The 72,089-nt window shown below is 43.4% G+C and overlaps 1 protein-coding gene across 1 annotated transcript; it reads right to left on the minus strand.

The window, feature by feature from the left end:
- Positions 1 to 19,929: 19,929 nt before the first annotated feature.
- Positions 19,930 to 50,640, minus strand: LOC143785750 (cytochrome P450 2K1-like). The gene is made up of 9 exons (XM_077274842.1): positions 50,410 to 50,640; positions 46,213 to 46,375; positions 43,751 to 43,900; positions 36,339 to 36,499; positions 29,497 to 29,670; positions 25,183 to 25,324; positions 23,502 to 23,689; positions 23,177 to 23,318; positions 19,930 to 20,343 (listed from the first exon to the last, which is right to left on the minus strand). Exons 1-9 carry the CDS (start codon positions 50,602 to 50,604, stop codon positions 20,156 to 20,158), a joined length of 1,503 nt encoding a protein of 500 aa, XP_077130957.1. The 5' UTR covers positions 50,605 to 50,640; the 3' UTR covers positions 19,930 to 20,155.
- Positions 50,641 to 72,089: the final 21,449 nt, after the last annotated feature.

Genomic DNA, 72,089 nt, shown 5'->3' on the forward strand with positions numbered 1-72,089 from the left:
ATATTGATATACCGTATTTTCCGGCGTATAAGACGACTGGGCGTATAAGACGACCCCCCAACTTTACCAGTTAAAATATAAAATCTTCTTAAAAGTCGGGGGTCTTCTTATACACCCTATGTCGTCTTATAGGGCCGGTGAATATGTGCCTTTTGGGGGGGGGGGGGAGTGATCCTGATGACGAGGGGGCGTCTCACAGGAAAGTGAGTATCCCCCATTACCTTATCGTAGCGGTGCAGCGTGGGGGTCTCAGTGCTGGGAGTGGCGGCGGCGGCTGCTGTGCTCTGGTGCGGCGGCTGCTGTGCTCTGGTGCGGCGGCTCCTCTTCTGTGTGGGGCCTCTGTGCTGTGCGGTGGCGGTGGCGGCGGCATATCTTTATCCAGTTGGGGCTCCTCCGGCATCTCCTTAGCCCTGGAGGCCCCGCCGCAACTCCATGAGTGCAATGCAGCGGCCATTTTCCCGGAGGCAGCTCAATAGGTGCGATGCGGTGGCCTCCGGGAAAATGGCCGCTGCTCAGATTCAGATCTCGTCCCGAAATCTCGGGACACGAGATCTGAATCTGAGCAGCGGCCATTTTCCCGGAGGCCACCACATTGCACCGATGGAGTTGCGGCGGGGCCTCCAGGGCTAAGGAGATGCCGGAGGAGCCCCAACTGGATAAAGATACGCCGCTGCCGCCGCCACCTCACAGCACAGAGGCCCCACACAGAAGAGGAGCCGCCGCACCAGAACACAGCAGCCGCCGCCGCTCCCAGCACTGACACCCCCACGCTGCACCGCTAGGATAAGGTAATGGGGATTACTCACTTTCCTGTGAGACGCCCCCTCGTCATCAGGATCACTCCCCCTCCCCACCCACCATATACACCGGCGTACAAGTCGATTCCCGGCGTATAAGACGACCCCCGACTTTTAAGAAGATTTTCGGGGGTTAAAAAGTCGTCTTATACGCCGGAAAATACGGTACTCACCTCTCCGAAGCAGCCTGGACCTTACCGAGGGAACCGGCAGCGTTCTTTGCTTAAAATGCGCGCGTTTACTGCCTTCCATGACGTCACGGCTTGTGATTGGTTGCGTGCCGCCCATGTGGCCGTGACGCGACCAATCACAGCAAGCCGTGACGTAATTTTCAGGTCCTGAATGCCTAATTCTAGGCATTCAGGATTTTAAAATTACGTTACGGCTTGTGATTGGTCGCGTCGCGGTCACATGGGCGACGCGACCAATCACAAGCCGTGACGTCATGGGAGGCAGGAAATGCGTGCATTTTAAAATTACGTCACGGCTTGTGATTGGTTGCGTGCCGCCCATGTGACCGCGACGCGACCAATCACAGCAAGCCGTGACGTAATTTTCAGGTCCTGAATGCAGAATTAGGCATTCAGGACCTGAAATTACGTCACTGCTTGCTGTGATTGGTCGCGTCGCGGCCACATGGGCGGCACGCGACCAATCACAAGCCGTGACGTCACGGAAGGCAGTAAACGCGCGCATTTTAAGCAAAGAACGCTGCCGGTTCCCTCGGTGAGGTCCAAGCTGCGTCGGAGAGGTGAGTATAGCAATATTTTTTACTTTAATTCTTTATTTTACACATTAATGTTGTTTCGATACCGATACCCGATACCACAAAAGTATCGGATCTCGGTATCGGAATTCCGATACCCGCAAGTATTGGCCGATACCCGATACTTGCGGTATCGGAATGCTCAACACTAATTATAATACGTTTATGGGTTTTTTTGATCTCTCAGATCAGGTCCTCAAACCATACAGTTTCAGGGGAAAAACTAAAGTATGGTACAAAAATTTGTCTGTGCACATTGAACAGAGAGCACTGTACAATGTATTTGTGCTGTTTTTTTTTGGCAAATTACTTAAAATAACAGAGACAAAAAAAATAAGCAAAAATAAAAAAAACAGATCCATGAGGCAGAGGTCCAAGCAGAGGAGGGGGTGGAAGTGGGCGTGGTGGTGTAGGTGGAAGGGGCAAACACCTTTTTTTTGGACAAATAGCTTAAAATAAGAGAGACAAAAAAATAAAAAATAAATAAAAAATAGAGTCACGAGGCCAAAGGTGAAAGTGAAGAGGGTGAGGGGGCCAACAATGTTTTTTTGTTTAATTATTGTTCTAAATTTGCGGATGCACCAATATGAAACAAATGCAAAATAGAGTGGAACCGTGGCTGAGTGCGGCTGGTTTAATTGTCTAGTCCACCACAGGCATGGACAAGTCCTCTGTGATCCACCCCTGATTCATCTTTAGGAATGATAGCTTCCCCATGTTGTCATTGTCTGTGGACAGGCCGCCCTGTTTGTGATGACACCCCCTGTGGTGGTAAAGACACTCCCTAGCATGATGCTTGCTGTAGGGCATGCCAGCACCTCCAAGGCATACAGGGCAAATTTAGGCATGTGTCCAGTTTGGACACCCAATAGTTAAATGGGGCAGACCCATCAGCTATATGTGGGTTCCCAGCAGATTCAAGACCGTCTTGTGGTTGGCAGCTGGACATGCATGAATTGACCAAATTATGTGCTAAGTGTCTCTATTTTTTCTTATTATCTAGAGCAATAAAGCTATTCATATTTCATATATTACATATTTACATGCTTTCGCACTACAGAGTGCAACTTTGTTTGCTGTTTGTTTAACTTTGGATTTTGAGGTGATTGAGGTGCCCCTGCTGTGTTGGCGACTTCCTCCACAGCCTCTGCCTTGTTGTTCTACTGAGCTGCCGCTGTCCATTAGGAAAGGCATTAGTATTATATTCCAGCAGGCATATAAATGGTATTGTAGTGCTGATGATGGTGTCATCAGCGCTGGCCATGTTGCTGGTATATTCAAAGCAGCGCTACACGTCACACACATCCCGCATTGATGGTAAAGTGGGTTTGTTCCGCTGAGCAACTCACCTGTGTGTGCTGCACCTGAAAATCTATTATTTCTTAGAATCCAAGATTATGACCTCACATACAATAAAGTAACGATCCCTTCAATAAAAACCATAAGCTAATAGAGGTAATGAAGGAACTGTGTGATGCAATAAAATACAATTTTATTATTATATCAAGAATTCAAGATCTAAAATATACCATTACAAATACACTTAAATAAACAAATACGGTAAATGAAGAGTACATACAGGATAGTACTACCTATTCTAAAAAATCTAGAATGGTTGCAGATCATGGAAAGATATAGATCCAAACATCAATGATATATTAAAAGCTCTAATAGCACTCCGTATGGAATATGGGTGTATTAGATATTAATGGCAGTTTACCCTATACTGTATCATACTACCCACTACATACAGAGTAAAGCAAAGGTTATTTGATGATAATGACATGCAATTATACATCCATAATGGTAAGTTGGATAACACATATATGCCCAGTAAATGGAATGCACCAATAATGCAGGTATGGTACTCAACGATGTATTAAAGTGGAAATATAAACCTGCTCAGAAATAATGTACATCATTATAGAGCCCTCAATAGATATCATCATGGATTTCCTGTAGTCATATTGCCACCAGGATGTATGGTTCTAAGCCGCACCTTGACGCACGTTTCACTGCCTCTGCAATTTCATCATGAGGTAGGTAAGCACTGTGTCTGGCTGTGTTATATAGTGAGGGTAAGTTGTATAACTTCATACAGTTGTGCACATTGTGTCACCGCCATGTTGCGTTGTAAGAGGGTACAGAAACTGTTCCACGTCCCTACCCCTTTGAAGTATAGCATAATGTTATACTGCTGTGTGTATATGTCATTCTGCTATGTGTTATGTATGTAAGTAGAGATAGGGTGAGTGTAGTACCCCAAATCAGACACTAGACTGGGCACATTAGTGTACATAGTTATTTAGGAGGAGCTAGCCGTGGTTAAGAGAAGTCTTCCTGTTGTAAGGCAGAAGGGGCCCAGGTGCCCATGTATGGTTGATAGCTCCACAACTTTGAAGCAAAGCACCCAGCCATCCAGAGTCCAGATGGACAGAAGCTCAGCTGAAGCAGCCGTGTGACAGCAGTGTGGAGCAAAAGTGAGAGAAAATGTCCTAAACAGTACGGGGACACAGGTTGCTCATCATGTGGCAGATCATTGCATGGGCTGATGCCCTCAGACCCTGGCAAAACGGATGAGGGAACCACTAAGCATAGTGGGTCTTGACAGGGAGGATGCTCCGTTACTGCAAGAGGCGGTACGACCCAGGCACATGCTGAAAGACGTAGAAATAAGGTAACAGAAAGTGGAGAATTTGGACTGAATGGAATATGTGCTTATGCTATATCTGAAAAGGATGTGCTGCGAATAGAAGAAAGTAAATTTTACTTTATAAGTTTCAAATGGACTCTGTTTCTTTATATGCATCAATACCGGCAGCCGAACCTCAGCCAGCTCGATGGGACCCTGCAGATGGTAAAACAGAAGGTATGCTGCAGAGAGGACAATTATATTCATGTGATGGGAGACCAGGGCGCATTTAAGAACGTACTCTCAGCCACGACTACGACCCTGCCGCTCCCTCACAGTGTCACGAAGAGGAGAGGGGCACTCAAGGTACACGTCAGCAGGCCACATGATCTGGTCATGAGACCAGACATGTTACCAAAGCGACGCAATGCCTGTGTTGATCACCAGTCCCCGCATTGATAGGCAGCTCATGCACGGTACGTGCTCCAGCCATCTAGCCAGAAGTGAACGGTAACTAACAAAGAATGCATGTATTAATGAATGATTATGTGCCTATGCTATTAATGAGAAAGAATGAGCGCCCCCCAATCGCAATTAACTTTACGCTTCCCAAATAGACCTGATATTAATGTTTGAAAATAAAACATTTTATTTTCAAACATTAATATCGGGTGTATTTGGGACTTGGCTGTGCTCAAGTTGGTGGTACAGATCTTACTGTGAGAGGATGATTAGATGGTGGAGGAAGCTGAGTAGTAGGAAGAAACAGGACAGAGAAACATCCAGCAATCCTCGGTGGTGGTAGGACATGAGACCTTCCGCCTCTGGCCCAGCCGCAACTAGATTTACCCAGTGGGCAGTTAGGGAAATGTAACATCCCTGTGCGTGCTTATTGGTCCACGTATTAGTTGTTATGTGGACCTTACCACTGATGGTGTTGCGAAGGTGGCCGCAGGTATGCAATTCTTACAGGGGAATCGTGACAGCATGCACATTATATACTGACATGTCTTGTGAGTCTGGGGATGCAGGGTTCAGACTTTTCACAATATTCCTCATGCCTCTGTAGTGGCCATTTTGTGGATGAAGATGTGGTAATTATCTCAGAGACTGAAGCAGCGATAGCACAATGGAACATGTAAGGTATACTGACTAAACATTATAATTGCATAGTTACATTTAATATGAGAGGTGGAGGATCTCTTTAATCCTCTTTTCAGACCATATTTCAGTTTCAGTTCCTAATTTAGTTGAGGATTCCCTCTGAAGCCCAAAAAAATGGGATCCCAAAACATCAAACGTGCTACTCTGAGCAGCCTGTATGGAGTAAATGTGCTACCATTGCTTGTGGCATCTACAGACTTGTCTCCCATCGAGCACATCTGGGAATTCATTGGTTGGTAATTGCACAGGCAGCTGCCAGCAGTTGATCTTGATGATTTGCCCATTTGCATTCAGCGTGTCAGAATATAACTCAAACATCCATTAGTAGCCTCATTGATAGGAGCCAGGTGCAAGTGTGAGGATTTCTGTGTGTGGTGATCATACTTGATACTAAATAAATCAAGATATTTTAAAACATTTTCCGTCCATTTTTTTATCATTTACATGTCAGTAATGTGTCTATGCATACTGTGATTTAAAAAATTCCACAATTTTTCCTTCTTGGTTTTGAAATTTCAATGTTGAGGGGTAGTTACCTTATCTAGAATCAACATTACTGCTCCTCCAAAGGTGAAAAGAGGACCATCCCCAGAAAAGCTGCTGACTAGGGTTGAGCGAAACGGGTCGATCATTTTCAAAAGTCGCCGACTTTTGGCTAAGTCGGCGTCTCATGAAACCCGATCCGACCCCTGTGCTTGTCGGCCATGCGGTACGCGACTTTCGCGCCAAAGTCGCGTTTCAATGACGCGAAAAGCGCCATTTCTCAGCCAATGAAGGTGAACGCAGAGTGTGGGCAGCGTGATGACATAGATCCTGGTCCCCACCATCTTAGAGAAGGGCATTGCAGTGATTGGCTTGCTGTCTGCGGCGTCACAGGGGCTATAAAGGGGCGTTCCCGCCGACCGCCATCTTACTGCTGCTGATCTGAGCTTAGGGACAGGTTGCTGCCGCTTCATCAGAAGCAGGGAGAGCGTTAGGCAGGGTCCACTAACCACCAAACCGCTTGTGCTGCAGCGATTTCCACTGTCCAACACCACCTTCGGTGTGCAGGGACTGTGGAAGCTATTTTTTTTTTTTTTTCCCCTCAGCGCTGTAGCTCATTGGGCTGCCCTAGAAGGCTCCGTGATAGCTGTATTGCTGTGTGTACGCCACTGTGGAAACCAACTGCTTTTTTCAAAGCACATATCCTCTTGTTCCTTCCTTTCTGCACAGCTATCTTTTCTGTTTTTCCACACTTTTTATTTAATTTGTGCATCAGTCCACTCCTATTGCTGCCTGCCATACCTGGCTTACATTACTGCAGGGAGATAGTAATTGTAGGACAGTTTTTTTTTTTTTTTTGTTTTTTTTTTTTGTGGGAGATTAAGATTGGCATTTCTGCTACAGTGCCATCCCTGTGTGTGCCATCTCTCACTGAGTGGGCCATAGAAAGCCTATTTATTTTTTCCGTGATTTGTGTTCTAAAATCTACCTCAACACAAAAACAGTACATCAATCAGTGGGAGAAAAATATTGGCCTCAGTCAGGGCTTGTGTGCCACTGCTGTGTGTGCTATCTCTCATTCAGTGGGCTATAGCAAGCCTATTTTTTTTTTTTTTTTTTTAATATTATTTGGTTTCTAATTCTCCCTGAAAAAAAAAAAAAAAACCTAAAAAAACAGTGGGAGAATAATATTGCCCTTTCAGCTTGTGTGCCAGTCTTGACTCCTGGGTGTGCCACCTCTCTCCCTCTCATTCAGTGGGCCATAGAAAGCCTATTTATTTTTTTTTTTAAATATTATTGGGTTTCTAAAGTCTCCCTGAAAAAACAAAAAATACATAAAAAAACAGTGGGAGAGTAATATTGCCCTTTCAGCTTGTGTGCCAGTCTTGACTCCTGGGTGTGCCACCTCTCTCCCTTTCATTCAGTGGGCCATAGAAAGCCTATTTATTTTTTCCGTGATTTGTGTTCTAAAATCTACCTCAACACAAAAACACTACATCAATCAGTGGGAGAAAAATATTGGCCTCAGTCAGGGCTTGTGTGCCACTGCTGTGTGTGCTATCTCTCATTCAGTGGGCTATAGCAAGCCTATTTTTTTTTTTTTTTTTTTTTTTAATATTATTTGGTTTCTAAAGTCTCCCTGAAAAAAAAAAAAAAACATAAAAAAACAGTGGGAGAGTAATATTGCCCTTTCAGCTTGTGTGCCAGTCTTGACTCCTGGGTGTGCCACCTCTCTCCCTTTCATTCAGTGGGCCATAGAAAGCCTATTTATTTTTTGGTTTTTTTAATATTATTTGGTTTCTAAAGTCTCCCTGAAAATAAAAAAAAAAAATACATAAAAAAACAGTGGGAGAGTAATATTGCCATTTCAGCTTGTGTGCCAGTCTTGACTCCTGGGTGTGCCACCTCTCTCCCTCTCATTCAGTGGGCCATAGAAAGCCTTGTTTTTTTGTTTTTTTTTTAATATTATTTGGTTTCTAAAGTCTCCCTGAAAATAAAAAAAAAAAACATAAAAAAACAGTGGGAGAGTAATATTGCCATTTCAGCTTGTGTGCCAGTCTTGACTCCTGGGTGTGCCACCTCTCTCTCTAATTGTGGGCCATAGAAAGCCTATTTATTTTTTGGTTTTTTTAATATTATTTGGTTTCTAAAGTCTCCCTGAAAATAAAAAAAAAAAATACATAAAAAAACAGTGGGAGAGTAATATTGCCCTTTCAGCTTGTGTGCCAGTCTTGACTCCTGGGTGTGCCACCTCTCTCCCTTTCATTCAGTGGGCCATAGAAAGCCTATTTATTTTTTGGTTTTTTTAATATTATTTGGTTTCTAAAGTCTCCCTGAAAATAAAAAAAAAAAATACATAAAAAAACAGTGGGAGAGTAATATTGCCATTTCAGCTTGTGTGCCAGTCTTGACTCCTGGGTGTGCCACCTCTCTCCCTCTCATTCAGTGGGCCATAGAAAGCCTTGTTTTTTTTTTTTTTTTTAAATATTATTTGGTTTCTAAAGTCTCCCTGAAAATAAAAAAAAAATACATAAAAAAACAGTGGGAGAGTAATATTGCCATTTCAGCTTGTGTGCCAGTCTTGACTCCTGGGTGTGCCACCTCTCTCTCTAATTGTGGGCCATAGAAAGCCTTTTTATTTTTTTCCTTCATTTGTGTTTTAAAATCAACCTCAACACAAAAACACTACATCAATCAGTGGGAGAAAAATATTGGCCTCAGTCAGGGCTTGTGTGCCACTCCTGTGCGTGCCATCTCTCATTCAGTGGGCCATAGAAAGCCTTGTTTTTTTGTTTTTTTTTTAAATATTATTTGGTTTCTAAAGTCTCACAGAGAAAAAAAAAAAAATAAATTAGGTGGGAGATTAATATTGACATTAGTGCTTGAGTGACAGTCCTGCGTGTGTGTCATCTCTGTGATTTGGTGTCACAGAAAACAGAGTGTGTAACATTGTGCCTGATTTTCCTTGTGGTCTCACCAACCTGTTAAGGGATATTGAAATCATACTGAAGTTATAGCTCACCGTGTAAGTTGTTTGACAGCAACAAATAAAGTTAGTTTGGTTACGATTTTTAAACAATGAGGAAGTCTGGTGCAAGAGGTCGTCGTGGGCGTTCATTGTCAGCTGGTAATGATGGTAGTGGTAGTGGAGCATCAGGTGGTCGTGGGGATAAAAATATTCCACCTAAGTCTGGAGCTGTGGAGCCAGTTTCGTCGTCAGGCTACACAAGGCCTCGAACGCTCTCTTTTCTGGGAGTAGGAAAACCGCTTTTAAAGGCTGAGCAGCAACAGCAAGTTTTGGCTTACATTGCAGACTCAGCCTCTAGCTCTTTTGCCTCCTCTTCCGAAACTGGTAAATGTAAAAGCAGCGCGTCGCTTGTGGATGTTCACGGTCAGGGACAAGTCGCTTCCTTGTCCTCCTCAGCAAAAACTACAACAAGAGAGAAGGATGCAGCAGGCGACACAACGGGTCACTCCATGGAGCTCTTTACACATACCGTCCCTGGCTTAGAAAGTGAAACATTTAACAGGCCATGCCCATTACAAGTAGATTCTGACATGGAGTGCACTGATGCACAGCCACAGCCAGAGTACTATGCTGCTCCTTTGACTCAGACCACCACATTGCCCTCTCAGGGTACAGATCCACAATCAGACCCTGATGAGACTATGTTGCCCCGCCACGAACGCTATACCACCGACCGACACAGTGACACAGACGAAGTTGCACACGAGCTCGAAGAGGAGGTAATAGATGACCCAGTTATTGACCCCGATTGGCAGCCATTGGGGGAACAGGGTGCAGGCGGCAGTAGTTCAGAAGCGGAGGTGGAGGAGGGGCCGCAGCAGGCATCAACATCGCAACAGGTTCCATCTGCCGGGCCCGTATCTGGCCCAAAACGCGTGTCAAAGCCAAAACCTGTTGGAGGACAGCGTGGCCATCCGGTTAAAGCTCAGTCTGCAATCCCTGAAAAGGGATCCGAGTCTAGGAAGAGTGCAGTCTGGCATTTTTTTAAACAACATCCAACTGATCAGCGCAAAGTCATCTGTCAAAAATGTTCAACTAGCTTAAGCAGAGGTCAGAATCTGAAAAGTCTAAATACTAGTTGCATGCATAGACACTTAACCACCATGCATTTTCAAGCCTGGACTAACTACCAAACGTCCCTTAAGGTTGTAGCACCCTCGGCCAATGAAGCTAGTCAGCAACGCAACATCCCTTCCGTCACTGTAAGGCCACCATTTTCCGCACCACCGGCAGTATCTGTGCAGGTTTCTTTGCCAGCCAAAAGCAGTCAGGGTCAGGGAATCACCAGTTTAGTAGGAGGAAATATTGCATCTAGGGCACCGGCGGAAACAATACCGTCTCCAACCGTCTCTCAGTCTGCCATGTACACCGGCACACCCGAAAGTTCCACGATCTCCTGCTCTCCAGTCCAGCTCACCCTACATGAGACTCTGGTTAGAAAAAGGAAGTACTTATCCTCGCATCCGCGTACACAGGGTTTTAACGCCCACATAGCTAGACTAATCTCGTTAGAGATGATGCCCTACCGTTTAGTTGAAAGCGAAGCTTTTAAAGCCCTGATGGAGTACGCTGAACCACGATACGAGCTACCTAGTCGACACTTTTTTTCCAGAAAAGCCATCCCAGCCCTGCACCAGCATGTTAAACAGCGCATCGTCCATGCACTTAGGCAATCTGTGAGTACAAAGGTGCACCTGACTACAGATGCATGGACCAGTAGGCATGGCCAGGGACGTTATGTGTCCATCACGGCACACTGGGTGAATGTGGTGGATGCAGGGTCCACAGGCGACATCAATTTAGGGACAGTTGTGCCTAGCCCACGGTCTAGGAAACAGTTGGCTGTAGGCGTTCGCACCCCCTCCTCCTCCTCCTCGTCCTCCTGCAGAAGCTACAGCTCTTCCACAGAACGCAGTCGGCCAACCACTCCATCGGCAGATGACACTGTTGCACACCAGTTGTCCCATTATGGGCCAGCTACTGCCAAGCGTCAGCAGGCTGTATTGGCTATGAAGTGTTTGGGCGACAACAGACACACCGCGGAAGTTCTGTCCGAGTTCTTGCAACAAGAAACGCAGTCGTGGCTGGGCACAGTAGATCTTGAGGCAGGCAAGGTAGTGAGTGATAACGGAAGGAATTTCATGGCTGCCATCTCCCTTTCCCAACTGAAACACATTCCTTGCCTGGCTCACACCTTAAACCTGGTGGTGCAGTGCTTATTGAAAACTTATCCTGGGTTCTCCGACCTGCTCCTCAAAGTGCGTGCACTTTGCTCACATATCCGACGTTCGCCTGTACACGCCAGCCGTATGCAGACCTATCAGCGGTCTTTGAACCTTCCCCAGCATCGCCTAATCATAGACGTTGCAACAAGGTGGAACTCAACACTGCACATGCTTCAGAGACTGTGCGAACAGAGGCGTGCTGTTATTTATTTGTGGGAGGATACACGGGCAGGCAGTAGGATGGCAGACATGGAGTTGTCAGGTGTGCAGTGGTCGAAGATACAAGACATGTGTCAAGTCCTTCAGTGTTTTGAGGAATGCACACGGCTGGTTAGTGCAGACAACGCCGTAATAAGCATGAGCATCCCCCTAATGCGTCTGCTGATGCAAAGTTTGACGCACATAAAGGAGCAGGCGTCTGCACCAGAGGAAGAGGGAAGCCTTGATGACAGTCAGCCATTGTCTGGTCAGGGCAGTGTACAGGACGAGGTAGCGGGCGAAGAGGAGGTGGAGGACGAGGAGGATGATGGGGATGAGTATATTTTTAATGCCGAACCTTTCCCGGGGGCACAGGAAATTGGTTGCGTGTCACGGCCGGGTTCTGGTTTTTTGAGGGACACAAGTGACGTAGATTTGCCTGCAACTGCCCCTCAACCAATCACAACCGGAGATTTGACAACTGGAACTTTGGCCCACATGGCGGATTATGCCTTACGTATCCTAAAAAGGGACACACGCATTACGAAAATGATGAACGATGACGATTACTGGTTGGCCTGCCTCCTTGATCCACGCTATAAAGGCAAATTGCAAAATATTATGCCACATGAGAACTTGGAACTAATATTAGCAACCAAACAATCAACTCTTGTTGACCGTTTGCTTCAGGCATTCCCAGCACACAGCGCACGTGATCGTTCTCACACAAGCTCCAGGGGGCAGCAGACTAGGAGTGTTAGGGGTGCACACATCAGAAGTGGCGTTGGACAGAGGGGTTTTCTGACCAGGTTGTGGAGTGATTTTGCTATGACCGCAGACAGGACAGGTACTGCTGCATCAATTGAAAGTGACAGGAGACAACATTTGTCCAGTATGGTTACTAACTATTTTTCATCCCTTATCGATGTTCTCCCTCAACCGTCATTCCCATTTGATTACTGGGCCTCCAAATTAGACACCTGGCCAGAATTGGCAGAATATGCATTGCAGGAGCTTGCTTGCCCGGCAGCAAGTGTCCTATCAGAAAGAGTATTCAGTGCTGCAGGTTCAATATTAACCGAAAAAAGGACTCGTCTGGCTACCCAAAATGTTGACGATCTAACATTCATTAAAATGAACCACAACTGGATTTCGAAATCTTTTGCCCCACCTTGCCCGGCCGACACCTAGCTTTCCTATGAAAAGCTCTTGCCTGTGAATTACTTTTCTAATGTCTAATTTGCTGCAGCTGATTGTACAGCATACGACATGTTTACACCTCCCTAAATGGCAAAACTCCCCACACGGGGCCGTGGTATCGCGACTTGGCGCAAGCACCCGTGAGACTGCTGTTTGTCTGAAGAGGTGGGTGTGCTCGCTTTTGGTTGACGGCATTGCTACTGGGTCCCTCATAGTACAATGTAGTGTCTCTGGCGGTGGTGGTGCGCACCCAACGTCAGACACACCGTTGTAACATGAGGGGCCCTGGGGCGGTCCCACCGGCCTCAAGAGAGTTCCCCCCTACCCCAGCTCAAAATGTGCTCTACCACGTGCAAAATTATGTCGCACAGCTCCACCAATCTTTAGTCTATTCGCTGACATCATTCAATGTCTGGCACTGACAATACAAATTTGTAGACATCTATGATGCAACTTAAAGTAGTCTGTGTCTGTGTCCTATATTGGCACCATTAAATAGTTACTGCCAAATTACAATGTCAGAAACTCAGTAGATGAGCCCACCCCTGTACCTAAGTATGCCACCTTTTTTTTTTGTTTTGGTTGTTTTGCGAGACATTAACATCTATTTATATTTTGGGAGTACTGGGACAGACACTCCTTGCACTACTCCTCCACTCACCACCAAGCTGCCTGTGTATCCATGTAACCGCTGTAAAACTGCCATGAGCCTATTGTTTGTTATTTTAGGCCTTTGATAGCCTGTCTGCGGTCCCTACTTTAAATACTCCTCCACTGACCACCAAGCTGCCTGCCCGTGTATCCATGTAACCGCTGTGAAACTGCCATGAGCCTATTGTTTGTTATGTTAGGCCTTTGATAGCCTGTCTGCGGTCCCTACTTTAAATACTCCTCCACTGACCAGACCACTGCTGCCCGTGTACCCCTGGAACCAATTATAAAGTGCCTACAGCCAGCCCATTTTCTTATGTTAGGCCTTTGAAGCCTGTCTGCGGTCCCTACTTTAAATACTCCTCCACTGACCAGACCACTGCTGCCCGTGTACCCCTGGAACCAATTATAAAGTGCCTACAGCCAGCCCATTTTCTTATGTTAGGCCTTTGAAGCCTTTCTGCGGTCCCTACTTTAAATACTCCTCCACTCACCACCACCAAGCTGCCTGCCCGTGTATCCATGTAACCGCTGTGAAACTGCCATGAGCCTATTGTTTGTTATTTTAGGCCTTTGATAGCCTGTCTGCGGTCCCTACTTTAAATACTCCTCCACTCACCACCAAGCTGCCTGTGTATCCATGTAACCGCTGTAAAACTGCCATGAGCCTATTGTTTGTTATTTTAGGCCTTTGATAGCCTGTCTGCGGTCCCTACTTTAAATACTCCTCCACTGACCAGACCACTGCTGCCCGTGTACCCCTGGAACCAATTATAAAGTGCCTACAGCCAGCCCATTTTCTTATGTTAGGCCTTTGAAGCCTGTCTGCGGTCCCTACTTTAAATACTCCTCCACTCACCACCACCAAGCTGCCTGCCCGTGTATCCATGTAACCGCTGTGAAACTGCCATGAGCCTATTGTTTGTTATTTTAGGCCTTTGATAGCCTGTGTGCGGTCCCTACTTTAAATACTCCTCCACTCACCACCAAGCTGCCTGCCCGTGTATCCATGTAACCGCTGTGAAACTGCCATGAGCCTATTGTTTGTTATTTTAGGCCTTTGATAGCCTGTGTGCGGTCCCTACTTTAAATACTCCTCCACTCACCACCAAGCTGCCTGCCCGTGTATCCATGTAACCGCTGTGAAACTGCCATGAGCCTATTGTTTGTTATGTTAGGCCTTTGATAGCCTGTCTGCGGTCCCTACTTTAAATACTCCTCCACTGACCAGACCACTGCTGCCCGTGTACCCCTGGAACCAATTATAAAGTGCCTACAGCCAGCCCATTTTCTTATGTTAGGCCTTTGAAGCCTGTCTGCGGTCCCTACTTTAAATACTCCTCCACTGACCAGACCACTGCTGCCCGTGTACCCCTGGAACCAATTATAAAGTGCCTACAGCCAGCCCATTTTCTTATGTTAGGCCTTTGAAGCCTGTCTGCGGTCCCTACTTTAAATACTCCTCCACTGACCAGACCACTGCTGCCCGTGTACCCCTGGAACCAATTATAAAGTGCCTACAGCCAGCCCATTTTCTTATGTTAGGCCTTTGAAGCCTGTCTGCGGTCCCTACTTTAAATACTCCTCCACTCACCACCACCAAGCTGCCTGCCCGTCTATCCATGTAACCGCTGTAAAACTGCAATGAGCCTATTGTTTGTTATTTTAGGCCTTTGATAGCCTGTCTGCGGCCCCTACTTGCAATACTCCTCCACTGACCACAATGCTGCCTGGAGTGCCTGCCTGTGTATCCATGTAACCGATGTAAAACTGCCATGACTGCCTACTGTTTGTTATTTTAGGCCTTTGATAGCCTGTCTGCAGCCCCTACTTGCAATACTCCTCCACTGACCACACCAATGCTGCCCGTGTACCCCTGGAACCTATTTAAAAGTTCATAGAGCCTAGTTATATATTTTATTTACTATTAATAAGGCCATGATGGACTACGCTGTACCACGCTACAAGCTAACCAGTCGACACTTCTTTTGCGAGAAAAGCCATCCCAACCCTCCACCAGCATGTAGAAGACCGCATTGTCCATGCACTCTGGCAATCTGTGAGTACAAAGGTGCACCTGACAACAGACGCATGGACCTGTAGGCATGGCCACGGAAGATTACGTGTCCATTACGGCGCAATGGGTTAATGTGGTGGATGCATGGTCCACAGGGGACAGCCTACTAAGTCTGTCTGCAGTCCCTAATTCAAATTGTGCTCCACTGTCTAAATCGGAACTTCCACCTTCTGGCTTTCGGCCTATAGTATCAGAAATTAAACTGCATTTGGCCTTCAACTTTGGTTAGGGCCTACTAACGGCTTCTGCCCCTCCCTGGTGTTGCCCTCAACTAAATAAAGCTGAGCTTCAACCTTCTGCTCCAAATTACCATTTTGAAAAATGCAATAGGCTTTTCAGGCCTACTAAAGGAGTCTGTCTGTGTGCCCCTCCCTGGTGTTGTCCTCAACTAAATAAAGCTGAGCTTCAACCTTCCGGCTCTCATTATGTGGTTTTAAAAAAAAAAAAGGTGGTTAGGGCCTACTAACGGCTTCTGCCCCTCCCTGGTGTTGTCCTCAACTAAATAAAGCTGAGCTTCAACCTTCCGGCTCTCATTATGTGGTTTTAAAAAAAAAAAAGGTGGTTAGGGCCTACTAACGGCTTCTGCCCCTCCCTGGTGTTGTCCTCAACTAAATAAAGCTGAGCTTCAACCTTCCGGCTCTCATTATGTGGTTTTAAAAAAAAAAAAGGTGGTTAGGGCCTACTAACGGCTTCTGCCCCTCCCTGGTGTTGTCCTCAACTAAATAAAGCTGAGCTTCAACCTTCCGGCTCTCATTATGTGGTTTTAAAAAAAAAAAAGGTGGTTAGGGCCTACTAACGGCTTCTGCCCCTCCCTGGTGTTGTCCTCAACTAAATAAAGCTGAGCTTCAACCTTCCGGCTCTCATTATGTGGTTTTAAAAAAAAAAAAGGTGGTTAGGGCCTACTAACGGCTTCTGCCCCTCCCTGGTGTTGTCCTCAACTAAATAAAGCTGAGCTTCAACCTTCCGGCTCTCATTATGTGGTTTTAAAAAAAAAAATGGTGGTTAGGGCCTACTAACGGCTTCTGCCCCTCCCTGGTGTTGTCCTCAACTAAATAAAGCTGAGCTTCAACCTTCCGGCTCTCATTATGTGGTTTTAAAAAAAAAAAAGGTGGTTAGGGCCTACTAACGGCTTCTGCCCCTCCCTGGTGTTGTCCTCAACTAAATAAAGCTGAGCTTCAACCTTCCGGCTCTCATTATGTGGTTTTAAAAAAAAAAAGGTGGTTAGGGCCTACTAACGGCTTCTGCCCCTCCCTGGTGTTGTCCTCAACTAAATAAAGCTGAGCTTCAACCTTCCGGCTCTCATTATGTGGTTTTAAAAAAAAAAAATGGTGGTTAGGGCCTACTAACGGCTTCTGCCCCTCCCTGGTGTTGTCCTCAACTAAATAAAGCTGAGCTTCAACCTTCCGGCTCTCATTAAGTGGTTTTAAAAAAAAAATGGTGGTTAGGGCCTACTAACGGCTTCTGCCCCTCCCTGGTGTTGCCCTCAACTAAATAAAGCTGAGCTTCAACCTTCTGCTCCAAATTACCATTTTAAAAAATGCAATAGGCTTTTCCGGCCTACTAAAGGTGTCTGCCCCTCCCTGGTGTTGTCCTCAACTGAACAAAGCTGAGCTTCCACATTCTGGCTTTCGCCCTATACTATCAGATATTAAACTGCATTTGGCCTACTAGTGTGGTTAGGCCCTTGAAACAGTGTCTGCTGCTCTTGGGTTTGCTACTCCACTGAACAAAGCAATGCCGCCTGTTTAGTCCTGTTACCAATTTTGAACTGCATGTAGCCTACTTTATTCTTTGGCCCTATATCTGTTTCCTCCTCATCCTGCCCATTGCCCAGCCACTGCTAAATGAGTCTGCTGGTACATTGACCGAGACCACTACATTCCCCTTGTACTCTACACAGCCAGAATCTGTCCCTGCTGAAAGTAAGGTTCCCCTTCCCGCATGTTATACCACCTTACACAGGGACAAAGAGGAAGGTGCAGATGAAAGTGCAGGTTCCTTCATCAGGTGGGGGGGCATACTCGTTGGCGACGTCACTGGCACAGGGCCCCTCAGAGTACGCAAAAGTGTCGCTGCTGGTGGGAGGCGCCCCCGCCATGCAAACACACCGCCGTACTTTGAGGGGCCCTGTGCCAGTGGCAATGCGAACGAGTGGGCCCCCCCCCTGCTTGCTCAGGATCACAGCACTTGCAACTTTTAAATAATTACCTTTCCCTGCAACACCGCCGTGACGTAGTCCGCATTTCCTGGGCCCACGAAAAACTTGAGCCGGCCCTACTCCCCCCACAACTTTTGCCAAATGACCCCCAATTCCCTATGCCCAACTATTATTATAAAGTTAATTAAGATTGACAAGCTTCAGAAACAAGAATGGATGTTTTTGGCATTAAAATGGGCACTGTAGGTGTTTTCCTGGCCTCCACTCACTGCCGACTATGCTTCCCCATTGACTTGCATTGGGTTTCGTGTTTCGGTCGATCCCCGACTTTTAGCGATAATCGGCCGACTGCACTCGACTCGACTCTGGACAAAATCGGGTTTCCCAAAACCCTACTCGATCTTAAAAAAATGAAAGTCGCTCAACCCTACTGCTGACTGCTACCATCTAAAACTGATGACAGAGCTGATCACATGCTGTCAGGTTAGTAGAGCCTATATATTTTTTAGTCTTTGTGTGCAACAATAGCAGCAATAACAACCATTCTTTTTAGATGAAGGCTCCATAAAGTAAATTTATTTGCTGTTTTTACATAGTTACATAGTTATTAAGGTTGAAGGAAGACTTTAAGTCCATCTAGTTCAACCCATAGCCTAACATGCCGTAACATGTTGATCCAGGGGAAGGCAAAAAACCCCATGTGGTAAGAGTAAGCTCCACCATGGGGAAAAAAATTCCTTCCCGACCCCACATACGGCAATCAGACTAGTTCCCTGGATCAACACCCTATCAAGGAATCTAGTGTATATACCCTGTAACATTATACTTTTCCAAAAAGGTATCCAGTCCCCTCTTAAATTTAAGTAATGAATCACTCATTACAACATCATACGGCAGAGAGTTCCATAGTCTCACTGCTCTTACAGTAAAGAATCCGCGTCTGTTATTATGCTTAAACCTTCTTTCCTCCAGACGTAGAGGATGCCCCCTTGTCCCTGTCTCAGGTCTATGATTAAAAAGATCATCAGAAAGGTCTTTGTACTGTCCCCTCATATATTTATACATTAATATAAGATCACCCCTTAGCCTTCGTTTTTCCAAACTAAATAGCCCCAAGTGTAATAACCTATCTTGGTATTGCAGACCCCCCAGTCCTCCAATAACCTTGGTCGCTCTTCTCTGCACCCGCTCCAGTTCAGCTATGTCTTTCTTATACACCGGAGACCAGAACTGTGCACAGTATTCTAAGTGTGGTCGCACTAGTGACTTGTATAGAGGTAAAATTATGTTCTCCTCATGAGCATCTATGCCTCTTTTAATGCATCTCATTATTTTATTTGCCTTTGTAGCAGCTGCCTGACACTGGCCACTGAATATGAGTTTGTTATCCACCCATACACCCAGGTCTTTTTCATTGACGGTTTTGCCCAGAGTTTTAGAATTAAGCACATAGTTATACTTCTTATTACTTCTACCCAAGTGCATGACCTTACATTTATCCCCATTAAAGCTCATTTGCCATTTATCAGCCCAAGCTTCTAGTTTACATAAATCGTCCTGTAATATAAAATTGTCCTCCCCGTATTGATTACCCTGCAGAGTTTAGTGTCATCTGCAAATATTGAAATTCTGCTCTGTATGCCCCCTACAAGGTCATTAATAAATATGTTAAAAAGAAGAGGGCCCAATACTGACCCCCTGTGGTACCCCACTGCTAACCGCGACCAAGTCCGAGTGTGCTCCATTAATAACCACCCTTTGTTTCCTATCCCTGAGCCAGCTCTCAACCCACTTGCACATATTTTCCCCTATCCCCATTATTCTCATTTTATGTTTCAATCTTTTGTGTGGCTTATGCCATTGGGTTTAAGGACCCTTTGCATGCCTTACATTAATAGAATATGGGTATTGATATTAGTCAAGGGGAAGTGGAAAGGCCACAGGCCCTGATTAATGTGCTTCATGTGCCGAAAAACCTAGAGAAAGGTCAATTAATTCAGCCAACAGCTATTTCTTAAACAAACAAGAACAAAAATAGTTCTTCCATTGGGTAGGCAAAGCTACAATATGGTCTCACCCATGCACCAATTCAGGCAGTGCTTTTGGCTCAGTTTGGTCAACAATAGTGGTAACTCCAAAATGTTAGACTAGCCTGGAGCCAATTGAGCTGCCTTGTATAATACATCCAAGACCTGGACTAGAGTGAGTGGGAGCGACCTTTCCCACCCAAGCTCTTTTGGTCGCTCCTAAATATCGGGCCCAAAATCCAGTCCACTAAAATGCTCTCAGTAACTAGGTGTTAATGGAGCACTCTTTTCCAGGACCTACATCATTGAGGCCAGGCACCTCGGTGACACATACCTGCTATCCAGGACTTCACTTCCTGCTTCTCTACAATGCCCTAAGTGTTACATCTCCTATGCCAAAAAACTAAAGGCACAGCAAGTCTGAAGAAAACAAACTGATCTTATAAAAGATATACTATGCACAGTTACAGCACATTCAATTAATTATTTTTGCCTGAAGATACACCCAATCAAAAAATTGTATCAGTGTTACCAAAACTAAAAAGTTTATTTTGAATTAAAGGTACATTAGGATATTTGGAGGCTATTGTGAGATTTAGCCAACTAAGGTTTGGGAGCTGTGCATTTTGTGATTCAATAATAAAACTTTCACCAAAAGATATGTGATAATAAAATTTGAAACAAAGTACAAAATTAAATATATTAAAATATAAACAGCAAAAACATTGGTCTCTGCTGTTCACCATGCACTAATAGTTTGGCTTCGCACATGTCATGAATGGTGTGGGGATTAATAAGAATCCAATGCCAGGCTTGAGATTTAGATCTTCTCTGGAAACTCCTGGAGGCGGATAGAAAGTAAATGCTTGAAGAAGTCCAGTAAAAAACAGGAAAAGTTCCATCCTGGCCAAACTTTCCCCAGCACAAGCTCTTCTTCCTGTAGAAATGGGATTACCGATTTAAACAGGTTATGTTGAAATGATATCTTGGCCCTAACACATTGAATATAATGCATACTTTACAACTATCTCTTAACGTTTGTGAAGCTCCAGGAAAAAAAAGGTAGACCTCCAGGAAGCCAAAAAAGTTTTATAGACCCCCTGGAAAGCATTATTGACTGAAGGCTTCCTGTACATAGCTCCAGGATTCTTTGTATTCAGACTAAAGGTACCGTCACATTAAGCGACGCTGCAGCGATATAGGCAACGATGCCGATCGCTGCAGCGTCGCTGTTTCATCATTGTGTGGTCGCTGGAGAGCTGTCACACAGACAGTTCTCCAGTGACCAACGATGCCGAAGTCCCCGGGTAACCAGGGTAAACATCGGGTTACTAAGCACAGGGCCGCGCTTAGTAACCCGATCTTTACCCTGGTTACCAGTGTAAATGCAAAAAAAACCAAACAGTACATACTCACATTTCGGTGCCTGTCGCGTCCCCCAGCGTCCGCTTCCCTGCACTGTGTAAGCACCGGCCCTAAAGCACAGCGGTGACGTCACCGCTGTGCTCTGCTTTACGGCCGGCACCGACACATTCAGTGCAGGAAGCTCTGAGAAGCAGCGCGGACGCCGGGGGAATGTGACAGACATCAGAGGGTGAGTATGTAGTGTTTTCTTTTTTACTTTTACAATGGTAACCAGGGTAAATATCGGGTTACTAAGCACGGCCCTGCGCTTAGTAACCCAATATTTACCCTGGTAACCATTGTAAAACATTGCTGGCATCGTTGCTTTTGCTGTCAAACACAACGAAACATGCTGATCTGACGACCAAATAAAGTTCTGGACTTTAAGATCTGACCAACGATATCACAGCAGGATCCAGATCGCTGCTGTGTGTCAAACACAACGATATCGCTATCCAGGACGCTGCACCGTCATGGATTGCTATCGTTATCGTTGGAAAGTTGGTCAGTGTGAAGGTACCTTAAAGGTACCTTCACACTGAACGATATCGCTAGCGATCTGTGACGTTGCAGCGTCTTGGCTAGCGATATTGTTGAGTTTGACACGCAGCAGCGATCAGGATCCTGCTGTGCCATCATTGGTCGGAGCAGAAAGTCCAGAACTTTATTTCGTCGCTGGACTCCCGCAGACATCGCTGCATCGGTGTGTGATGCTGATTCAGCGATGTCTTCACTGGTAACCAGGGTAAACATCGGGTTACTAAGCACAGGGCCACGCTTAGTAACCCGATGTTCACCCTGGTTACCAGTGTAAATGTAAAAAAAAACAAACACTACATATTTACATTCCGGTGTCTGTCCCCCGGCGCTGTGCTTTCCTGCACTGTCAGCGCCGGCCAGCCGTAAAGCAGATTGCAGCGGTGACGTCACTGCTGTGCTTTACGGCCGGCGCTCACAGTCAGTGCAGGAAAGCACAGCGCCGGGGGACAGACACCGGAATGTAAGTATGTAGTGTTTGGTTTTTTTTATATTAGCACTGGTAACCAGGGTAAACATCGGGTTACTAAGCGCGGCCCTGCGCTTTGTAACCTGATGTTTACCCTGGTTACCCGGGGAGCGGCATCGTTGGTCGCTGGAGAGCTGTCTGTGTGACAGCTCTCCAGCGACCACACAACGACGAAACAGCGACGCTGCAGCGATCGGCATCGTTGTCTAGATCGCTGCAGCGTCGCTAAATGTGACGGTACCTAAAGCCCTAGAGTTCTTAGAGTATTACAACAATGCTCCATCCTCCATAAGGATGTCAATTCAGAACTGGTTCTTGAAAAGTGATGAAAAGATTGACCTTGCTCTCTATCTTTACCCTAAATATGGCTAACACCATTCAGAAATTGATGGTCATCTTCATGAGCTTAAAGAGTATTCCCATCTCCAAGATTCTATCCTATAGCAGGCATTGCAGGACCTTAAGTATCCATGGTTATGACCACTAACAACTAGCTAACTGTCACCATATCAGTGATCATAACCATTAATACCTAAGGTCCTGAATGCTTTCACATGAGGAAAAAGACATCGTCAATCAGAAAAACTATATTACGTTTCTAATTGGTGGTATTTGCTAATATTGTTATTATTACACCTACTACATATTGAGATAGGATTTCGGAGATGGAAATACCCCTGTATGTAATTAAGAGCATGACCAAGCAGCATATGAGCACATTTTGAACTAGTGGTTCCTACTCTTCTAAGTATATACAGTACATGCTTGCAACTGGAATTTAAAAGAATCATGTCAGAGGCATAGCTTGGTTGTGGGGCAAGTGTTCTGATGCTGACTATAAGGAGAGCTCCATCAAACAACTCTGCCATGGTCAGGGTATTTAGACAAAGGGCCAGAGTACCAAAATGAATTCTTCCCCAGTATGAAGCAAAATATAGTGAAGACTTTGAGAAATGTACTCTATGCTATATTGCTGAAAAATTCTAAAGTTTCCCATGAATATGCTGAGCACTAGTGTTGATTGAGCAGTGAAATGCTCGAGTGCTCAGTACTTGAATTGAACACGTTGGATGCTCGAATGTGTTCCACTTGAGAAGCAAGCATAATGGAAATGAATTTTTCTAGAGGATGGAAAAATTCTTTTGAGAGAATCGAGCAGTGCCAAGCTAGCTCGCCCATCACCACTGAGCACATATTAAGACTGTAGAACAGTTTTGAATTTTTTCAAGGACAAAATATGGGATATAGAAAAAACATACATTATTTCTTAATAAAGAATAGAAATTCCGTTAGGGAGTGTTTTGCGATTTCAGTGACATGTAAAATGAATTGATCTTGCCTGTTAATGCTCATTACTTACCTACTGAGAACGGCATAAATGCATCATGTCTGACAAATTTCCCATTTTCATCTAAGAAGTGATTGGGATTGAAATCATAAGGAGTTTTCCATTGGGTCTTGTCATAGAGAACTGATGTCAGGAAAGGAATAACCTCTGTACGCTGTGAATAACAAACCACAAAATATCATACATACATATCATTCATTTTTAAAAATGTGAAATTATTGGTATGGTGGTGGACCCCATAGCAGTTCCTTTGACTAATAGGTAAACACATACAGTAAGTGTTTATAAGCAAGAAACCAAATCCTTAAGCATTAGGAGATTTTTATTATAAACTCACTTTTGGTATGAGGTAGCCATGGAAGTACACATCACTTGGAGTTGAGTGTGACACATTTAGTGGGACAATATTGCCAAACCTTTGTATTTCATGTATTACTGCATCGGTATAAGGCATATTCTTCCGATCTTCAACTGTCGGCAGCTGTCCAGGTTTAATATGTGTTTTAATTTCATCCTGTACCCTCTCTGTAAAACAAAAGAGAACATATTTTGCTTTTTTTCTATTAGCATAGCAATATAAATGCATTTACTTCATAGATAATAGGCTTATATAGTACTATGACTTGTAGTTCCTATATCAGGGGCAGCTTAATCAAGGATAAGCAGCCAATTTATTGTGTATCCTCACATTCCTACCTTCTTGTTATTTTTTATCTTTTTTTGGCTGTTGTATAAATGCAGCAATACATTATATACAATAGTATAAAAAGTAGCAAATATAGTCTAAATGGTTAAAATGATTTCACTTTTAATTAAATGTACTCACTAACTAAACAAGCCTAACTCTTAACTAGAATATGGATTTATTGTTTATTGCCATCTACGATCAAAAACATAGAATACATAATGAAGTGCACTTTAATTTATTTTTTCTAGTGGTTTTGCTATCATATACCATAATTTGGAATGAATAATTGTATTCAGACCCATTTTAAGCCAAAAATACACCATGAAGACAAAAGAGAACTTGTGCCAAAGTTGTTAAAGAGTTCCAATTAGGTGATGGAGATAACAAACTATTCAAGTCACTGAATATGCTTTAGGGTAGGGTTATGAAAATCATCTGTCCAGAGTAAGAAATCTTCAAAAAGGACAACACCATGAATAATGTTCACTAGTGAGAAAGGTCAGTGCTAAAGCTATGGTCTATTACATGGCTGTAGATTCTTCAAGTGTTGACAAGGATCTTCACGTCTATGATAATGTGACAAAGTCATTGTCGAAATCAAATTATATCTTGGCTCCAGTTTGTAAAAGAAAAACACTGAGATTAATTGGGTACTCTAGGAGAAAAAGTGGTATCACCTATCCACCAGAAACTCAAACTAATTGATAAGACGGAGGACTTTTTCTCTTGTTTAACTGGAGAGAGATCAAGCATGGGCGCTGCTCCGTCATTTATTCTCTATCGGTCTGACATAAATTATGTAAAATATTCCCGTAATACTTCTTTCCGTAACAAAGTTCCAAAGCTTGATGAGACTAAACCTCTCATTTTTAATGCCTATGTAAAAAAAAAGCTATTTTAGGTGAAAGCTAAATGCCAAAAATCACATGTCCCTCTGTCAAAGGTGGGTGGTGACATCATGATTCTAGAATGTTTCTAAGCAGAATTTCCTAGAACATGAGAAAATATAAAACATTCATTAAGTTAAAAAATATGCTGTATATACTAGAATTATCTAAACCTAATTGATAGTTTGCAAATCCTCTTATAATAAAACCTGTTTGGGAGAACCACCCAAAATTGTATTGAAAAATTTAGCTCTGCGGGGATTTGCCATAAAAAAAACCATTATGTGGTATATGAAATATGTTATGTATGAAGTAAATATGGAACAGAAACTTTGGTCTAGGCTGAATGGTAGCCTTCAGGAAGAGGTGATTTGGGGGTCTTCAGAGACCTTTGCTGTTCACCCACAGTCTTGTGTAACTTTAAAAAATGTATGAAGAATTACTTTGGATCTCTGGATACTTCATCATCAATAAAATTCCCCATTGGATCGTTGTAGATGCAGTTTCAGTTCCACCAGCGAAGAGATCCAGGACAGAAGAAAGTAGATTTTCATCATTAAAATACGTCTCAGTTTTTGTTGAATCCTGAAAATATGAAACACAAATATTCCCCATTTACTCACTATAAGCAGATGGTTCTGAGGCAATTACAGTATAACCTACTTCAGTTTCTTATTTGGCATATGGAGCGCCCGCTAGGACCGTGGGGTACTCGGTACAGTTCTTAAAAGGGATGTGTCATAGTGGCAGTGACCCGGTCCGTGGACCTGGGAGTCCAATAAAAGGGGTTTTCAAGTGAGAAAATAAAGTCTAAAGAGTAATGTTCATGACGCCACCTGTGGTACTCGGCCAGGGATGGCCGACGCTGCTAAAAGGGGTCCTCTGGGGATGATGGTATTGCAGCAGAGGTGGTATAGTTCCCCACAGGTAGAACTTAGTACCCAGGGCTCCCGCTGTAGTTGGTAAGGATGATAGATGGCAAAGTGCAGGAGAGAACTAGAGGACACAAGGTTGCAGTCTCTTTAACTTTTACTGATAGTATGCAGCCACAGTCCAGGGTACCGTTAATAGGTGATGGTGAGGTCAGGGCAGCCTGGAAGCAATTCGGAATTCCCCAAGCCAGGTGGGGTTGGAAGCCTTTCTTACTACGCTGTCTTTTACGTTCATTGCTGTCTGAAACTTCACACAATGTCCTCTCTTTCTCTCTGTCTCTTTTAGGTGGACACTACCCGCATGGCAGGCAACTCGAGCCATTTTACAGGCGTCCCTTCTCGTGGTGACTCCGAGCTCTATCTGCTGCTGTGCCTTCAGGTGTAATGGTGGCCAGGAGACTTGGAATCTCCTGCCCGCCGGTTTCTGCTGTGGGGCATACAGTTACCCCTACAACCTCGGAATTCCGGCCTCCGGTTTCTGCGCTGATTCTGGAGTGAGCCCACTCGCAGCTCCACTCCCATTATCTTTCCTTTCCTTTGCCTCTTCTCCCTTCACTGTCTCTTACAATCTAACTGACTCCTGTCATGAGCCGCAGAACCTTATGTGTGCACGGCTCCAGCTCTCCTCTTCACTGCTCCTCTCCTCTACTGATTGCCTAACTCCTCTTCCAGCCAGAATATATATAGGGAACCTGGAACCGGGTCTAGAGCTCCCCCTTCTTGCCTGGAGTAAGAACAGTGTTGTATGTACATGTTACCTGTTAAAGGGATCCTTGTCGCTTCCTGGCATGGCATCATCCTCCCCATGAGGAAGCCAATACCACTGTAACAACCGGCTTCCTGTGGAGTTACACATACACCTTCTCTTTTCTTTATCTCTTTTTTGTTCCTGAAACAGTAAACTCTGTGCCTCTATACTAAGTGTAACTACCAAGATTGTAGCTTCATGGGAGGCTGTAACCATTACACAAATTGCTTTATATTCAGTAAATACCTGTTCTAATTACGCCTTCCGGATTTTGTAGTTGACATGAAAAAAATGGCATAATCAGCACAAATGTGATAGCACATGGGCAGCTGAAAGTAGCAGCAACTGACCACTCTAAAGTGACTTACTCCCCCTTTGAAGAGTGGAAAGAGGTGACAGGACATAAAGTGGAGAAAATTCATTCAGCTCAAGGACCCCGCAAAGGAAGAGTCCATGAGGTCCGCCCAAACATGGAGAGAGAAGACTAGATATATTATTTTTGAGTTTAAAGAACAGAGTACCTTTTAGGAGCACACAAATTGGGAGCTGTTAAAAGGGCTGTCAGCAAAGCAGTTAAGAATTCACAAAAAACGCAGGGGACTGTGACCTACTTTCACTAGAGCTCTCACTTCCTGTTGATCACTTATAGGTTTGAAGATGGAGTTGAAAGCAGAGGTGACATCAGGCTGCAGAACTTGTTTTTACTGTTAATTAAAAAGCAGAGAGCAGCACCGAAAAAGCAAAGGAGGAGCCAAGGACTGACAGTGCACTGATACGCCCACCTGGTCAATTGAAAGCCTAATTTGCATAGGAATAAAGCATGAAATTTGTTATAACGGAACACTGGATAATGACAAAAAAGGTCATGAAACCTAACTCTGCAGACACAAACTGTGGCTGGAAGCAATCGTCATAGCGGTCTGGGCCAGAGGAGAAAGATGGGAAAAGTGAAAAAGTCCATTAAGAAAGGAAATTGAAATAATTAGTTTAGGAACAGATTTACCTGTATTGTATTAACTTTTATGTCCTCATATAAGGTTTTTATTCAGAAATAGTAAGGTAATATTTTTAGTCACGGTGCAGTGGTATTGGTAATGATCAAGATGGTGCCAATATCTGGGTCTTGTATAGTGATTACAAATATAAATATTACTAAGGTTTAGTGATTTTTGTTCAAGGTCAGTATTGAAGGTAATATTTAATCACCATATGATGGTATTATTTAGCAATGGCATATTACTAATATATAATATCTGCATATGCAAATAATTAATTTTTATTGTATTTTTGGACTATAAGATGCACTCTATAGCATGAAAAAATCTTGTTAAAAATGTGTGCATCTTGTAGTCTGGAGGGAACTCAGAGACAGCATCTTTACTGATACTCTCTCTCATCTTCCTCCTATTTAGCATAGCTGTGTGTATATGTAGCAGAACTGTGTGTATGTAGGACAGACCTGGGCAAGATGCAGCGCCTGATGATTTTAAACGGCCCGCAGCGCATACAGTTCCAGGGTCAGGATGTGATTGACACAGCATCAGGAGCCATTGGCTCCCGGCTGTGTCAATCATTCTTGTGACCAGAGGCAGCATTATGCCACCGGTCACAAGAGGCTGAGCTCCTCATCGGCCCTGTACGTCACGTGCGGATGTCCAGCGCTGTGCGGGATGTGCTGCGGTGAAGCAAGTTGCTGGCTGGCGGTCTCCTTCGGGTGAGGGTGAGTATCCGCGCGGTCGGGGGGAGAGGGGGTCCCTGTGTTGCAGGGGAGTGTGAGGGAGGGGGGCTACTACATGGGGCTGCCGCAGCTATCACATACTGGGGGGGCAGGGCAGGGGGGATTGTTATCAGTGGGGATCACCTACAAGGGATGGCTACATTAACCCCTTCCCGATCTGTGACGCCATGTAGGCATCATGAAAGTCGGTGCCAATCCGACCTGTGACCCTATGTGGCGTCATGGAGGGATCGCGTCCCTGCAGATCGGGTGAAAGGGTTAACTCCAATTTCACCCGATCTGCAGGGACAGGGGGAGTGGTACTTTAGCCCAGGGGGGTGGCTTTGCCCCCACGTGGCTACGATCGCTCTGATTCGCTGTTGAAAGTGCAACAGCCAATTAGAGCAATTTGTAATATTTCACCTATGGAAATGGTGAAATATTACAATCCAGCCATGGCCGATGCTGCAATATCATCGGCCATGGCTGGAAAACCTAATCTGCCCCCCGCCACCACCACCGGTCTCCTCCCCGGTCCTCCGTTCTGTGGTCCGCTCCCCTCCATCCTCCTGTCTGCTCCACTGTCCTCCTGTCCGCTCGCCCCGTGCTCCGATCCCACCCCCCTGTGCTCCGATACCCCCCTGTGCTCCAATCCCCCCCTCATACTTACTGAGCCTCCCGGTGTCCGTCCGTCTGTTCCATGGGCGGTGCCATCTTCCAAAATGGAGGGTGCATGTGCAGTGCGCCCTCCGAATCTGCCGGCCGGCAGATTCGTTCCATGTACATTTTGATCACTGTGATAAAACTTATCACAGTGATCAAAATAAAAAAAATTGTAAATGAACCCCTCTTTATCACCCCCATAGGTAGGGACAATAATAAAATAAAGAAAATATATTTACTTTTATTTTTCCACTAGGGTTAGGGTTAGAACTAGGGTTAGGGTTAGGGTTAGAGTTAGAGTTAGGGTTAGGGCTAGGGTTAGGGTTCGGGTTAGGGCTAGGGTTAGGGTTAGGGCTAGGGTTAGAATTAGGGTTAGGCCATACTGTTTGTTTTTGAAAAGATAGCATATGTATACTACAGTATTGGGTAAAAATGAGTTAATTATATTAGTCCGGCCCTCTAAAACCATCCCAATTTCTCATGCGGCCCCATGGCAAAATTAATAGCCCACCCCTGATGTAGGAGATCTGTGTAATGTCGGATAGTGTGTATATATGAGAGCTGTTTGTGATGTGAAGATTCACAAGTCTGCAGTCACATAGACTGACTGCAGACTTGTAGCCTAAGGCCAGACAATCCCTTTAATTATATCATAAAGGAAAATTAGGTCAACATATGCACCATTATAGAAACGCACCTGTTCCTGCTTCTTAAGATATGCATCAATATATCCTGTGATGTCATTTGCGTCGAAATCCAATCGTCGATTCTTTGAAAAATTTGAAATAAAACTTTTCACATCTTGAATGTTCTGCTGTACTTTCTTATGTAGGCCAAGGAGTGATCCGAGGAAGGGATAATAATTATACAGCTGTGGAAATAAACAGTGCCTCATTAGATGTTCTTGGAACAAAAAGTACAGACCAGTTCAATAAGGCTTTATTCACACATCGGCATTTTTGATCAGTATTTCATCAGTGTTTGTATGCCAAAACTAAGGGTGCATCCAAAACACAAAACAGGTGGCAATCTTTAAATTACAGTTTTTCTCTGTGAGTTCCACTCCCAGCTTTGTTATACAAATACTGATGCAAAATACTGACCAAATACTGACGTGTGCATGTGGCCTTACATAGTACATTTTGGGAGCAGCTCTTTCAGTCAGTGGTTAGCACTCCACCCTACGTCACTAGGAGACTATGTTAAAATCCAGCCAAGTGTAATCTTTGAATTGACCTCTATTTGATTTTTCAACACAGTTTTCATCAGTGTAGTGGATTTGATTTCTATATGTTTTTGGTCCGTGTGGATTGAATTTTTTTTTACCATTCATGCGTGTCATCCATTTTTCTCAAGTTAAAAAAAATGATTGCGGTTTCATAAGCTTCTAGTAGCATTAGTCAGTGAAAATCAGATTTGCACAAATTCACTGAAATGGATGAATTTTATCTCCAAAATGGATCAAAATCAGACATGACTTTGGATGTGTGAAAAAGGCCATAGACTATAATAGGCGCATGTTCTATCTGCAAAGAAAAACAAAAATCACAAAACATATACACAAAACTTGTGTAAATGGGACCTAAGTTGATATGTTCTCCTTGTAAGCTTGCATAGGTTTCCTCGAGGTTCTGCACTTTCTTCTTATATGCTAAAAGCATACAGGTAGGCTCATTGGTCCTAGTGTGTAGGTGAGTGGGAGACAGATATAGGTTGTGACCCTCATTGGGGACAGAAACTGATAAGAGTAATGGCGATTTCTGTGGAGCGCTGTAGAATATTGTGGTACAATTTTTTTTTCTTGAAAAGATGACACATCACATCAAGCAATTAATTAAAAAATATTATCTAGGATTAGATAAAATGGTCGCCTTTTTCATGAAAGAGTAATGCTTCAGCTGTGTCAAGTTTTTCAGCTAAAAATAATTCACTTAAACCCTTCATGACATGGTGACTGATTTCCCTTTTTTCTTTTTCGTTTTTTCCTCCCCTTCTATCAAGAAACACAACTTTTTTATTTTCCATCCACATAGCCTTATGAAGGATTGTTTTTTTGCAAGACGAGCTGTACTTTTGAATGACACCTTTCATTCTAACATGTAGAGTACTGAAAAACAGCAAAACAATTCCAAGTGCGCTGAAATTACAAAAATAGTGCAATTTCGCAATTATTTTTTATTTTTTTTATTTACCATGTTCACTATATGGTAAAACTAACAGGGCAATAAGATTTGCCAGGTCGGTACGATTACCAAGATACCAAACATGTATAGTTTTTTTTATTTAAGTGGTGCCAAAAAATTGGTAATTTGTAAAAAAAAAAAAAACTTGCTTTAGCCGCCATTTTCTGAGACTCACAACGTTTTCATTTATAGAGATAAGGGGATTATTGTAATTCTGGGGTTTTAATTTCTTTTCAACTCGCCATTTACTGATCATATTAACTTGCTTTTATGAACACGACAATACCAAATATCTGTATTTTTTAAAAAAATTGTTTTATTTTTAATGGGGCAAAAGGAAGTTGATTTGAATTTTGTGGTTTTTTTTCATATTTTTAAAAATGTTATTTTCACCTTTTATTGTATTTAATAATCCCAACTTGAAGCTGCAATCATCTTATCACTTGTGCTATAAAGCTAAAATTACACTCTCCAACGTATGCCAGCTATGGACTGGTGTTCATGGAAGTATCATAATGACAGCCATGGGGTCTTTTAGCAGACCCCTGGCTTTCATAATAACCAGGACCAGGACAAGGTGTAGGCAGGGTAGATATCTGCCTAGGGCGCAACCTCCTGCACACCTATGGGGGTGCACTGTAAAATAAAATAGCTAAACGCCTTTGGTCGCCCAGCACCTTCCTCCAGCCACAGACATTCAGTACAGTCATGGCCAGTCATTGCTTCCTGCACACAATTGTATTGGCTGGGCACTGTTGATTGTTGTTATGGACTGGGAGGCTCGGGAGGCGTCCTGGTGACTTAAATCTTATAATGTATTTGAAGGGACGGGAACCTCCACAGCCCAGGTGGCCAATAGTGGTTTTTCCACACTGTGCTCAGATATTACGAGAGCTCATAAAACTTGTGTTAGACTTTGGTGGAATATGAGGAGTCTAGAAGAGTATATTAAAGCTAGCCTTATTCCTAGAGGACTTCGTATACCAATTTTCCCGGCTTGGGAACCCTCTGATATGTTTCAACAAAATTGGGAGCAGGGATTGACACGCTGTTCTATTATCCTGATGAATTTATTACTTGAGCATGACAGAACGCTTTTTGCGTCTACTAAGACTTTGGTGAAGGATTTGGAAGCAAAATTGGTGGGATTTGATGAAAGCCAAATTCTGGCTTTCAAGAATAAATTAAGAGATACGCTGGACAAATATGAGGCGGAAGTAACACAACGGAAACATAAAAAATTCCAAAGAGATAAGATGGATTTTGAACAAAAAATGGCATACAGGTGGAGACATATGGGCAATGCTCGCCGCACAAGAGCAAACAGGGATTATACTTCATCACTGGTCACGACTTCCCCTCGCAGGGAAGCGAGTTCCAGCGATGATTTTTTATCTTCAACCGGGAGCGAGGTCGACCACGGACCAGACGAGGAGGAAAACGTAAGAAACGTACAAAGAAGATCAACCCGCTACAGGGGGCACAGATCCCCTTACCGTCACAAATATCCAACCAGACGGAAGTAATGAATTTGGATGACCCCTGTCGTAACACCTCAGAACAGGAATCTACCTCTTCAGCATTACAGGTAATCAATCTTTCTGAGCATCATCTTACACCTGTTGAGCTGTCAGTTCTTCAAAAGGGTTTGTCATTTGTACCTACTCATTCTGCAGACAAATTTACTCTTATAAAAGATTTATATATTTTCTGCAGAAAACTTACTTTCCAGGTCATGTACAGGAGACCGGATATTCTCGAGACGTTTCCTATGGATGAACGCCAGACGTTCCAGGATCTGTTGGCTCTTTTAGAAGAAAATGATATTGGTTCTATTGGAAGGAGATTCCCTTGTCGGAACAAATGTATGAAAATGCCGTCCTTCTCCCTGGTGCCGGCCATAAAGATTTTTTTCGAGGTGGTCAAGCGGGATATACTAGCTATGCCAACTCGGGTAAGTGGTCCTTCCAATTTAACATCAGAGGAGAGAAGAGCTTTAACTGCCCTTAAGAATAACAGTGGGTTTACCATCAAAGAGGCAGATAAAGGGGGTAACGTGGTGTTGTGGTCCATTCAGTTGTATGAGAATGAAGCCAAACGACAACTTAGCAACATTCAGTACTACCAAAAGCTTCCTTCTGACCCTACATCCGTATTCCTCTCAAAATATGATCGACTTCTTTGCAGGGCTGCTCAGCTTGCCATCATTACCCCACAAGAGAAACAGTATTTGTGGGTGGAAAATCCAGTGACGGCAACATTCTACATGTTGCCGAAGATCCACAAAAACAATACAACACCTCCCGGTAGACCGATTGTCTCAAGTGTCGGCAGCATGTGTGAAAGGGCGGGTGAGTACCTGGATTTTTTCCTCCAACCTATTGCCTCTTCTCTACCTTCATATGTCCGGGACTCTTCACATTTTATTGAGCTATGTGATCAGGTTGTACTCCCAAAGGATTTCCTGCTTATAACATGTGATGTGGAGTCCCTGTATTCCAACATTGGACACACGGAGGGTATAGAGGCGGTAGCTTATTTCTTGGATAACAACAGTTCCACAAATAGAGGGCATGATTCCTTTTTGCTTGATCTTTTGACATTTGTCCTTCACCATAATTTTTTTCTTTTTGACAGAGTCTATTATTTGCAGCGATCAGGCGTGGCGATGGGCGCGAAGTGTGCGCAAGCCTATGCCAACACCTTTTTGGGCTGGTGGGAGGAGAAATTTGTCTACCCTTTACCCTCCTTCGCGACCCACGTACACGCCTGGCTTCGCTATATAGACGACGTCTTCATTCTCTGGAAAGGTACAGAGGGGGAATGCATAGAATTTTTTAAGGTCTTAAATTCTAACCCTTCCAATATCTTTCTTACCCATACCATCTCTGACAGAGAAATCACATTTTTGGACTTAAAAATCTTCCCATACGAGAATGGCCTGGCGACGAATCTATTTCGCAAACCAACGGCGACTAATGCGCTTCTGGATTTCTCCAGTTTTCATCCCTGGCACACCAAGGTGGGTGTACCTACTGGGCAGTTTTTGCGTGTAAGACGTAACTGTACCCGTGATTCTGATTTTTCAACTCAGGCCCGGGACTTGTCTTCTCACTTTAAGCAAAGGGGTTATCCCCGACGTGTCATCTCTACAGCTTATCAAAGAGCGAGAAGTCAGGATCAGAAGTCCTTGTTATCATCTGGAAGACAACGTCAGGAGACGCAGACCAGATTCATTACGGACTTCAACAACAGTTGGAAGCAGGTCAGTGACATATTCTCAAAACATTGGCCCATTTTGAGAGCAGATCATCAGACCATGGAAGTTACGAGCGATAGACCATCTATAACAGCTAGACAGGCACCAAATTTGAGGGACATACTCACGAGGAGCCACTTTAAAAGGTCTACGGTGAGGTTGAATAGAGGTATCATTTTAAGGGGCTCATTTCCATGTGGAGGTTGTAATGTCTGCCCCCACATGGTTCCAACTCGTGATCTCTTTATCCATCCTACACTGTCGAGTAAACATCCTCTAAAAGCATACGTCAATTGTCGGTCCAGAGATGTAGTTTATGCCCTTATTTGCCCGTGTAAAAGGGTGTATGTGGGGCAAACCTCGCAGGTAGTGTTGAGCATTCCGATACCGCAAGTATCGGGTATCGGCCGATATTTGCTGTATCGGAATTCCGATACCGAGATCCGATACTTTTGTGGTATCGGGTATCGGTATCGAAACAACATTATTGTGTAAAATAAAGAATTAAAATAAAAAATATTGCTATACTCACCTCTCCGACGCAGCCTGGACTTCAGCGAGGGAACCGGCAGCGTTGTTTGCTTAAAATTCGCGCTTTAACTTCCTTACTTGAAGTCCCGGCTTGTGATTGGTCGCGCGCCGCCCATGTGACCGCGACGCGACCAATCACAGCAAGCCGTGACGTAATTTTAGGTCCTTCAGGATTTTAAAATTACGTTCCGGCGTTGTGATTGGTCGCGTCGCGGTCACATGGGCGATGCGACCAATCACAAGCCGTGACGTCACGGGAGGCTGGACACGCGCACATTTTAAAATGCGCGCGTCTCCTGCCTCCCTGTGGTGTTCCAATAAATGTTTTTCATATTTTTGCATATTATGAGGTTGTGCGAGCCTACTTTAGTCCAATCTTTTTTCTTCTTTTTTGCTATGGTCATATTTATTATTGGACTAGGCACCGCACCCATACGTACTAAAAGCATACAGCTAGAGTGCACCCTTTCTCCTTAGTTTCACAATTGTATTTGTGTCTGCCATTACTTGTACACTTGCCTCATTTAAGAGGATGAAGTCAGAGTATGTGTGAAATCTTCTTAAAGGATCAGACAGAAGTGTGTGAGGAAAGATGCTCGACAGACATGTTGTGATGGGATGGAGCTGAGGAGAAAAGTTATGTAAATAGGCCTCCTTCTCATCTGAAAGCATACAGCCTGAAAAAAGCTAAGAAAGCAGGTCGGAAAGAGAGAGAGTCCATAACTCCCCTATATATAGAATCAAGATCTCAGGTGCAGATTGTTGTGGACAAGAAATATACAGTACTAGATGGTGGCCCGATTCTAACGCATTGGGTATTCTGCACCGGTGACCTTGTCTGAGAACAAAGACCTCACTTCACATTATATTTGTTTGCTGCAACAGAATAGAACCTTCACACAGTAACCAATACGATGGATGTACCTGTGAATTCTTTACAAGTAAATGTTTGCAATTAATCCTGTATGATCACCTGTTTTCTGGACTATTTGGAGTGCACCACATTACACCACAGTACCAGGAAGCAGATACTAATCGAGTGCATGCTGGCATCATGAGCGTTCCCCTGTTTTGTGGTAACTTCCACGCATCGTATGGTACTACCTATAAAGCAGAGGATGAATTTTGCAATATATAATAAATCTATGCTATACCGCTATTAGAATGACCTGGACGCTACAGGGCAAAGTGTCTGGTTCCCGCAAACTCTCTATTATGTTCAACTTGTATCCACCGTATTTGGTGAGTGTCTGAGAATGACTTCTCCTCCAGTACAATAAGCCATTTAAGTTGAGAGAGGGGAAACAGAATATTAATTTGTTATTATACATGAATTGCAATGTACCATTTAGGGAACCAAATTTATACATTATCATCTAATGCATTGGGCACTTTTATTTAATAAATGAAAAGACTGAAGGGTAGTTGATGAAAACCAAAAATTGAGTCTGGGTACATTTGTCTGAGCTCATGATACCACTACCAATGGTTTTAAATGTGATTCTGAAACTTTTCTCATGAGACTTCACTAAAAACTTTAGATATAAGATCTGAAGGTTTTCTTACCATCACTTTGGGTGTAGCAACCAGTTTGGTACTTTCATCTAACATGTTGATTAATTTTTGAAACGTTGGGTCATCATACTCAAACCTTTTCCCAAAGATAATAGAGCAGATTATATTGGAAACTGCACTGTTTGTTAACATGTGAGTATTGAAAGGTTTGCCTAGAAGAATAAAAACATTAAAAAGGTTAAAATATGAGTTAAAATAAATAACTGGCAAAAATAATAAAATTACTCAATTTGAAAGGTCATTTGTAACCCCAGGAAATGACTACTTTCAGTAGATCACTGAATCCACTTTAGAAATAATTTTGTGGGAGGAAGCTTTTAGCTACAATGATGACTATTGAAATCCTAATGATATGTTTAAATGCTGCAGATGTTTTCCACATGCAGCAAATTGTGATGCAGATTTCCAACAAATACAGAGTAAAAACCCAACACTTTGACGCGTACCCACTGTAAGGTGGCTTCTGGACACATAGTTGATGGTGGATATGTATCACAGAGGTAGTTGTCATCTGTGTTGTAAACCTGAAGTATTACTCTCGTGCACACAGCACTAAAAGGTTTGGTTCATCTGGATCAAGTTTTACGGGCAGTGTTATGACCCCAATGGCAGAGGGTCTCAGACGTTATTACCAAGTCTGCAAACACAAAAAAACCCAGCTCATAGGGCAGTGGTAACTAGGCTGACCGTATACCTGATCCTAGCACCACAAATAGCAGCAGCCGGGGAACGTACCTACGTTGGTTCTAGACGTCTCGCGCCAGCCGGAGAACTAACTAACCCTAGAAGGGAAAAGATAGACCTTTCTTGCCTCCAGAGAAAAGACCCCAAAAGTTGGATACAAGCCCCCAACAAATAATAACGGTGAGGTAAGAAGAAAAGACAAACGTAAGAATGAACTAGGTTTTTAGCAAAGAGAGGCCCACTGACTAATAGCAGAATATAGTAAGATGACTTATACGGTCAGCAAAAACCCTATCAAAATTTCCACGCTGAATATTCAAGAACCCCCGAACCGTCTAACGGCCCGGGGGAAGAATATCAGCCCCCTAGAGCTTCCAGCAAAATCAGGAATCACATTTAGTGCAAGCTGGACAAAAAATAAGAGCAATGCAAATAACCAAAAAACAAGGAAGCAGGACTTAGCTTATTTTGCAAGAACCAGGACCAGCAGACAGGAGCAAACAGAAAGGAACTGATTACAACGATGCCAGGCACCAGACTGAAAATCCAGGAAGCTTAAATAGCAACACCCCTGGACTAACGAGCCAGGTGGGTACCAAGCTGGGGAAAGAAACTCAAAGTGTCATGTCGCTAGTGACCACAAGAGGGAGCCAAATAATCCAATTCACAACAGTAACAGTATGCCAGGCCGAAGGTGAATGTTTAATGCATTGCAGAAGTGGGATTATAAGAAAGGAAATTCTGAGTTTTTTTTTTTTCTTCTCTTTCTTTCTCCCCTTTACCTCTGAGTGGCTTGAGCTTGCTGCAGACATGAATGTCCAGACTTTGATTACTAGTGTGGATCAGCTTGCTGCTCGTGTGCAGGGTATTCAAGGTTTTGTTACCAGTAGTCCTATGTCTGAACCTAAAATACCTATTCCTGAACTGTTCTCTGGAGACCGATTTAAGTTTAGGAATTTCAGGAATAATTGTAAATTGTTTCTATCTCTGAGACCCCGTTCGTCTGGAGACTCAGCTCAGCAAGTTAAAATTGTTATCTCTTTCTTGCGGGGCGACCCTCAGGATTGGGCCTTCTCGTTAGCGCCAGGAGATCCGGCATTGGCAAATATTGATGCGTTTTTTCTGGCGCTCGGGTTGCTTTACGAGGAACCCAATCTTGAAATTCAGGCAGAAAAAGCCTTGCTGGCTATCTCTCAGGGCCAGGATGAAGCTGAAGTGTATTGCCAAAAATTTCGGAAATGGTCCGTGCTTACTCAGTGGAATGAGTGTGCTCTGGCCGCAAATTTCAGAAATGGCCTTTCTGAAGCCATTAAGAATGTGATGGTGGGTTTCTCCATTCCTACAAGTCTGAATGATTCCATGGCGCTGGCTATTCAAATTGACCGGCGTTTGCGGGAGCGCAAAGCCGCTAATCCTCTGGTGGTGTTGTCTGAACAAACACCTGATTTAATGCAATGTGGTAGAATTCAGACTAGAAATGAACGGATAAATCATAGACGTCAGAATGGGTTGTGTTTTTACTGTGGTGATTCTACACATGTTATATCAGCATGCTCTAAACGCCTAACAAGGGTTGTTAGTCCTGTCGCCATTGGTAATTTGCAACCTAAATTTATTTTGTCTGTGACTTTAATTTGCTCATTGTCTTCCTACCCTGTTATGGCGTTTGTGGATTCAGGTGCTGCCCTGAGTCTTATGGATCTGTCATTTGCCAAGCGCTGTGGTTTTGTTCTTGAGCCGTTGGTAAATCCTATCCCCCTTAGTGGTATTGATGCTACGCCATTGGCGGAAAATAAGCCGCAGTTTTGGACACAGGTAACCATGTGCATGACTCCTGAACATCGGGAGGTGATTCGTTTTCTTGTTCTGCATAAAATGCATGATTTGGTCGTTTTGGGTCTGCCATGGTTACAGACCCATAATCCAGTCTTGGATTGGAAGGCAATGTCTGTGTCAAGTTGGGGCTGTCAGGGAATTCATGGTGATTCCCCGCCGGTGTCTATTGCTTTCTCTACTCCTTCGGAAGTTCCTGAGTATTTGTCTGATTATCAGGATGTATTCAGCGAGTCCAGGTCCAGTGCTCTTCCTCCTCATAGGGACTGTGACTGCGCTATAGATTTGATTCCAGGTAGTAAATTTCCTAAGGGAAGATTATTTAATCTGTCTGTACCTGAGCATACCGCAATGCGTTCGTATATCAAGGAGTCTCTGGAGAAGCGGCATATCCGTCCATCCTCTTCCCCTCTTGGTGCGGGATTCTTTTTTGTGGCCAAGAAGGACGGATCTTTGAGACCTTGTATAGACTATCGGCTTCTGAATAAAATCACTGTTAAATTTCAGTATCCTTTGCCTCTGTTGTCGGACTTGTTTGCCCGGATTAAGGGTGCCAAGTGGTTCACCAAGATAGATCTTCGTGGTGCGTACAACCTTGTGCACATTAAGCAAGGAGATGAATGGAAAACTGCATTTAATACGCCCGAAGGTCATTTTGAGTACTTGGTGATGCCTTTTGGGCTCTCTAATGCTCCTTCAGTGTTTCAGTCCTTTATGCATGATATCTTCCGGAAGTATCTGGATAAATTTATGATTGTTTATCTGGATGATATTCTGGTTTTTTCTGATGATTGGGACTCCCATGTAAAGCAGGTCAGGATGGTGTTTCAGGTTTTGCGTGAGAATGCTTTGTTTGTTAAGGGCTCAAAGTGTCTCTTTGGAGTACAGAAGGTTCCCTTTTTGGGTTTTATTTTTTCCCCTTCTGCGGTGGAGATGGACCCAGTCAAGGTCCGAGCTATTCATGATTGGACTCAACCCACGTCAGTTAAGAGTCTTCAGAAGTTCTTGGGTTTTGCTAACTTCTACCGTCGTTTTATCGCTAACTTTTCTAGCGTTGTTAAACCTTTGATGGATATGACCAAGAAAGGTTCTGATGTTGCTAACTGGGCTCCTGCAGCCGTGGAGGCTTTCCAAGAGCTGAAGCGCCGGTTTACTTCGGCGCCTGTTTTGTGCCAGCCTGATGTCTCACTTCCCTTTCAGGTTGAAGTGGATGCTTCTGAGATCGGGGAAGGGGCCGTTTTGTCCCAGAGAGGCCCTGGTTGCTCTGTAATGAGACCATGTGCTTTTTTTTCTAGGAAGTTTTCGCCTGCTGAGCGGAATTATGATGTTGGCAATCGGGAGTTGTTGGCCATGAAGTGGGCATTTGAGGAGTGGCGTCATTGGCTCGAGGGTTCTAAGCATCGTGTGGTGGTCTTGACTGATCACAAAAATCTGATGTATCTCGAGTCTGCTAAACGCCTGAATCCTAGACAGGCCCGTTGGTCATTGTTTTTCTCCCGTTTTGACTTTGTGGTCTCGTATTTACCAGGTTCAAAGAATGTGAAGGCTGATGCTCTTTCAAGGAGCTTTGTGCCTGACTCTCCTGGAGTCTCAGAGCCAGCTGGTATTCTTAAAGAGGGAGTAATCTTGTCAGCCATTTCTCCAGATTTGCGACGTGTGTTGCAGAGATTTCAGGCTGGTAGACCTGACTCTTGTCCACCTGACAGACTGTTTGTTCCTGATAAATGGACCAGCAGAGTCATTTCCGAGGTTCATTCCTCGGTGTTGGCAGGGCATCCGGGGATTTTTGGCACCAGAGATTTGGTGGCTAGGTCCTTTTGGTGGCCTTCCTTGTCACGGGATGTGCGGTCATTTGTGCAGTCCTGTGGGACTTGTGCTCGAGCTAAGCCTTGCTGTTCTCGTGCCAGCGGGTTGCTCTTGCCCTTGCCTGTCCCGAAGAGGCCTTGGACACACATTTCCATGGATTTCATTTCAGATCTTCCGGTGTCTCAGGGCATGTCTGTCATCTGGGTGGTATGTGATCGCTTTTCCAAGATGGTCCATTTGGTGTCTTTGCCTAAGCTGCCTTCCTCTTCCGATCTGGTTCCTTTGTTCTTTCAGAATGTGGTTCGTTTGCACGGCATTCCTGAGAATATCGTGTCTGACAGAGGATCCCAGTTTGTTTCCAGGTTCTGGCGATCCTTTTGTGCTAAGATGGGCATTGATTTGTCGTTTTCGTCTGCCTTTCATCCTCAGACTAATGGCCAAACGGAGCGAACAAATCAGACTCTGGAGGCTTATTTGAGGTGTTTTGTTTCTGCAGATCAGGATGATTGGGTGACCTTCTTGCCATTGGCTGAGTTTGCCCTTAATAAACGGGCTAGTTCCGCTACTTTGGTTTCGCCATTTTTCTGCAACTCTAGTTTTCATCCTCGTTTTTCCTCGGGACATGTTGAGCCCTCTGACTGTCCTGGGGTGGATTCTGTGGTGGATAGGTTGCAGCGGATCTGGAATCATGTGGTGGACAACTTAAAGTTGTCACAGGAGAAGGCTCAGCATTTTGCCAACCGCCGCCACGGTGTGGGTCCCCGACTTCGTGTTGGGGATTTGGTGTGGCTGTCTTCTCGGTTTGTTCCTATGAAGGTCTCCTCTCCTAAATTTAAGCCTCGCTTCATCGGTCCTTATAAGATTTTGGAAATCCTTAATCCAGTGTCCTTTCGCTTGGATCTTCCAGTGTCGTTTGCCATTCACAACGTGTTCCATAGGTCTTTGTTGCGGCGCTACGTTGTGCCTGTGGTTCCTTCTGTTGAGCCTCCTGCTCTGGTGTTGGTTGAGGGCGAGTTGGAGTACGTGGTGGAGAAGATCTTGGACTCTCGTCTCTCCAGACGGAGGCTTCAGTATCTGGTCAAGTGGAAGGGCTATGGTCAGGAGGATAATTCCTGGGTGGTCGCCTCTGATGTTCATGCGGCCGATTTGGTTCGTGCCTTTCACGCTGCTCATCCTGATCGTCCTGGTGGTCTTGGTGAGGGTTCGGTGACCCCTCCTTAAGGGGGGGGTACTGTTGTGAATTGGATTATTTGGCTCCCTCTTGTGGTCACTAGCGACATGACACTTTGAGTTTCTTTCCCCAGCTTGGTACCCACCTGGCTCGTTAGTCCAGGGGTGTTGCTATTTAAGCTTCCTGGATTTTCAGTCTGGTGCCTGGCATCGTTGTAATCAGTTCCTTTCTGTTTGCTCCTGTCTGCTGGTCCTGGTTCTTGCAAAATAAGCTAAGTCCTGCTTCCTTGTTTCTTGGTTATTTGCATTGCTCTTATTTTTTGTCCAGCTTGCACTAAATGTGATTCCTGATTTTGCTGGAAGCTCTAGGGGGCTGATATTCTCCCCCCGGGCCGTTAGACGGTTCGGGGGTTCTTGAATATTCAGCGTGGAAATTTTGATAGGGTTTTTGCTGACCGTATATCTGATCCTAGCACCACAAATAGCAGCAGCCGGGGAACGTACCTACGTTGGTTCTAGACGTCTCGCGCCAGCCGGAGAACTAACTAACCCTAGAAGGGAAAAGATAGACCTTTCTTGCCTCCAGAGAAAAGACCCCAAAAGTTGGATACAAGCCCCCAACAAATAATAACGGTGAGGTAAGAAGAAAAGACAAACGTAAGAATGAACTAGGTTTTTAGCAAAGAGAGGCCCACTGACTAATAGCAGAATATAGTAAGATGACTTATACGGTCAGCAAAAACCCTATCAAAATTTCCACGCTGAATATTCAAGAACCCCCGAACCGTCTAACGGCCCGGGGGGAGAATATCAGCCCCCTAGAGCTTCCAGCAAAATCAGGAATCACATTTAGTGCAAGCTGGACAAAAAATAAGAGCAATGCAAATAACCAAAAAACAAGGAAGCAGGACTTAGCTTATTTTGCAAGAACCAGGACCAGCAGACAGGAGCAAACAGAAAGGAACTGATTACAATGATGCCAGGCACCAGACTGAAAATCCAGGAAGCTTAAATAGCAACACCCCTGGACTAACGAGCCAGGTGGGTACCAAGCTGGGGAAAGAAACTCAAAGTGTCATGTCGCTAGTGACCACAAGAGGGAGCCAAATAATCCAATTCACAACAGGGCAGCCTGAGAGATGGGTGGGTTTGGCTGCCCACATACTCCACTTCTGTGAGTGTTTCACATATCAAAATGACAAAAATTGTGTGTGTGTGTTGAAGGAGAAGGCCTCCTGAATGTTATATCCAGACTGAGCCTTTATATTGGTTTCCATCCAGTCTGTATGACCTGGACTAGCTCTAAAGAGACTTTGCCAAAGATTGCTTACTTTTTTGCTTGCATTGAAAGGTTGTTTATTTTTTCTTTTTCTTGTGACTGATTTATGAAGTACCAAAAAACCAGCATGGACAACTAAACAGAAATGTTTCCTGTGTTACCTCACGATGCACCCAAGTGAGTAGTAATCACACGCCTCAAATATGTAGTGGAAGTGTCTACTGCATGTGAATAGGGGTTTGCAATACACTTATGAGTCACAATATAGTTTGAAAGGGTTGTCTGGTCTAAAATGAAAAGTCTGCAGTCGCTATGTGTGACTTCAGACTTTTGAACCCTTATAGTACATGAATTGTGCACTGCGAGGACTCGACTATTACTAAGCCGGGAATGGTAGTGATGTATGCAATATGCATATTCCAGGGCAGTACCCATCTAGTGAGCATGGCCTCTATCCATACAAGTGTATGAAGCGATGGTGCGGCTGGCTAGTGCGAATGGCCGTCCAATGGGTGCGGATGTCTAGTGGGCGTGGCGTCGCTCAAAACACTTGAGTGTATACCGGATTGGAGAGAGGCAAACAAGAAGTTAAATATAAAACTATGAGATAAATGTGAATGATGTATCTTACCATTGTGAGATTTAAAACTTTCTATAAGGGGAATTAATTCATCTTGAATTCTGTTTTCCAAACTTTTCTTTCCCATTCCAAAGTCTCGAAGTGTTGATAGCGTGAATCTCCTCATGGATTTCCATTGTTCTCCATTAGTATATATTATGCCTAAATCACAGGTATATATGAGAAAGGAAGCATTAGGCTTTAGTTACAATTAATGAATCATTTTGAAGAAAAAGTAGTCTTGTAATCTAAACAAGCCAACAAGTTGTTCTTTTAGAAATGAAAGAAATTTAAATCTGTGACATAAAAATTAAATTTAGAAATAATACCCAAAAATAAGAAAATGCATATAAATTGACCACTAAGCTGTCAAACACAATAATAATTATACTATTAACCCCTTTATGACCTATGAAGTATAAGTACGTCATAGGTCGCCTCCCCTTATCGCTGGCACATGTCATCTGGCACATGTCATCAATTAAAATGTGCCCCTAACAGCCGTGTGTGGAATCGCGATCAACCCGCGGCTCTTAATATTTAACATGATAGTGCCAGGAGCATGTCAATAGCTCCACCCATTGGTTCCACCCAAACTGCTATGAATGCCACCCTCTATTTCCGGCGCTCATAGCAGATGAGCATTTTTGCTACACATAACAGGGCTAAAGCCCTGCTGTGAAAAACATAGGCGATCAGATGATCGGAGCTTCTAGTTTCCCATGGAGATTTTTAAAGCAGGTAAAAAGTAAAAAAAAGTAAAACAAAATTAAAAGAATATGAAAGTTAAAATCACCCTCCTTTCGCCCCATTCAAAATAAAACAATTAAAAAACATTTTAAAAAAATGCACATCATGGTATCGCCGCATTCAGAAACACCCGATCTATCAATATATAAAAATAATTAATCTGATCGGTAAACAGCGTAATGAGAAAAAACTTAAAAATGCCAGAATCATGATTTTTTTTTGGTCACCACAACAATGCATTAAAATGCAATAGCAGGTGATTATAACATCGTATGTACCCCAAAATGGTATGAGTGAAAATGTCAGCTCGGCACGCAAAAAATAAGTCGTCACCCAGCTCCAGATCACAAAAAATGGAGACGCTATGGGCTTCGGAAAATTGTGATTTTTTTAACAAATTCTTTTTTTCACCACTTAAAAAAAAACCTAAACATGTTTGGTATCTACAAACTCGTCATGACCTGGAAAATCATAATGGCAGTTTTAGCATTTAGTGAGGATAGTAAAAAAAAAAAATTGTGGAATTGCTGTTTTTGAAATTTCACGACACTTTTATATTTTTTTAAGTTTTCCAGAACATGACATGGTAAAATCAATAGTCTCGTTCAAAAGCCCATCCTTCAAAAAACAAGCCCTCATGTGGCCATATTGACAGAAAAATAAAAAAGTTATGGCTTTGTTAAGAAGGGGAGGAAAAAAAAACGAAAACGGAATAAACCAAGGTGGTTATTAAGAATGAAAAAGAAAGGATGATGTTAACAGAAAAGATGGAGAAAGTGAAGATAAAAAAGGAGCAAATGGAAAATAAGAAAAAAGCAGGAAATTGAACAAAGGACAAATAAAGAAAATGAGGAAACAACTAAACAAGGAAGTTGGAGAAGAAGATGAGGAAAAAAAAAACGAGGAAGAAAAGAAGAATGAAGAAGATAATGACAACAATGGACAAGAAAACAGTGAAGGAAGAATAATAAAGAGGATGATTTTTACAGTGATGATGAAGGAGATGGAAAAGAAGCCAGGAAGGAGAAAATTATGAAGATACTATAAAAATGATGAAGATAATACTAAAATAGATAAATAGTTAAAGAAAATAAAAACAGAAGGAAGATGAAGTCAAAGAAAACAGGAAAAAGAAAAATGATAATAAAGAAGATGAATGAGACGAAGGAAACAGAAGATGATGTATAGAAGTAGGAGATGAAGGAAAAGGGTAAATAAAAGAAAAAAGATGACTGTGACTACTTTCTAGGACTGTCCATGGCGCCTCCCTCCCCTCCCGTTTTTCTTTTGCGTCTTTCTTGATCATGTTCAATCTTAACTGAAAATTTTTGTTGGTTTGCTGGATTTGTTCAGTAAATATCAGCAGTTTCATTTTAATGTATATTGCTTTTGTTAAAAAAAAATTAAAATAGAAACAAAGGAAGATAAGGAAGCAGAATCATAATAATTATGATGAAGTAGGAATAATAAGAATACAGAAGTATAGACACTAGTCGTTATGACTTTCTGCAGTCATTGCGCAAGAGTTTGCTTACATGTTTATAGTGTTCTTCAATTCATATTATTTGCTCATAAATGACCTTTCGGGATGTTTTTAATGAATCATCAATTAGCAGAATCAGCTCTAGTATTCTTCTCCCCTAACAGGTCACCACTGTGGATTTTATGATTCATAGAATGCACAATATTATATTGCTATAGTTCTATTATAATTCTATAAATACCGTGTTGATTAGAGACGATTTTGAAGATTGGAGAAATCGCCCGTTCTCCAAAATCATCAGCTCGGGTAACAAGTGCTTCCTTTACAATCTTATATCCAGCAAGTATCACCATTTTCTTGGGTCCAAAATGCAAAGTAAATATTTCGCCATACTTCTCAGAAAGCTGCAAAATATCATATATTTTTTTAGGCATATAAACATTTATTTGAATAGTACAGACAGATTTGTATTTACAAATCACAATTTCATTTAAAAATGGCCTACAAAGGTTAACTTCCAACAAGCCACAGTTGCTGTTGAGTCCATGAAACTGGAGAAGTATATAAAAGACTTCAAGGACTTAAGCAGTTGCGCACTGCATAGGTAAGACTGTGCAAGGCATTCCATAAAAATGTCATGGAATCCATGAGTGGTTTGACTGTGATTGCAAGTGATCTAATGTTCGAATGAAATAGAATATTCCTATTTCTCTGCAACTGCCAAGTTCTCAATTTCGAAATATAACAACCAAGCTTAGCGCCTCAATATGACATGTAGTTATTATAAGTTTTCCTGTATTAAGTACAGTCATTGATAGACCATTATTTTTAATCTTTAAAGAGTCCATAATAACAGGGTCTGTACCACAGGACTGGCGTATAGCAAATGTGGTGCCAATATTCAAAAAGAGGACAAAAACTGAACTCGGAAATTATAGGCCAGTAAGCTTAACCTCTACTGTGGGTAAAATCCTGGAGGGCATTCTAAGGGATGCTATGCTGGAGTATCTGAAGAGGAATAACCTCATGACCCAGTATCAGCACGGGTTTACTAGGGACCGATCATGTCAGACTAATTTGATCAGCTTCTATGAAGAGGTAAGTTCCGGACTGGACCAAGGGAACCCAGTAGATGTAGTGTATATGGACTTTTCAAAAGCTTTTGATACGGTGCCACACATAAGGTTGATACATAAAATGAGAATAATGGGGATAGGGGAAAATATGTGCAAGTGGGTTGAGAGCTGGCTCAGGGATAGGAAACAAAGGGTGGTTATTAATGGAGCACACTCGGACTGGGATGCGGTTAGTAGTGGGGTACCAGAGGGGTCAGTATTGGGCCCTCTTCTTTTTAACATATTTATTAATGACCTTGTAGGGGGCATTCAGAGTAGAATTTCAATATTTGCAGATGACACTAAACTCTGCAGGCTAATCAATACAGAGGAGGACTGTTGTGAATTCCGTTTCCGGGCTCCCTCCTGTGGTCATGAGTGGTACTGTGTGAGTTCTGTTCTTGGGCTCCCTCTGGTGGCCTTTAGCGATATGGCTGGTCTGTATCTGGGTTCCAGCTGCCTGGTTTTCTGCCACTCTGGCTCCTATTTAACTCCACCTGGACCTTTACCTTTTGCCAGCTGTCGTTGTATTCAGTCCTGGTTTGATCTCTCTTGGACTTCCCTTGTGACCTGTCTCCTCCTGGAGAACCTAAGTCTTGCTTGTTCATGTTTGCTCATTGTTTCCCTAAACATGTTTCTCACTATATGATGAGTTCACTCCAGCTTGCTTATATGTGATTTCCTTGCTTGCTGGAAGCTCTGGGGTGCAGAGTGCACCCCTCACATCGTGAGTCGGTGTGGGGGTTCTTGTATTCTCTGCGTGGATATTTTTGATAGCTTTTGTACTGACCGCACAGATCCCTTGCTATCTTCTGACTATTTAGTATTAGCAGGCCTCATTTGCTAAAACCTGTTTCATTTCTATGTTTGTGTTTTCCCCTTCACTCACCGTTATTATTTGTGGGGGGCTGTCTAAACTTTGGGGTTTTCTCTGAGGCAAGCGAGGCTTGCTTCCTCTCTAGGGGTAGCTAGTTTCTCAGGCTGTGAAGAGGCGTCTAGGTTTTTAGGAAACGCTCCACGGCTGCCTTTAGTGTGTCTGGATAGGATCAGGGTTGCGGTCAGTATAGTTCTCACATCCCCAGAGCTACCGTAGTCCGATATTCTGGTTACTTATCAGGTCAGATCGGTTATCCTTACCACCAGGATCATAACAGAGGACAATTTTATATTACAGGATGATTTATGTAAACTAGAAGCTTGGGCTGATAAATGGCAAATGAGCTTTAATGGGGATAAATGTAAGGTCATGCACTTGGGCAGAAGTAATAAGATGTATAACTATGCTTGATTGTAAAACTGTGGGCAAAACCGTCAATGAAAAAGACCTGGGTGTATGGGTGGATGACAAACTCATATTCAGTGGCCAGTGTCAGGCAGCTGCTACAAAGGCAAATAAAATAATGGGATGCATTAAAAGAGGAATAGGTGCTCATGAGGAGAACATAATTTTACCTCTATACAAGTCACTAGTGCGACCACACTTAGAATACTGTGCACAGTTCTGGTCTCCGGTGTATAAGAAAGACATAGCTGAACTAGAGCGGGTGCAGAGAAGAACGACCAAGGTTATTAGAGGACTGGGGGGTCTGCAATACCAAGATAGGTTATTACACTTGGGGCTATTTAGTTTGGAAAAACAAAGACTAAGGGGTGATCTTATGTTAATGTATAAATATATGAGGGGACAGTACAAAGACCTTTCTGATGATCTTTTTAATCATAGACCGGTGACAGGGACAAGGGGGCATCCTCTACGTCTGAAGGAAAAAAGGTTTACGCATAATAACAGACGCGGATTCTTTACTGTAAGAGCAGTGAGACTATGGAACTCTCTGCCGTATGATGTTGTAATGAGTGATTCATTACTTAAATTTAAGAGGGGACTGGATACCTTTCTGGAAAAGTATAATTTTACAGGGTATATATATTAGATTCCTTGATAGGGCGTTGATCCAGGGAACTAGTCTGACTGCCGTACCACATGGGTTTTTTTTGCCTTCCCCTGGATCAACATGTTAGGGCATGTTAGGTTAGGCTATGGGTTGAACTAGATGGACTTAAAGTCTTCCTTCAACCTTAATAACTATGTAACTATGTAACTATGCATGTATAATGTTGCATCCATTGGGCTTGTGCTCTCAGAGACTATAAGTGCTACACTGACTGGCCTCCTACTGAATAAGCTGTAAGTTTACCCTTCTTTGTCTGTAACTGCACTATCCGGGGAGCCATGTTTAGGATCAAAGACACCCACAACCGATGACCCATTTACATATTTATTATTTGTTGAGTATTGAGTTCAGACCAATTTTTTTGGAGTTCAGTTGGGTTCATAAAAAGGGGCCCCCTGCTTTATATGCTTTATATTTCAGTCCCTGTTCTGGCAATTAGTGGGGGTTATGATTTACGGCCCTTAGAAGCCAAGGAAAATTTTCATATGGTTAACTGTCTCATTTCAGCCCAGTGATACAAGGCATTTAATATTCATTCAACCATGGCTCTGCACGTGAAGTAAAACTGATAAAAAAATATATTTTTTGCAAAGTATGGTGAGAAAGAACTCCACAAACCCTGATCTAACAATAAACATTCTTAAAGAGGATGCTCAACCAAAATCTAGAGAAGTGATCAGTTAACCAGTACAAGTTTGTTTTTTTTTCCATGGTGATCAACTGGAAATTCCAACACCAACGCCCAACTTTACTCATGTTCGTTTGCCTCAATGCACATAAATCTACCCCATAATATTGGCCATAGTTTCTGAATGAAATGATTAACGCTCTTGGAAATGGTAATGGAGATACATTTGGCCATATATTAAATGCTGTGGTATTTTCATTAATCCATTGTCTTCTTCATTGATTTTCTCATTAATGGAATATAGCACTAACTGAACAAAATTAACACCTTGAAAACCATGACAACAGAATATGGTTGCGTGCATCTCCAGCAACATGACAAGTCTACGGAACATCGAGAGGTGCTTTGAACAAACATTATTTTGTTAGATTGTCCCTTGATAATAGGTTGATGTTAAAGTGTCCATCTGTAGGTAACTCCTGTGATTAGCTATTATTACAGGGAAATTTGACAGTAAGTATTCAATCTCTAGGCAGTTCCACCACAGGGAAATTAAGAGTTACACAGTGCCCACTCATATCAATGGCTTATGTACAATGCAGTATGGGACAAGACCTTCAGACATTTAATGCCCACCATTAATCCATTCACACCTGTGTCATTCAACAACCAGCCCCATTCCTTTGACCTTAGTTAAAAACTGTTAGACCCGTGTTGACTATACATTAAGTACAGTTTCCTACCTGCATCAGAGATTCGTGGGGCTTTTTTAGGTCCACCATGTGGAGATTTCCAATGACCGGCAGAGGCATAGGTCCAGGGGGCATCTTTGCTGTGCTCTTCTTAATTCCATTTAGCCAATAGATGAATAGGGCAATGAAAATTGAAAAGTATACTAACACATCAGCTCTAGCCAAAAAGTAGGCAATAAAAGCCATAGTGAAGTACTGTTAAGATACCGTTCTGATTGTACTGCTGTCCATATATTTATACACATGGACTTATTTTGTCATTACATTTGTTAATCTACTTGGTCACAAATAAACTTGGATAACCTCATTGGCCCATTGCCATTTACCTTGGCCAATCTACTAGGGCACAAATAAACTTGGATAAACTCATTGGCCCATTGCCATTTACCTTGGTCAATCTGCTAGAGCTCAAATAAACTTGGATAAACTCACTGTCATTAACCGTGGTCAACTACCTTGGCTTAGATTCCACAATCTTGGTTTTACATACATTATTAAACAAAGTCCAGCTCACCTTAATTGACATCCTTGGAAGCTCGAAGCACGGAGCCGCTGTGTCAGGGCTTGGAGGAATAAAAAAAAGACATACATTACATTATGCATTTCATCAATAAATGTTTGACAAGGCGTATTATAATGTGATGGTGTATAGTAGGATGAAGGAATATGATTTGCAATTTTGATTCCTCTGCCCCTCTGCCTGTTTGCGATCTTTGACAGGTCACTGCTGAAATTTTCAAATGGAGGAGGCAGGTCATTCAAAGATCAGAGATCAGAGGTAGGTGGGTGGGTTGTTGAATCACATATAGGGAGAAGACCCAGTGTACAGTCCACCCCCGTGCACCGAAATCTAGTTAGCAGAAAACTACATATGCTGATTAAGTGGGAACAACAAAGTGGATTATTCCCCAAATGTATCACTTTAATAAGTATTGAAGTGAAATCACAGCTATTGTGCTGAAAAGTTCTCGTTAAAAGAATCTTTATTTTAGAAGCACAGCTTGGGTGTGGGTCGCATGTTCTGCCTCATTCAGGGTATTTAGATAGAGGGCCAAAGTAGCAAACTGAATTCTTGCCCTAGGTGAAGCTGAAAAATTATAAAGTGCCTATGCATGTGTTGAGCATCTTAATAAGATAATATAAAAGTTTTGAAATTTTATGTTGACTAAATATGGGATTTAGAAAAAATATATTGTTTGTGGATTAAATAAGATTATTCTGTAAGGGAGTGTTTTGGCAGTTGAGTGACATGGAAAATGATTTGATTTTGTAGTTTAATGGACCTTATTACCTACTGAGAATGGCTTAAATGCATCATGCTGAACAAATTTCTCACTTTCATTCAAGAAGTGACTGGGATTGAAATCATAGTATAATGTGCTGGGTGGTGGAACCACTGTGCTTTGGACCAAGGAAGGCCTGGTGGGGCATAACTAGGGGCTTCGCCAAATCTGAGCTTGGATACACGACTGCATACACTACCGTGAGCCGAGGAGAGACTCAGGAGGTTGACCAAGTGCTACACCAGGACTGACCTCTGGTAGATGGCAGCTGACCCCCTAGTGATGTGTAGCTGGGATGGCCCAAAGAAAGTAGAGGAACCACGGACGCAGATGGGACTGACTGATGTAGAGATGAGCACTGGCAGGTGCGACTGAAACGGCAAATGTAGAGAAGAGCACTGGCAGGTGTGATGTGACCGGCTGATGCAGAGATGAGAACTGGCAGGTGCAGTGGGATCGGCAGATGTACAAGCAGATGGGCACAGGTGATAGGCAGGCTGGCGGCCGTGGCTAATAAACAACCAAGTATCTGGGGATACGAGCACTGAGACCTGAGAATTAACAAGAGTGTTAGGAAAAAACTTACAACTTTGCACAGGCACCTCCCCCTTGGTGCAGGTGCCTTAAATAATAAGTGCTCCCCAGTCATTGGCTGGGGACACTTTAGGATGGTGTGCGCTGTCCCTTTAAGAAGCTGGGACTGCTTGTGCACCCCAACTACTGTGACTAGGGATCTGTAGGAATTTGGGAGCTGCAGAGGAAAGAGGACAGGGTGCAGGACCATGGCGTCTCTGCAGCGGGAGGGAGGAGGTGCAGGGCTGCAGTGGTGATAACGTTGGTACCTGTGCTGTGGAGGGGGAAGCAGAGGTGCCTGCGTTACCCATAGTGAGTTGTCCATTGAGTTTTGTCATAGAAAACTGATGTCAGGAATGGAATAACCTATATAACCTGTGAATAATAAATGACCAAATAGCTTTCTTTATCATTTACATTTCATTCTGAAAAATGTGAATTTATTTGGATGACATTGGACCCCACAGCAGTCCCTTTTTCCCTTTTACTAAGTGGTAAACGTACTCAGTACTTGATAAAAAGCAAAAAGATAAATCCTGCAGCATAAGAAATTTTTTTTATACACTCACTTTTGGGATGAGATAGCCCTCCAAATACACATCAGTTAGGCTGCTTTCACACATCAGGTTTTTCAACGCATGCCGGTTCCGGTGTTGCACCGCAGCGCTGGATCCGGCTTATTTTGTAAAAACCAGATGAGATGGATCCATTTTTCAGCCGGATCAGGTGTCCGGATCCGGCGAGAAACCAGATCCGTCTCATCTGGTTGTCATCCGTTTCGTCCGGTTTTCCATCCGGTTTTTGACGGATCCGGTTTCTAGAAATGCCCCCTGAAAGGCTAAAAAGGTGATTGGCCCGCTGAAAACTATATATACAGTGTTCCTACAGCCCATCTGTGACAGGTTTGACAGGAGCAAGATACAGAGCAAGATGGATGGCATTATTGCGAAGATTCTGCAGAACAACGTGGATTTCATCGTGGAGGCGAATCGACTGAAAGCAATTGTTATTGAGAAGGAGCGAGAGTATGGCTGGAAATGAGTGAAGGCCTCAATGGCATTGCTTTATATATAGTCCTGGGGGCAGGCCCACAGTTTCTGAGCATGCTCAGTGTAAAAAGTCGGATCAGGCCGCCAGATCCGCCATTTTCCGGATCCGGCGCTATCCGGCGTCCATAGACATGCATTGCAGCGAAAAGCCGGAAAGGCCAGATCCGGCCCTTCCGGTTTTTTCGCCGCAGACAAAAAACGCTACAGTAGACTTTTTTTCCAGAAGCCGAAATCGATTGTCTGCCGGATCCGGTATCAAACCGGAAGGAACGCTGGGCCATCCGGCGCAATCCGGCGCTAATACAAGTCAATGGGGGAAAAGCCAGATCCGGTTTTACACTATTCCGATTCCGTTTTTTTTCGGAAGAGCTGGAATTAGCCTGAAACAAAAAAACCTGATGTGTGAAAGCAGCCTTATAATTGAATATGGCAGTTTCAGTGGGACAATATTGCCAAACCTTTGTATATTTGTATATTACTGCATCAGTAAAAGGCATTGTCTTCCAATCTTCAACTATCAGCAGCTGTCCTGGTTCAATATGTCTTTCATTTTCCTCCTGTACCATCTTTGTACAGCAAAAGAAAACATTTTTTATTTTATCTACTAGTACAGGATGCCAATGCAATATAATTGATAGATTACAGGCTTTTTTATGGTGTGTACTTCCTATACCAAGAGCACCTGAATAAAGGATAGGCTACCAATTGATTCAGTATCCCCATATGCCTACCCTCTGGTTATTTCTTGTCTGTCCAGTTTTTGTTTTCTTTTTTTTTGTCTGTTGTAACTATGTACTTTTACTTTTTAAAATATATAGTAATAAGTTTATGGTCATAGCAATCCATTATATACAATAGTTTACAAAGTAACAAAGCTAGTCTAAACAGTCTAAAATAATTTCAATCTTAATTGAATTTACTCAATAAATTCACATGCCTAACTCTTAATTAGAACAAGAATCTTTTTTCAATTGTCTATTGTGATTTATTATCCGAAAACTTGAAATTCTTAATTACCGGTAAGTACACTTAAGTTTGTTTTTTTCTAGTAGTTTTATTATACCAGAATTTGGAATGAACAACGTTATATATATATATATCCATTTTAAGGCAAAAGGACACCATGAAGACAAAAGGGAATTTGTAACAAGGTTATTAAGAAATCCCAATCAGGTGATGGGCATAACAAACTATAAAAATCACTGAATAGTCTTTAGGGAACAGTTATGAAAATCAACCGTGCAGAGTAAGAAATCTTCAAATAGGAAAGCGCCATGAAAATATTCACTATTAAAGCTATGGTCTTTACCGTGGCTTTAGATTCATCACGTTTTGACCATGATGAGTGGGGTACACTTGACTCACAAGCGCCTCTGATGACTATACCCTTACTCCCAAAACCTTTTATCTATACCACCCCCACCCTATAATAACATTAGTTGTAATACCCAAAAATGACATAACACCAGGTTTTGGATTAAATGGCCACAGCAGCCTTTTTATTAACATGCAATTACAAAAATAAAACAACAACCCAAAACTCGGAAGGGATGGTCCTCGAAGCCCCAAATTAAGGATTTCCAATGTTCCCCTTTAACCCCTTCACCCCCGGAGCTTTTTCCGTTTTTTCGTTTTCGTTTTTCGCTCCCCACCTTCCCAGAGCCATAACTTTTTTATTTTTCCATCAATTTGGCCATGTGAGGGCTTATTTTTTGTGGGACGAGTTGTACTTTTGAACGACATCATTGGTTTTACCATGTCATGTACTAGAAAACAAGGAAAAAAATTCCAAGTGCGGTGAAATTGCAAAAAAAGTGCAATCCCACACTTGTTTTTTGCTTGGCTTTTTTGCTAGGTTCACTAAATGCTAAAACTGACCTTCCATTATGATTCTCCAGGCCATTACGAGTTCATAGACACCTAACATGACTAGGTTATTTTTTACCTAAGTGGTGAAAAAAAATTCCAAACTTTGCTAAAAAAAAAAAAATTTGCGCCATTTTCCGATACTCGTAGCGTCTCCATTTTTCATGATCTGGGGTCGGTTGAGGGCTTATTTTTTGCGTGCTGAGACGGCGTTTTTAATGATACCATTTTGGTGCAGATACATTCTTTTGATCGCCCGTTATTGCATTTTAATGCAAATCGCTGCGACCAAAAAAACGTAATTCTGGCGTTTCGATTTTTTTTCTCGTTAAGCAGTTTAGCGATCAGGTTAATGCTTTTTTTTATTGATAGATCGGGCGATTCTGAACGGGGTGATACCAAATATGTGTAGATTTGAATTTTTTTTATTGATTTATTTTGATTGGGGCGAAAGGGGGGTGATTTAAACTTTTATGTTTTTTTTATTTTTTTCACATTTTTTTAAACTTTTTTTTTTACTTTTGCCATGCTTCAGTAGCCTCCATGGGAGGCTAGAAGCAGGCACAACGCGATCGGCTCTGCTATGTAGCAGCGATCATAAGATCGCATCTATACAGCAGAAATGCAGGTGTGCTGTGAGCGCCGACCACAGGGGGGCGCTCACAGCAGGCCGGCATCAGTAACCATAGAGGTCTCAAGGACCTCTATGGTTACCTTCCTGATGCATCGCCGACCCCCGATCATGTGACGGGGGTCGGCGATGACGTCATTTCCGGCTGCCCGGCCGGATGCGGTGGTTATATGCCGCTGTCTGCGTTTGACAGCGGCATTTAACTAGTTAATAGGTGCGGGCAGATCGCGATTCTGCCCGCGCCTATTGCGGGCACATGTCAGCTGTTCAAAACAGCTGACATGTCCCGGCTTTGATGCGGGCTCACCGTGGAGCCCTGCATCAAAGCAGGGGAGCCGACACCGGACGGAATAGTACGTCCGATGTCGGTAAGGGGTTAATATTCCTTTTGGCCTCCAGGCTTAGTCTTACCCCCAGCCGCAAAGCACCAGCTCAGGGGCCGCTAATGACCAGCCTGGCCAAAACCAACAAATACCAAGTCCCATAATTATCCGTTCCACCGACTGATCGACCACATCCACTCATAATCCACTCCGGGGGAGTCTAGGACCAATAGAGATCCCCCCCTGCAATCTGCCACCAACTTCGAGGACCTCCCTCCCCCGCCACCAACATAAATGTTCTGTCACCTCAAACATTTATGTCTCTCCAAACTCTCAGGCCGGTTTCAATGCCCTCTTGAATGGCCAAGCACCACATGTCCGTCCCCACCGCATTCAAGTGAACCCCATCCGACCTCCAATATTCCCCTTTCCCCGATTCCAGATTAACGTGCCGTACGACCACTGCTCCATTTCATGACATGAAACGTGAAATTGCCCTATTCACTTTGATCCTTGCCTTGTTTATTCCTTCAACCGACCTTGCCCCGCGCCACACTTTCCGAGGGACAATGTCAGACCACACAACCATCAACTTAGGGAACGACGCCCACAACCGTAACATGTCAAATTTTATGTCTTTTATCAGTTCCCGGCAAGGTTTTTTCCCCAAATCATTCCCACCCAAATGAACCACCACCAAATCCAGGGCCCGGTCTAAATGTACAAATCGGTGAAATTCCAGGAAGAATTGACTCCAGACCATCCCGTGCTTCCCGATCCAACGCAACGTTGCGGAATCTCTCTGGAACCCCAGCTGGCGCCCGTCGGGCCGAACCTCTGCCCTCAGTGCCACCCAGAACACAAAAGAATGGCCTAAAATCCAGACCAAACGGGATGTATAGCCTGAAATAAATAACAAAACGGTGAGTAAGAAAAGACCATCACGAGGCTTACAAATCCTAATACACAAAAATCGGGGCGGATGTAAGATCTGAATCTGATTGATTCCCACCGACCAATTCTCTTGACCACATCTTCACCTAAACCTCTTCTAGCCGCCTCAGTCGCCGCCCCAATCCTAAACGAGTGTCCACTGTAATCTGTGGGCACAATGCCCCCAGCTGCCAAACACCGTTTGAACACTGCGATAAACTGGAATCGCAACAAAAAGGACCCATCTTCGTGTATCAGAAAGGTGTTGGATAACACGCCCTCGCGTCTAATGAGATTATTCGCGCACAACACTGGACACATGATGGAACCCGGAACCGCAAACAAAGCCACTTTGCAACCTTTTCCACAAACATCAGTCTTAGAAGACCGCAGTAATATCTCCACCCTGTCACCAAACACTTTAACATCTTCTCTCCGTATCCCCCCTTTCATTAATTTGGAGGGGCTAACCAACTCCCCGAGGTGAAATGCACCGAAAAAGGCTAATGCAAAAGCTACTCTGAAAAGGTCAATCTCCCATTGTGATACACAAACCAACGATAACTGTGCGCCTAAAACCAATAACACCTCATACGAAACCGGACGTCTCAATTCTTCAATTTTCCAACCCTTTCTCCACCCTTTTAACGCCTGACATACCAAAAATGATTTCGTAACATCCTTGGCACCTCGTGCCTTAAAACCAAAAGCTAGCCCTGCTAGCATCTTATTCAATTTCCAAACGGACCAACCCTTTTCTTTTAGGTGGCCAATCAACAAAAGCAATCTGGGTTCATCCTGCAAACGCTCCCCTAAGTAACCCTTCCAATCTTCCCAAACCCCCCATGCATGATCATATTGCTTCCAGGTCCTAACAGATAGAGAGTTCACCAATAAACCATCTAAATCCCGCCAGGAAGATTCCACATCTCTGCCGGACACTCCATGCCTGCTGAGTCCGCTTGAGGCACCAGCTCTCGAAAACATTCCTCCTGGAGATGAGAAAGAGCGACAACAACTGTTACTCTCCAATGACCTGACTTTGACTACAATCCACAAGTTATACGATAAAGCCAAGAAGACCAAATGTTGCAAAATTTTTACCACTAATGGGGAATCAGCTGACAATGAATTTATCACTCTCGCCTCACAGGTCCTCCAGGAGAGCGTCTCACAGCAGCATCCACATCGATTATGGAGCATCAGACTATGAAAGGATAACGGAAGATGAGAGGCAGCGTCAGGCTACTGGATCGTTGGCTGCCGGGTCCACAGCGCTCGGGCAGCTTGGTGAGAACACCTCTTTTTTATCTTATCCCCCTTTGCTGACCTCGCCTTGGAGTGGTAGTCAGGATGGGGGTTCCTGGGGGGGGTAAATATGCTTATGCAAGGGTTGAGAGATTTAGCTCTTCTGTGGGGCTCTGGGGGTGGTCAGGTTGTTCCCCCCCATCTACTGCCTGGCTGGGGTATATGGGTAGGAGCTCTGGGCAAGGGGGCTTGTTTGGGGAGGTCGCTAATGTGCCGTTAGGGATGTATCGGCGGAAAGTTTAAGGAACGAGAGCAGGGGGGCCGGTGTGGCCGTTTCCTCCGCTACGGTATCAGTGTCTAGCCAGGCAGAAGACGCGGAAAAAGAGAAGGAGGATACAGTGCGGTTAGGCGATACAGCACACGGAGAGGTCTACGTGTGTTTCGAGGGCCCTTTAGGAGCTCATCTTAAAAGCGAGATTAGGGAAAAATATGGAAGGGGGAGTATGTGGAAATTTTTTCTTTGTTGCCTCTAGAACGGTTTAACTTAGATAGGGTGAGAAGGGATGAGACAAAGAAAGAGGACGAGGAAAGGAGGAGGTACAGATTGATTCCGAGAACCTTTGCAAATTGGCTTCAGGCATTTGCCATCTTGGCCAGCGTAATAGGAGAAAAGGCTCCCAAAAATTGTTTGGGATTATTCTGCTATATGGACGCTATAGGTGAGGCTTTACGAGTGTATGGGGGTCAAGGAGGACCTGTGGCAATCTGTGCGGTAGTCTGGGAGCCTGCATTCTCTGGGGACTGCCGCCACTGATGTTCCCTGCTTGTGGAAGGGGAGGATGGGGCTTGAGCAGCACCAACCTGTGGCACGGAGACACGCACCACGCTCGACCCCCTGCTGTCCGTCACTGCCAGCGGTACCGCGGCGCTGCTAGGGCTGGCTGTTAGCCGCCTGCGATGCACCCCCCGCTGAGGTGTCTGTGGAGCAGGCCCCCGTATTGGGTCTCTCCTGTCCGCCAATTGCCGAGATGGCTCACCTGATACAGTGGCTCCGGCCGTTCCTGCTCCCGACACCCTGCGCGATCCTGATGTTGAGGGGGAGGCCGACGCCTCCCCCTGTTGCAGACCCCGCCGCGTGACCGGATTCCTCCCAGCTCGCCCTCGGGACCTGGCGATCCCGCAGCGCGCGACGCCAGCTGGAGGGTCCCCGGAGGGGCTCCTAATCCGGCATCGGGCCCGAGGGGGGACGTCAGGGCTTAGGCGTGCCGGCGGCTGGGACCGCCGCAGCCGGCACCCTCCGGTGGGGACCTGGTGAGATCCAGCCACCACCCCCTGGAGAAGGCTGCTCACATTTTGCTGCAGCCACGCAGTACCCTGCATGCTGGCTGCGTCACGGAGGCTCTGCAGGAGCGCTTCCACCTCCATGTCGGGAGACCGGAGCTTCGTTTGCTCACAAACAGGCAAGTGAGAGAACGTTCCAGTGAAGTGAATGGCGTGGAAATGGCAGTTTCTTCTTTACCCGCCTAACAGGCTCTCAGCCCAAAGCTCCTCCTATCCTCCCCTATTTGATCCCTCCCCCTCCCCAATTCAAAAACTCACAACGCAGCCCATGTTAACCCCATACTGCCTATTAACCCCCTGTGGCACTGCTGCTCGCAAGTGACCCCGTCATGGCGGCCTCCCTTGATGGCCCGGGGCCCAGTACAGCCTTTCTGGAGCTTCACTTGTATGATAAAGTGGCAAAAGTCACTATTGATGTCATATCACATCTTATCTCCACTTTCTCAAAAAGAATGGGAAATATTCTGGAACTGAATGGTGTTGAAGGAGGAAAAGTGGTATATTCTATTTACTCTATTTACAGGAAAGAAAACTCCTGATTGCTAGAATGGCGGACCTTCGTCTGTTTGAATGCAGGGAAGTTCAAGGATGGGCACTGCTGCACCATTCATTCTCTATCGGACTGCCGGAGATTCCATAGAAAATTCCTGGAATACTTCTTTGTGTAACAAGGTTCTGAAGCTTGATGAGACTAAAATTTGAATCTTTTTAGGCAATGAAAAAAAGCTATTTTTGGTGAAAGCTACAAGCCATACTCTGCCAAAAATCACAAGTCCCCTCTGTCTAAGGTGGGTGGCAGCATCATGCTGCCAGAATATTTCTATTCTGAATTTCATGGAAGATTAGTAAATGTAAAACGTTCAATAAAAGCAAAATATATGTACTGAAATGATCTCAACCTAGTTGATCATTTATAGCTACACCGACAGTATAATTGAAAGAAAACTCATAGACCGCACTCTGGTGTAGGTGGATGAGGTGCCCGAGTGGGGTTACAATCCGCATGAGTAGAACTAGTAAATCTCGGCACTCAAGGGCATACTTGGCAAGAAAATGTGAGTTTATTTACTATAGATTAGTCTGCAGAAAACAGATGGTGGAGATGACGTTTCGGTTACATTGGACCTTCATCAGATCAATGTTGTTCCTGGTTGTAATGGAGACTGAGTATGTAGTACCCACTGTGGCCAGAGGTGATTGTTCGGACTAGAATGTAGAAAAGCTTTTAAGAATATCTGCGCTGAGGTATTGTGACAGTAGTCACTATCAGAGGGCTCTGAGCTGAGATTGAGGAGGGGAATAGTAAATTATTATGAATTGAGCCTGGAGGGTGGGATACAGCAAATGATTATGAATTGAGTGACGAACCACAATTGATGATGACTTTAGGGTGGGATGTGGGAGAAAGTAAATAGTGATGAATTGAGGATGGTGAAGAGAGAAATATGAATTGACACTTGATTTAACTGCGTTTCAATTGATAAGATCTGTATCACACATACCTCAGTTGGCATCTAGGAGCACAGCTGTCATATGTGAAGAAATATATCTTATCCTCATTGAACCTATACCAGTTATCTCCAGCTTCATCCTCCTCAAGGTTTATTGGTTTTCCAGTTGGGCGCAGTTAGTTTCCGTGTACTGGTATAAAAGGTGTCAGACCGATGGGGAAGAAGGATTAAGCTGGGTATCTCCTTGCTAGGCACAACATGGGTCAAAACATATCCCTACACATATGACATCCATGCTCCCAGCAGCCAACCGAGGTATGTGTGATACAGCTCTCATGAGTTGAGACACAGGGCTCGAGAGCTTTATATCTTTAGTCTGCAGCCCATCCTGACACATGACTAGGATGGGTCAGTTTGAATTATATCAGGGACACCATTTTATCTTATTCTAAGTGAAACCCCTAAAGTAAGCACCTATTATGGTTACATCTTGCTGATCCTGTGCGTTACTCAGAAAATTGGCATACTCAGCACACTTGTTGTAGCCAGGTCTGCCATCAGGGCATTACTGCCCTTACTGGTATATGGGGCCCAGTGTGCACTTAATTCTTTTTTGTTCAATAAAATGAATTAAATGGTTGTGGGGGAACACAAATAATAATGAATTGGTGTTGGAGGACAGGGGACAGAAATTGATGAATAAAAGGTGGAAAGTGAGGAGAGTAAATGACTATGAATTGGTCTGGGCATGGTGTGATGGCATGTGTTCCTTGTATGTAGTATTATTTGGTCAGTATGTGGTGGTTTTATGTGGTCTGGTCATGGTGTGGTAGTATTTGTTCCTTGAATGTGGTATTATTCGGTCACTATGTGGTAGCAATACGTGGTCTGGTTATGGTGTGGTGGTATTTGTTCCTTGTATGTAGTATTTTTTGGTCACTATGTATTGGTAATATGTGGTCTGGTCATGGTGTGGTGGTACTTGTCCCTTGTATGTGGTATTATTCGGTCATTAGGTGACAGTTTTATGTGTACTGTCATGGTGTGGCAGTAATTGTTCCTTGTATGTGGCATTATTCTGTCATTTTGTGGTGGTAATATATGGTCTGCTCACGATATTGTGGTATTTGTTCTTTCTATGTGGCATTATTCGGTCACTATGTAATATATGGTCCAACCATGGTGTGACAGTATTTGTTTCTTGTATGTGGTATTATTTATAATTTAAAAAAATGAGTCTGGAGCCTGGGCATTGTCACAAGGGGGCCCAAAAATGTTGCCAGTATGAGGCCCTGAAATTCCTGGTGGCAGCCGTGGTTGTAGAACATTGGCATCTCAAAATGACAGTGACTAACCACCCTGTAGTGAATTAGTCCCCATCAGAACAGGAGAAAGAGGTGACAGAGAATGAAGTGGAGAAAAGTCAACCAGTTCTAGGACCCGGCAGATGAAGAGTCCGTGAGGTCCATCCAAAAGTGGAGGGCTAGTTCTGGGTATTTTATCTGTGAGTTTAAAGAACAGATGACTCATTAGGAGCGCAGAATTTTGGAGCTGTTAAAGGGCTGTCAGCAAGGCAGTTCAAAGTTCACAAAAAGCGCAGGTGACTGTGACCTACATGGATTCAGTTTCTTTCTCTGAAGGTCAGTTATGTTCATAGAGCTACCAGAGCCAAAAAAAGGGAAGAACAGAGTAGCACCATGTTCCCGTCATTGTGTCAAAGTTGGATTTCAGACTTTACTGAGAGTTGTTCCTTATCATGGCTATCCCATAATAGATCAGTGATAAAAAATAAAAACTGCAAATATAACATAAACAGCTCATACTCAGTAACTAAAGTTACTGATTTACATATCATTTTAAGCATACAACGTCACATCCAGTTAAACTTTTTCCTTAATGTTTATAGTACTGTGAGTTGTTTAACGACAGGTATTCAGTCATTCATTGAATTAAATTAGAGCAAACCTGTCAGTAAGAATGTGCCTAGAATACTAGAGGCCAATACATGGCAGGGAAACACATTTCTGACGTTACCTATCCTGTCGCTATCTGGTATCATTTTGATGAAATGTATGCTTTATTTATATGCAAATTAGGGTCATAAGTGCATCGACCAGCAAGCGTATCAGTACAATTGAAGTTCTCAGCTCCTCTTGATTCTCCTTGTCAATGCCGTCACCGAGTGGAGAGCAGAGGTCATATCGGGCAACATAGCCTGTCTTTACTGGCTTTGAAGAAGCAGAGGGCAGCACCAAAGGTGAGAAGTGAAGAGAAGCAAGGACTGCAAGAGCAATGATGCACCCGCTAGTGCACTTGCAAGAATAAGTTGTATTTTGTTGCAATGGATAATGACAGAAAAAGTATAGTGTTTCCCTGCCTATGTAAAGTACCTCAGGTTTCTTAAAGGGAATCTGTCACCACATATGACCTATCTAAACTATTAATATGGTCATACAAGTTCATGGAAACATAGAATGTTAGAATGTTAGAGTTGGAAGGGGCCTCGGGGCTTGTCGTGTTCAATCCCCTCCGCAATGTAGGATTCACTAAACCATCTCAGATAGATGTCTGTCCAGCCTGTTTGAAGACTTCCTTTGAAGGAGAACTCGCCACCACTCGTGGCAGGTTGGCCAGCAAAACAAAAAGTCCACTTTTTATATGGAGAGTGAAATGTGACTTCAGCAGCCATAGAAGCCATGATAGAAGCCCTTGTGTCTGGATGTTGTGGATGGTTCTCCGCCTTGATTGACTGCCGCAATGTACCCACATTAAGTTTATTTAAAAAAAAAACCAGTCTGTCGCTCATCTGACCTATACCCAACCCCTCCCTTCATTAAATACGTCCTCCCAGTCATCATACAGCATCAATATGTTAGCCAAAATCTTAACAAAAGCATTAGTGGAAAAGCAATCACTTATCGAACTGCGCCCGAATTTAGCTGACTTTGAGGGAAAATGCTCTGGATTCCGAACACGAATCCGAAGGGACTATGTTCGTGCTGAATTTGAGATTGCGAGCAAGTTCCCTTATCTCTATCTCATAGCTCCGGACTGTCGCCGAACAAGCGGGTGCTATGGGAGGGTGGACAACAGCGATCGAGGGGGGTCATGGTACCAGACAGCAAAGGTGCAGGAGCATGGAACAAATGGAAAAAGATGAGGAGGAAGGGGTGATGGGCATGCAACAGTCAGGTGAGGAAGAGGATAATGATCCCCTCTCTGATGTCCGTCGTTGGTGGGAGGTGATGTAGAAAGCAAGCTTGAGTGTTACCCTGTTACCAAGACACCATGGACTTAGACCTCATGAAAGCACCCCACACATGAGCGCCTTCTTACTGCACTATCTGCAACATGATGCCCATATTGTTAGGACTAGAAATAGGGCTGTCTTCTTGGCTGACACTCTGTTAGATCCACGGTACAAAAGTAAATATTGACAGACGCCTCACCCTCTGGAGAGGGACGCTTGCATGCTTGAGTATCGAAACACTCTTGTAGACAATCTTAAGAGTGGTTTTCCCCAACACAGCAGTCAGGCACACAGCGTGAATTGCAGTTATAGAGTTCCAACCTGGGAGCTTTTAGTCGTCAACGCAAAAACAATAGCAGTAGCAGTGTAAGTGGAATAATTTCTGTGAGTCGTTTCACCTATTTTTTTGACCAGCCATGCAGCAGCAGAATCAATGCCATCAGGAGGGGGTTGGAACCTTTTGCATTTTGGTCTTAAAAAATGGAAAAGTGGCCTGAGCTCACCTGTCACGTCTTGGAGGTTTTGTCATGTCCGACAGACAGCGCTCTCTCAGAACGTCTCTTCAGCGCTGCTTGTGATGTCCTGATGGATAAGCGCATTCAGCTGTCCCCTGAAAGTGTAGACCACTTAACTTTCATCAAGATGAACAAGTCAAGGATCTCAAAAGACTTTTGCACCCCAGTTGCAGACTGGGCAGACTAGGCAATGGTGTAGTTTATAGTGTGCAGCATTGATCTCGCATTATTGCAGTCTGCGACACTTTTGTCATGGCTTCTGTGCCTGAAGTTGCTACTGCTGCTAATGTTATAAACACGCACGTTTCAGAGCTGCCATCTTTTGTGCTTTTCCACACGGGTTACTATGGGTAAGAAGACCTTCTGATGATGCAATTTTCCCCTCTCTCCTATTTTTGCAAGTGGCCTTCCTTTTGCACCTTTTTGCACAGGATTGACTGTTTGTGCCACCTGCAAATGGCTAGTTACTTTATATTGGAGATTAGATTATGAACATGTAGTCTATTTAATACAGTGATCAGAGCTTACACATTTTACATTTGTGAGATCTCATCCTTTTATTACTCTTGTGCACATATCTCTGCACTGTGGATACGATATGTTTTGTATATACATATATAGGTCTCAGTACTTACCTGTACCCTTTACTTCATTATGGATTTGCAGTATTGTGACATCATGTGCCATCAGCATTGACTGTTTTATTTTTGTTATCTTTACTTTCCTTCTGTTATTGCTTCTGTAACTTTTCTTTTTTGCAATAAACTTTTTGATATTTTTTCAAACAAAAATTCTCTGGAATTTTACTCCTATTCTTTTATAGGTCGCACATTAAGTGGAGTGTCTATTATCATTTGCCTCATTTGGCTATCTATAGACATACCGTCATATTGTCATTTATCCCTAAAATATGCTTTTGGTTTGGATGATATTGATTAATGCAATTATGGTGTTAGTAATGGGGGCATCTTATAGACAACTTTAATCTGTGGGCTTCTTGTTAGCGTACAATAAAATAGCTGACATCAACCCTACAACCATTAACCGATTTGCCATCATACCAAGGCAACTTTTAAGAGCCAGACAAAGAGCTAGAATTGGAGCATCTAATAGATAAGCCTTATCTGGGGCAGCTGTGGGCTGCTTTTTTAGGCTGGGAGGGGCCACGAATCTTCACGGCCCCATACCAGTCTGAGAATACCAGCCCCCCATCTGTTTACTTTAGCTTGGTTGGTTGTCAAAAATGAAGGGGACTCCATGCGGTGTTTTTGAATGATTTATTTAAATAATTTAAAAAATGCCTTTGGACTAGTGATGAGCGAATAAACTCATTACTCGAGATTTCTCGATCATGCTCGGGGGTCCTCCAAGTATTTTTAGTGATCAGAGATTTCGTTTTTCTTGCCGCCGCTGAATGATTTACATCTGATAGCCAACATAAGTACATGTGGGGGATTCCCTAGCAACAAGGCAACCCCCACATGTACTTATGCTGGCTAACAGATGTAAATCATTCAGCTGCGACAAGAAAAACGAAATCTCCGAGCACTAGAAAATACTCGGAGGACCCACGAGCATGCTCAGGAGATGTCGAGTAATCAGTATATTCACTTATCACTACTTAGGACCTCTCTATTCTTGATAATTCAGCCATGATAAAGGTGACAGCTGAAAGTTGCAGCCCACAGCTGTGAGATTTCCATGCGCTGTTTATCAAAAATAGAAGAGACCCCAAGTAATTTTTGAACTATTTATTTATTTATTTATTTATTTATAGCACAGGCTCCAGCTGATGAATAATCCCATCAGCAGAATCTGCTCTCACTTTTATCAGCACCAGTAGGCATAGGCTTATGAGAGTAGTAATCTTTCATCAGCCGACGCCTGTGGCCAGCAATAACCGTTTTACTGCTGCTCACAGCTGCTGGCTCACGCTGTCATCTGACAGTGGGGAAACCATGACTGTAAGGATCTTACCATTGTTCAGATCCCATGTTTGCCAAGCAGTCATGCAGATGACTATGTGGCAAGCAACGGATCTTCAGGCCCCAGAATCATCTGAATAGGGTCCAGGTTTGGGTATCTTTCTGGTATTCAAACCATACTTTTTTTTGTTTGGCAGAACCCACTAGACCCGAACATCCACGGGTTCGCCCATCACTAGTCCTGAGCTCAAGTCCATCACAAGGATTATGGTGAGTTAGTTTGGCGCCATACGAGTACAGATTTGTTTTATTTCCATGGCGATCAACTGTTAATTTCAAGGAAATTCCAACACCAATGTCCACCAGAATTTTTGAATGCAATGATCAACGCTCTTGGAAATGGTATTGGAGATACATTTGCCATATATTAAATGCTGTGATTTTTTCATTAATCAATTTTTTTTTCATCTCTTTTCTCTTTAAAGGAATATGGCTCTAACTGAATAAATTAACACATTGGCAACCATGACAACATAATATGGTTGCGTGCATCTCCAGCAAATGACAAGTCTATTGGACATCGAGAGGTTCTTCGCTTTGAACGATCCCTATTTTATTAGATGGTCCCTTGATAATAGGTTGATCATAAAGTGTCCATCTATAGGTAACTCCAGTGATCAGCTATCATTTCAGGGAACATCTGACAGTAAATATTCAATCTCTAGGCAGTTCCACCAAAGGGAAATGAAGTGTTACACATTACCTATTCACATCAATGGTTTATGTATAATGTAGTTTGGGACAAGACATTCAGACTTTTAATGCCCACCATGAATCCATTTATAAACAAACGCGGAGAAGGAAATAGTATAAAGTGCCAGTATGCACAAAAATTTTTTGAACATGAACCCATCAACTACATTGTGTAGGGGCAAAGCGCCCTGTAAGAATACATGATGGCAATGTGATGGAACAAAAATAAGCAAACAATAATAAGCGGCACTTACATGGAAAGATGCCTGTTATATGTGGCGTCCCCGCCGCCCCAACGCACGTTTCGCTTCTTTGTCAGGAGGTGTGTGTTGGGGAGGGGTGAGGCTGATTATAAAGGGTGACTGGCCAATCTGCTGTGGGTATCACAGAGGTGTGTGTAAGTGTAACAGCTGGTGCGAGGCAAGCAATGAGTAACTTCCGGGACTCCATTGCGCGTGCGCGGCCGACGGCGCTCGTCACTGAGACGCATAGACTCGCGGCCGTGGAGCGCAAGCTAACATAGGCCGTCAGTAAGACGGCGCATACGCAGGTCTCCCAATGGCCACTCATATAGGCGTCAGAGAGCGGGGCAGCCACGCACGCGCTAAGTCCAGGAACACACATAGGGAAAAAAATGAATGAACATGCTGTGCAGAAGCAAAAGGTAGTGTTGTAAGTGCACAGTACAAAACATGTATATATATAAAATAGACCCTAAATATAAATGATATTTGTGAATATAATCGACCAGCACATAAAGTGCAAAGTACGTAAATATACATAAACATATGAACAATACATTACATTATAATATTTAAATAGCATAGCAACATGCGAGCATGGGCCAAAAATGACATATAGAAGTGCATGATGGCTTGATGAAACTGGGATAAACTCATTGGCCCATTGCCATTCATCTTCGTCAATCTTCCGAGGGCTCAAATAAACTGGGATAAACTTACTGGCCCATTGTCATTTATCTTGGTAAATCTCCGAGGGCTCGAACAAACTGGGATAAACTCATTGGTAAATTGCCATTTATGTTGGTTAATCTCCAAGGGCTCGAATACACTGGGATAAACTCATATGTCCATTGCCATTTACTTTGGTCAATCTACTTAGGCACAAATAAACTGGGATAAACTCATGGAAAATTGCCATTTACCTTTGTCAGACAATCTTGGCTTAGATTGTACCATCTTGTTTTTACATACATATCATTAAGCATTTCATTCAAATAAATGTTGGCCAAGTGTATTATAAGTTTTATAAGTTGACGGTGTATAGTAGGATAAAGGAATACGTACGATTTGCAGTTTTTTATCTTATTTGTTCTGCAGCTGAACCAGTGCCATGGGGTAAAGTTCACATTCTGTGGTTTGGGGACACAAATCAATTGATCTGCAGTTATAGCAGGATGAACTTTACATCTGTTTTTCTCATTTGCATTACAATTTGTATATTAAAGGTTTTAGAAAATTACCAATGTAATCAGCTAAACAGAATTTTTGGGTTGAAAAGATTTTCCATTTTTGGACATGTCTGACAATGACATCTACGGGAGCCTAGAAGTTGCATCTCCAACAGTGGTCTACACAGGAGAAAGAGGTGCCAGAAAATTGTGCCAGGTTTGCCACGTAGGACATGACTTACAATATAAGTCCAGTATTAGTTAAGGTTCCTCCTCACCTACAGTATTAGCTGTATTGTCTTTGATTCAGGATGACTAATCAAGTTAATGGATGTTTTGGGTAGTGAATTTTTTTTTTCAATTGAATCTTTGTTAAATTGTATTCCGAGCAATGGCCCGGTAAAAAAAATTAAAAACCTTTTGCTGCCTTCCACCACGGATGGCAACTGATCTTTGGAAGCTCCCCAGTGATAAGATTAGATTAACATTGGGGAAATTTTCGGCCAAAAAAGTGGTTAACTCCTTAAATTAGAAATTAATATTCATATATATATTTAATCATTTTGTATAGGGGTAAATTTATTATTGTTTCTGACCTAAGCTTAGCATGAAAATACACAATGCAGACTATCATCTAAATATACCGCAGTGGCTTACACTGAGTAATAGATTTGGAGCATCTGTCTAGACTTGTTAAAGTGAATCATCACCATGATTATCCAGTTCAATCTGCAGACACTATGTTATACAGCAGGAGTAGCTGAGCAGATTGATTTTGTGAGAAAAGATTCAGCATAATTTGTGATTTCATCATTTAATCCTCTGCTCTTTCTGGGATGTTTGGTTCAGTGGGTGGTCCTATCAGTGACTGACAGCTACTTTTGTATGCACACTTATACAAAGAAAGCTGTCAGTCACTGATAGGACCACCCACTGGACCAAAAACCCCAGAAAGAGCAGAGGATTATATGATGAAAACACAGGTGGTACTGAGACTTTACTTTACATGACATTGTTATGCTTAGTTTATATTGACAGTTGCAAGACTTTCCACAGCGCTCCCTATGTTTCTGTAGTGGTCATTTTGGAGGTAAGGATAGGGCACGGATCTTAGAGGCGGCAACAATGATATCAAAATAGATCTTGTAAGGTATAGTGATTATACCTTAGAAATGTATAGTTACATTTAATGTGAGAGGTAGAGTATTTCTTTAAGGCTTATTTATGACTACATTCAAGCCCAAGGTCCTAATGTAGTTGGCAATTCCATCTTAAGCCTACAAAACTCGATACAAAGCATCCAACGTTCTACTGTGAGCAGCCTATATGAACTAAACATGCTCCCATGGCCTGCAGCGTCTCCGGACTTGTTTCCCATCAAAAATATCTGGGACGTCATCGGTCGGCAATTGCACAGGGAGCTGCCAGCAGTGGATCTTGATGATTTGCTGCTCAAGCTGACAGCTGGGACACATTTAGTTAATTTGATCACTTGCTAGATGTCTCCCTGCCAATAGCTGGGAGGCATCTTGGATAAAAGGCAGCTGCCCCAATAGAGAGGTGTCAGAGCAACTCCTTTAGTTAGTATTAGTGGTGTTAGTGTGTACAACTCCATGTTGCCAGGTTCTTGCCCCTAGTATATTCTAAAGTTATTCTTGTATCCTGTGTCCCATTAGTCCAGTATAGTTTGTCCATGTTCCTGTGGCCGCTTCAGCAGCATTCTATTCCTGAAACTACATTTGTGGATCCTGTGTGCTTTGCGAGTGATTGGGATTGAAATCATAATGAGTTTTCCATTGAGCCTTGTCATAGAGACCCCATGTCAGGAATGGAATAATCTCTATGCCTTGTGAACAATAAATCACCAAATATCTTTCTTATCATGAACATTTCATTTTAAAAAATATTAAATAATTGGGATGGTGTTGGACCCCATAGCAGTCCCTTTAACTAATTGGTAAAGAGAGAAAAAGTACTATCTCCCAGAATATTCCACTCTGCCTGTATTGCATGGTCTACCTAAGCCTCATAAAGATGTTTTCCCTCCATTATTACATCCCATTATAGATGGCCTAGGATTACTCAAAGAAAAAATCATTGAATAGTTGGATGGGTATTTGTAACTGTTCCTTTCCAGAATACCTGGCTACCTCTCTATATCTCTGAACTAATCTCCCACTATCTTTCCTCACGCAATCTTCGATTCTCCCAAGATATCCTACTCTCCTACGCACTTATTCGTTCCTCACACAACTGCCTCCAAGATTTCTCCTGAATATCCCCCATCCTCTGGAATTCCACGCCTCAACACAACCCATTATGCACCACCCCCAGATCCTTCAGACAGAACCTGAAAACCCATCTCTTCAGGGAAGCCTACAGCCTGCAATAACCATTCTGCCACCTCACCAACCACCCGAGCTGCCACCTCACCAACCACCCGAGCTGGCCCCTCACCAACCGCCCGAGCTGCCGCCTCACTACCACCAGAGCTGTCGCATCCCCGACCTTCTGTCTCTTCCCCAGTATCCCACAGAATGTAAGTCCCCAAGGACAGGGTCCTCTCCCCTCTCTGCCAGTCTGTCATCATAAATTTGTGTACTGGAAATGATAACTATAACCCTGTATGTAACCCCTTTCTCATGTACAGCACCATGGAATTAATGGTGCTATATAAATAATATATATATATATATATATATATATATATATATATATATATATATACACACTCACTGGCCACTTTATTAGGTACACCTGTCCAATTTCTTGTTTACACTTAATTTCTAATCAGCCAATCACATGGCGGCAACTCAGTGCATTTAGGCATGTAGACATGGTCAAGACAATCTCCTGCAGTTCAAACCGAGCATCAGTATGGGGAAGAAAGGTGATTTGAGTGCCTTTGAACGTGGCATGGTTGTTGGTGCCAGAAGGGCTGGTCTGAGTATTTCAGAAACTGCTGATCTACTGGGATTTTCACGCACAACCATCTCTAGGGTTTACAGAGAATGGTCCGAAAAAGAAAAAAAATCCAGTGAGCGGCAGTTCTGTGGGCGGAAATGCCTTGTTGATGCCAGAGGTCAGAGGAGAATGGGCAGACTGGTTCGAGCTGATAG

Source organism: Ranitomeya variabilis, chromosome 7 (genome assembly GCF_051348905.1).
Source record: "Ranitomeya variabilis isolate aRanVar5 chromosome 7, aRanVar5.hap1, whole genome shotgun sequence".
NCBI lineage: Eukaryota > Metazoa > Chordata > Amphibia > Anura > Dendrobatidae > Ranitomeya > Ranitomeya variabilis.

Bases quoted from the DNA above. Each gene is read 5' to 3' on its own strand.
- LOC143785750 (XM_077274842.1), bottom strand. From the start codon at position 50,604: ATGGCTTTTATTGCCTACTTTTTGGCTAGAGCTGATGTGTTAGTATAC. The intron at 46,376-50,409 runs GTAGGAAACTGT...GATATTTTGCAG, and splicing joins CCCACGAATCTCTGATGCAG to CTTTCTGAGAAGTATGGCGA. The intron at 20,344-23,176 runs GTAAGTAATGAG...CCATTTCTACAG, and splicing joins ATTTATGCCGTTCTCAGTAG to GAAGAAGAGCTTGTGCTGGG.